Source organism: Onychostoma macrolepis, chromosome 24, assembly GCF_012432095.1.
Source record: "Onychostoma macrolepis isolate SWU-2019 chromosome 24, ASM1243209v1, whole genome shotgun sequence".
Taxonomy (NCBI): Eukaryota; Metazoa; Chordata; class Actinopteri; order Cypriniformes; family Cyprinidae; genus Onychostoma; species Onychostoma macrolepis.
In genome coordinates this window covers 2,826,857-2,898,945 of record NC_081178.1, presented here as the reverse complement: position 1 = coordinate 2,898,945, position 72,089 = coordinate 2,826,857, and the positions used below count along the sequence as shown (strand labels likewise).

At 36.9% G+C, this 72,089-nt stretch overlaps 3 protein-coding genes and 2 long non-coding RNA genes across 17 annotated transcripts in view; 3 read left to right on the top strand and 2 right to left on the bottom strand.

Annotated features, from left to right (window-relative positions):
• The window catches only part of si:ch73-103b11.2 (myosin phosphatase Rho-interacting protein), a 43,308-nt gene extending 19,559 nt beyond the window's left edge, over positions 1 to 23,749 (top strand). Inside the window, exons 7-26 of one of the 11 annotated variants that reach the window (XM_058766151.1) lie at positions 158 to 860; positions 4,665 to 4,827; positions 5,104 to 5,211; positions 7,080 to 7,136; positions 7,267 to 7,335; positions 7,411 to 7,500; positions 9,292 to 9,401; positions 9,829 to 9,867; positions 11,096 to 11,831; positions 11,988 to 12,104; positions 12,878 to 16,576; positions 17,492 to 17,639; positions 17,832 to 17,937; positions 18,079 to 18,238; positions 18,945 to 19,052; positions 19,132 to 19,218; positions 19,312 to 19,477; positions 19,925 to 20,001; positions 20,435 to 20,494; positions 22,496 to 23,749. In XM_058766151.1, the coding sequence (XP_058622134.1) occupies positions 158 to 860; positions 4,665 to 4,827; positions 5,104 to 5,211; positions 7,080 to 7,136; positions 7,267 to 7,335; positions 7,411 to 7,500; positions 9,292 to 9,401; positions 9,829 to 9,867; positions 11,096 to 11,831; positions 11,988 to 12,104; positions 12,878 to 16,576; positions 17,492 to 17,639; positions 17,832 to 17,937; positions 18,079 to 18,238; positions 18,945 to 19,052; positions 19,132 to 19,218; positions 19,312 to 19,477; positions 19,925 to 20,001; positions 20,435 to 20,467 (6,776 nt within the window). In that variant the 3' untranslated portion in view covers positions 20,468 to 20,494; positions 22,496 to 23,749. Of the gene's footprint in view, positions 1 to 157; positions 861 to 4,664; positions 4,828 to 5,103; positions 5,212 to 7,079; positions 7,137 to 7,266; positions 7,336 to 7,410; positions 7,501 to 9,291; positions 9,402 to 9,828; positions 9,868 to 11,095; positions 11,832 to 11,987; positions 12,105 to 12,877; positions 16,577 to 17,491; positions 17,640 to 17,831; positions 17,938 to 18,078; positions 18,239 to 18,944; positions 19,053 to 19,131; positions 19,219 to 19,311; positions 19,478 to 19,924; positions 20,002 to 20,434; positions 20,515 to 22,495 lie in introns of all 11 variants that reach the window. The other 10 variants (XM_058766150.1, XM_058766152.1, XM_058766156.1 and 7 more) reach the window with 10 other exon arrangements.
• A 958-nt stretch (positions 23,750 to 24,707) lies between these two features.
• Positions 24,708 to 27,365, bottom strand: LOC131533813 (uncharacterized). 2 transcript variants are annotated; one of them, XR_009269207.1, is made up of 5 exons: positions 25,909 to 27,365; positions 25,749 to 25,809; positions 25,482 to 25,623; positions 25,277 to 25,378; positions 24,708 to 25,162 (listed from the first exon to the last, which is right to left on the bottom strand). It is a non-coding gene; the product is annotated as an uncharacterized LOC131533813 (long non-coding RNA). The 2 variants fall into 2 exon arrangements; XR_009269208.1 differs by having other exon boundaries at positions 25,749 to 25,806.
• A 6,496-nt stretch (positions 27,366 to 33,861) lies between these two features.
• LOC131533821 (uncharacterized) lies at positions 33,862 to 67,818 on the top strand. Its single transcript, XR_009269215.1, has 4 exons — positions 33,862 to 35,155; positions 48,406 to 48,590; positions 58,602 to 58,708; positions 67,712 to 67,818. It is a non-coding gene; the product is annotated as an uncharacterized LOC131533821 (long non-coding RNA).
• kcnj12a (potassium inwardly rectifying channel subfamily J member 12a) lies at positions 37,319 to 46,823 on the bottom strand. The gene is made up of 2 exons (XM_058766219.1): positions 46,285 to 46,823; positions 37,319 to 39,195 (listed from the first exon to the last, which is right to left on the bottom strand). Exon 2 carries the CDS (start codon positions 39,032 to 39,034, stop codon positions 37,718 to 37,720), a length of 1,317 nt encoding a protein of 438 aa, XP_058622202.1. The 5' UTR covers positions 39,035 to 39,195; positions 46,285 to 46,823; the 3' UTR covers positions 37,319 to 37,717.
• A 2,891-nt stretch (positions 67,819 to 70,709) lies between the features above and the next one.
• The window catches only part of dnah3 (dynein axonemal heavy chain 3), a 41,186-nt gene continuing 39,806 nt past the window's right edge, over positions 70,710 to 72,089 (top strand). The window contains exon 1 of one of the 2 annotated variants that reach the window (XM_058766144.1): positions 70,710 to 70,728. In XM_058766144.1, coding sequence (XP_058622127.1) covers positions 70,726 to 70,728 — 3 coding nt within the window. In that variant the 5' untranslated portion in view covers positions 70,710 to 70,725. Of the gene's footprint in view, positions 70,729 to 71,902; positions 72,042 to 72,089 lie in introns of those variants that run through there. The other variant, XM_058766146.1, reaches the window with a different exon arrangement.

Below are 72,089 nucleotides of genomic sequence, written 5' to 3'. Positions count from 1 at the left end.
ACAGATTTTGAAAACGTCTTACACTGTTTGACAGAGATCCCAGATTCATTTAGTATGTTTTTGCAGTAGTAACTAGGTATTTTGGCAGCTGTAATGTTACCATGGTGTATTTTTATAAAGGTACAGACTGTGATTTTTCATTCTTTCTCACGCTCAGATTCAGGAAACGCAAGTGTTGGTCGTAAGCCACGGGTGGAGAGTGGATATTTTTCGCTGGAAAAACCCAAACCCGAAGAAGACGAAGATCGACAGCATCATCGCCAGCAGGAGCAAGAGCCTTCGCCACCACAGCAGCAGCAGCAGCAGCTTTCTTCCTCTTCCACCACATCCTCCTCTTCCTCTCGCTCCAGGTATCTCTCCTTTGATCCCGAGCTCTTCAGCTCTCCAATCAGCTCACACAAACATACGTCACATGACCCGCACAGCGCTGCTAGCACACAGACTTACAGCATTGCACATAATGCCTGCGCTCACAAACACAACACGCAGAGACTTAGCAAATCAGAGGAGCACGTTCCAGCGCCGGATTCCCCGCCCTCGTCGGATGCAACTCTCTGTCCCCTTCCCAGCCCAGACCGGCTCTCCAGTCCAAACTCGCATGCAAACGTCCTCCCATCGTCCCTGTCTTCCTCTCAGAGCTCTTTAGACTCTGAGCAGAGTCCGGAGGGCCGTGTGGGCGGAGCCTCGGGCAGGGCGGGGCGAGGTGGGGAGGGTTACGCCGCTCTGGCGGATGTGCCCCGGGCGCGGAGACTCAGTCACCGGGATGCGTACCGATCCAGTCAGAAACGGCAGGAGCTGCGAGCGCGCACGAGGAGCCCGGGCAGGGAGGAGGTGGAACGGCTGTTCGGACGTGAACGGAGGTGATGACCTTGTACAGTTACATTCACAAACAAAGGCTCTGTTTCAAACCCTATCTTCTTAGACAGCATCTTTATAAGCAACCGATTTGAAACACTCTACATGAGCTCTCTGACCCTCCCATAACACGATCAAGGCTCAGAAACGTAGGACATCGGTAAAATAATCCATTTGACATCAGGGGTTCAACCGCAATTTTACGAAGCTACGAGAATACTTTTTGTGCACGAAAAAAAACCTTGAACCTCTGATTTCACATGGATTATTTTACCGATCTCCTTGCTACGTTTCTAAGCCTTGATCGTGTTAGGATCCTTGCTGTCTGTGGAGGGTCAGAGAATGCATCAAAAATATCTTAATTTGTGTTTCGAAGATGAACGAAAGTCTTACGGGTTTGCAACGACACGAGGGTGAGTAATTAATGACAGAAGTTTCATTTTTGGGTGAACTATCCCTTTAAGAACTAGATGCTAGTTAGAACTAGAACTAGATACAAAACTGCAAACTAAAATGTGCGTTCTGCACCTCTGTGAGAGGAAATAGCTGTCTATATTAGCAGCTATCAATAGTAAATATTCGTCATTCAAAAGGAGAAACTGAAACAAGGATATATGAGATATACGCAGATAGACGAAACGTAAACAAAGCAATTCTTGCTTACCATTTTGAATATCAGTTATGTTGATAACAACAGGAGTCGCTTAAAATGAAGAAAGTTATGAAAATATTCACATATTGGAATGGTTGGGAAATTGCATATGTTTGCTCAGTTTGTGCTTCCAGGTGTTTTCCCCTCCATTTTCTTCTATATCATACTATATGAGCCATAAAAGCTTGATGCATCAAATATATAAACACATGCACACTTGTTTTTTAGATTTTTTTTTTAAAGGTTCAATTAACTGTTCCATTAAGAATTAACAGGGTTAATAATAAACATAATATAATTAACGAATAACATTAATAATATTATCAATAATAATTTTAAAACTTAATATTAAATATTAAAATGAGTATTAACAAGTAATAACAAAATTACCAATAATAGCATAGTCTACACTAATACTGTTTTTTTTTTTTATCCATTCTGAATAAAATATATTTTGCTCAGTGTATTCCAATAGAAGAAATGAGGAAGAAATTAATTGTATTATTAACATGTAGTTAAGTTAATTACTTGATGCTCTAATTGGCACAAAAATACGCAGCACCCCCAAATATGTGGTGAAGTTGTATAATCATCATATAATTTAATTTACGTGAAAGGATACTGTATCTATTATTGTTACTGTGCTTATGATGCCTAAAAATGCTGTCTAGGTAGATAAGTCATTAGAGTTTGTACCAGAGCCTGTGAGACACACATTCTACTTAAATATACACGCATTTAAAATGTTTGTTAAGAGACGTTCATGTTTTATAGCCTCATTAGCCTAGTTCATAGTCTGACTGTAATTGAGGAGAGACAGTTCTGAACAGGGAACTAAAGATACGCAGCTACTTCCCCTGCAGTATAAACACAATCTGCTCGTTCAATCCGAGCCAACACGCCTGCTGTGTTTACGTCTCAGAGCGAGCGTGGAGGTTATATCGCCACCTGCTGGAGCCGGCAGGAAAAACCTGTCAATGACACTCAGGACGAGCAAGTTCAGAAACTGAGACGCAGGGAGGATGAGCTAGCTGTCTGAGCTAATGCTGTGCCTTTAGCACCCAGAATCATGACATTCATCTCATTCTTGCAGCTTTAGCGCCACCTAGTGAACACTGTGTAGAACTGAACTTCCAGTCTAATCTCTCTTCCATTTTGTTGGAATCTCAATGCAGTCCTGAATGCTGTGCCGTTCAGTTCTGTATCTGTGATTTAAAATGTTCTGCACTGTTTTCCTCTCATTTCTGATTTTTCTCTCTCTCTCATGCTCTTTTTCGCTTTTTATTTGATCTGTTTCTTCTCTTTTACAGGCATTCTTCTGAAACTCTGCACTTCCTGCCCTGCGCCTCGCCCTGCCACGCCCACTGACACGCCCACTGCTTACTTTCATTCCACCTGCTGGGGCCAAACAATAACACACACGCACATCTCAAAATCAGAGACATAAAAACTAAGGCCTTTTTCACACCGCAAGCAGCGCATATTTATTTTGGCCACCTAAGCAGCACAGTGATGCAAAGATGATTAAGCAGTTTATAGCCTGACCTTGGGGTTTAAGTTCCGTTTTGCTGAGATTTTTACCATTTAAATGTAAATGTGATTATGTAAATTCGATTTTGTATACTTTTATAATAATAATTCCCAGGCCCCTCCAAATAAATATTTTATAATTATAATAATAATTATAGAAAAATAATTTTTTAAATATATATATTATAAATGTATAAAAAAATAGGTTTTATATGAGTACAGTTCTGTTAATAAAATTTTAAAAGTTTACATTTTTTTTAAAGAAGTCTCTTATGCCCACCAAGGCTGCATTTATATAATTAAAAAATACAGTAAAAACAGTAATATTATGAATTTTATTACAATTTAAAAGAAATGTATTCTATCTGAATATATTTTAAAATGTAATTTAATTTATGTAATTTATTTATGAATGTTCAGAAATAAATTAATAATAAATAACAAAAATTATATCATTATGGTAAATTATACCATTAATTTATTGCTATAAATGACAAGATTTTTTAATTACAGTATTGTATCTATGGTAATGTATTATATCAAATACCATTGTATTTTAATGGTTATGATACATAGCAGAGGTAGCAGGTTTTAGAAAAATTATATAATAAAATTATAATTATAAACAATAAAAGAACCTTTATGTTGGTAAATATGAAGAGGTGAGAGATCTTCATTTATCTATTTTAAATAAAGAAAATATGTATTTTGATGAATTATTTTAGTGCTGTGCATCAGAAACGCTGTGAAAACAATGCATGTATGCTGCTGCTTCATTTCGGTGTGAAACAGGTGTAAAAGATGAATTATTCCTACTAACACATGGGTGTACACAGTGTACACAAAGACTGATTGCTGTCTGGGGTTCTGCTCATGGCTGTTGTCGCTGGTTTCCTGTGTCTGTCCCTCTGCTCTACCATCTGCTCTTATAAGACACACACAGAATTCATCATGTTAAGCAAAAACCACAAATCAGTGACATGCTAACATTTCAGATAAGCCTTACAGGTTCAAACACTAAAATCCTTAGCTAGCTCCAGTTCACAAAGGAAATGGCTCAGCAATACAAGCCAAGAGTTGCTGCGTTATAAAAAAAATAAGTGATTTTTCACTACTAATTTGCTATTATTACATTGCATCAGCTTTGAATGTAATTCATTAAAACTGAGCCGTTCTGAGGCAATCAAGAAAGCTTTAACATCATAATAGAGGGAAAACAATTTCCAGCCACATTTCCTGTTTGATTTATGACAGTGTTGAGGTTATTCACAATGGTCAGTTTCAGCTGACTGACCAGAAATTAACAGAGGAAGTGTTTTTTTCTCATCTTTCCATGAAATATTCTCCAGCATCCTTCCTCAGTAGATGTAAACATCCCGCAGTGTTTGGCAGAAATGTTGATAGCATTTATTACTATATTTATTATTGAAAATGAACATTTAAATATATTAAAATGGAAAAAAGAACCTAATGAATTATTAATTGCATTTAACTATTCAGTTTATACTTTAAAGCATTATTTTGGAGTCAGAAATAGAGTATGAAGATCTGTGATGAAAGGAAAGCATGTGTTTTTGCTATATTTTCCCATTGTTTCTCTTCTGACATCTCTGTGTGTCTTTTGCAGCAGACGTTCACAGGTCATTGAGAGATTTGAGTGTCATGACACTGTCAGCACTCCAGAGCAAATGGACACAACTAATTCTTCAACAGAGCCCGCCCCTTCTTATTCTAAAACAGCCAATCAGAGAGCAGGACGCAATGAGAGACGCCTCTCCAATCAGAAACAGGTACTTCATGTTCTGATTTAACTCTGCATCTGTTGAAATTGATGTATAAATTGCAGTGTAGCACTTTGAGTGTGCAGGAATGAATAGACTAAGCATTTGCTAATGTTCAGTGAATTGCTTATTACTGTTAAAGCAGTAAGCCAGTTCTAAGAGCTTCTAATCTCATCCAATCAGTCACTGTCTGTTTTGTAATGAAATTTCAAGGAGTTCTAATAGCAGTAAACGTTCTTTGAATTCATTCATTTCTAATTTCTTTCTTAATCTGTATCTGTATAGGAATTTTCATTGGATTCAGCTAAAGGTCAGACAGATGACGTTTCTTCACTAGCTGGTTATCGCAGGGCCAAAAGTCTGGATCGCAGAGCCACAGAGACACTCATGACTGTAAGACTACACATATAACACACATAAATATCTTTTAATTATGGCTATAATTGACAAGAATTTTTAATTGCAATATTGTATATACATACACACACATATATATAATATAAAATATGGTTATGATGCATGACAGAGGTATAAAGATTTTTTTTATTTTATTAAATTATAAACAACAAATTTGAACTTTTATGTAGGGGAATATTAAGGGATAATTGAATTAAAAATATAGTAAATAAAATAAAAATGGTTTAATATTATATTAATATTAAGAAATTATTTATTTTAATTGAATTAAAAATATAGTACATAAATCTAATTAAAAATTTTCATTTCAAATGCTGCCATATCATTCAGTATCATCGTCATAGTCTTTTGTTCCTCTAAATTCAATTAATGCATCACTTTAGACAGAAATAATTTGTTGTGCATGACTGTGTCATATTTTAATGTACATTACATTGTAAAAGTCCCAAAGGGGGCCTTTGAATACTGATGTGCATGACCGAAGACTTACCCGCCGTCTGACCTCTGGATCAGCTTTCCTTTTCTGTGTCGCTGTATTTCATTAAGATGCAAAAGTCTATGACTGTATGATTTTCACAATAAATAGTTCACCTTTACATTGTTGGTTAGAAATATATTGCATTACATGCAAAATAAAAAATTGCACTGCATAGTCCCCATGCAACATTTTTTTTTATATATATAAAAATAGGTTTGTAAGTGTAATATAAAATAAAGTGTGTTTATAAAATATGCTTCTATAGTTAATTGCTCTTAAGAACACAGCATAATTATTTATAAGGGACTGCAGGGCTGTCTAAGTGTGTCTGTGTGTTTCAGCTGTTAGTACTTCGTTCATGCAAACCCAACCCAGAACCACTACACCACCCCTGATTATAAATAGCATTCGCTCGAGTGTTAGGACCAGAGACACGACACATACCCACACACACACATGAGAACACAGATTCATGTTCATACACACAGAAAGACGGCATGTGAGTCAGAAGCGCGTGAAGAACAGGTCACAGATGAAACTCAACAAGACTAAGGTACTGTGAGCCTAACGGCTAACTAGAAAACGGCCGGTGGGTGTGATCTCAGCCCGACCGGATCTGCTCTAAACGCCTGCATTAGATGGTAGAGGGTTTGTATTGTTATTGGTTGTGGTATTTAAGGTTGTAGATTAGTTTGTTTACGGCTTTGTGAGGTACTACTGCTTGTATTTATTCGGGACCCTTCTGACTGTGTTTGGTGGTGGTTTTATGAGGCAAACTTTGAATGCAGACTCTTTTGAATATACAGTTTTATTCTTTCCCATGTTAGTTATGTTGTACTGATTTTTAGCGTATTTAATGAATGAGTTACATTAACTCTTAATGTCTTATTCAAAGGTGTTTATATGTTGCTAGTTGCATGCAAAGTTCTTTAAAACAAAATTTCCCAAATCCCTTTTCATATAGCAAGTAGATGAAATATCATGAATTGTGATCTAAAATCTTACAGAACAAATATGGCAAGATAATGATTATTTTTTTTCTGATGGCCTGTGTTCAAAAATATATTTGCCAGTGATTTTCTCTATTGGTATGTGGAGAAAAAAGTTTTCATTCTTGAACCAAATAAACCGGCTACAATTTAAATTGTATTTAAAAGGCAAAATATACTTAAAAATATGGAGCAAGACTCATTTGGATTAGATTAAAAAAAAATGCATAATAAAATAATGGATTTTTAATTGAATATTTAATCTATTTTGAATAAACAGTCCCTGCTTTAAAACATTTGTTGCAGCACTGTCTTTTTTTTTTTATGTTCATGTTAGTAGTTTATTAATTTCATCTATTATTCTCATCTCTTTTCAGCCAGACCTGCTGAACTTTAAGAAAGGATGGATGACCAAACTGTACGAAGATGGATTGGTGGGTCTAAAATTATTTCTTCAAAGAGCTTTTCGGATCCAGTCAGGAATTGATGTCCTTGTGCTTCGGTGAAGTTTGAATATTTAATATGGAGTTTATTCAAAAGGTTTGTTCTGCTTCTGTCTCTCAGTGGAAGAAACACTGGTTTGTTCTGACCGATCAGAGCCTGAGGTTCTACCGCGACTCCATCGCTGAGGAGGTACGTGCTTTCATCAGCCATTAAACTCATTTTTTGATTATGTGACTGTTTAACGATGTCCTTCATGTTTCTCAGGCCGCTGATCTGGACGGAGAGATCGATCTGTCAACGTGCTACGATGTGAACGAATTCCCAGTTCAGAGGAACTATGGCTTCCAAATCCTTGTGAGTGATGCTGTTTTATTGTCTCAGTTGTATTTTTCCTCATAAAGGACTGGTGTAACATGCAGTATATACCAGAAATGTACACCAAATGTATATGTATTTACCAAAACTGCTTAATGAACCACATCAGGGCAACAGACCGGACTATTTTAGCAAACCTTAACTCATACTGCAATATATGTTTCCGCCCATCCCTGCGCTCTTGAGGTATTGATGCTAGACAAATATATCTGGTAGGTTTGCAGTGGTATGTTTTCCCACCTAAATAAAGCTGTGGTGATGTTACGCTGTTCCTCACTAAGCATTGTTTCATCACTACTGTCACCTGATCTGTCAGCAGCTGTGACATCATTGCATCCCTATGAAATAACACCCTACAGGTGCAATGCCACACATCAGACGCTCGTCTGAGACTTTTTTGACTTCACAATGGGGAAAATAGATGTATTTTAATATCAAATATTTATTTTTAATACAAAAATTAAAAAAATGTTCAGATAGTAATCACTTATTACAATTTTAATTAATGGCTTTATGTCAAGCAACAATAGTACTGTAAAATTACTACTTGGCATTAGTGGATTATTATTTGCAAGTAAGAGATTTGACTTGAAATTTCATCTGGTCGATGCAGAAAAATGCATGCATTAACTTAGGGTCCCGGGTCATATCTAGAGACCACAATATCACATGGATACTGTTGATATGGGTCACTTTGCAATCACCCATAACACCCTAGCAGTGCATTGAAAAACATTCAGGACACCTTAACATCCTGGCATCAAGTCACAGGCAAGCACCACTTAGATTTCAGAAGAAGTAAAAATATAATGCAGTAGTTTACATTTATAAATGCTTGGTTTGCATGCTCCTGTATTTTATTAATAAAGCTGTTGAGATGTACTTGATATTGTTTTGTTCATCGAGGTGGCGAATAACTGTAGGTTCCCCGGCGCTGTTTTTAAAGTTATTTTAGAGATGTCAGAAATAGCAGAAAGCGTTGGCCGTCTCTGTGTACAGACGAACAGCGGGGCGTCAGTGTCAAGAAATGAATAACAACTGTAAATATAACTTCAGCCTGCTATCTTTATGCCTTGGATACAGAATGCTAAACTCATATCTGAAACTCCTCTTTCCGTCTGATCCTAGTTTTCACTTGAGCTATATATCACTTTTATTCAAGTGTGTGATTGGACCATTTCTTGTGGAATAATATTGTTTCTGAATAAGAGATGTGAGACATGCTTTTGTTGATTTCTTTTGTGATTTACAGTGTCCCACAGTCGCAGCAAGCAGAAATATCAAGGAATAGTGATTTCTAAGCCTGTAAAAATATTTTAAATGATTAAAAATCTGATTTCCTGTAATTGCTATCATTATTATGCTCTGAAAATGTATTATATTCAACATATAATATTAAATGGGTAATATTATATAAATATTTACATTTATATTTCTTTGCATCTAAAATATTTAGAGCTGAATAAGTCACTAAATCGTGGAAATTGTCGGTTGTTTGCGAGCTATTAAAAAGTATAGTACAATATTACCTTTGAATTATTTATTTATATATTTTTTAAATAATCCTTGTCCAATCATGCCTGGAAAAGTCAGTTATAGAAACTCATGGGCCAAAACATGTGGATTTACAGTTGTATTGGAATTGAACGGCAATATCAGAATTGAACACAAATATTTATCACAGTCTTTTTTTTGTTTGTTTCACTGTCATGCATTTGTTAACTCGTCTGATCATTCGACTCATCATTCATGTCTTCGTCTTCCTCTCAGAGTAAGGAAGGGGCATTCACGCTGTCTGCTATGACCTCTGGGATACGTCGGAACTGGATTCAGGCCATTTTGAAGAACATGCGGCCAACCGTCGCTCCTGATGTCACACGGTGAGCTTCTACATCATGTTTAGTGTGAAAAGGACAAAAAAGGAGAGAGCATCAAACATTTATTGATTAAACTTCCCTCTGTGAATTAATTAGAATACTCTATATTATATTAAAGGTTAAGTCTGTCTGTTTGGAGTGGGACTATTTGTTCGTCTGTCCAATGGCAGACCAGTTCAGTTTGTTGCAGCTAGTGGCACAGAAATGACAAATTTAACCTTTAAAGATCCACAACCTTACATAAACAGTACATACTTACCATAAAGCATTTGTCAACTTTCATATTTCCTCTTGAGTTTTTTTTTTTTTTTTTTTTTCGTCTCTTAAATGGTTCCTCAAACTCCACTGTTAGTAATTATTTCTCTTTTCTTCTGTTCCTAACTTACCTTTTATAATTTCTTTTCTTGTGTTTTTCCTGCTCCGGCTACAGGAAAAACGTGTCTCTGAAACTTTCAGTTCTTATGCCCAGGTTGGCGTTTCCAGTTCTTATTCTAACCTTTGTGTTCGTGTCTGCTATGTCATGTCAGAGCTGAATGTAGCGATGTGCTTTCATGATGTTCTGGCTTCTGTCTGCTATGTTAGTTATTCCTGTTCCCATTTGCCTGTGCTGTTTGCTCTGTTTATAATGGAGCTGTTAATTTAGCATGTTAATTTAGTATTTTTAATGGTGTTATTACATTTATTGAGATAAATGGAGTGGAAGAGCCTTTGCAATGTATGCTTGGTTATTTCGGAGTTGTTACACCACCGCTTTGTGTGTGTTTAGCCAGTTTATTTACGATATTGGTGTTGATTGTTTTGTTTTGGGCTTTTAATTTTTGAGACCGTTTAACAGCATTAAATTTAATAAATGCATTTAACACGTTTGCCTAATTTAACTTTCCAGCTGTTTCACACCACATGCTAACCAGACGCGAGACGATTAAGTCATATGTGTGAAATCCTGTCTGAACGAATGGACATTTTGTCAACTTCACACTGGATAGACCTAAATTAAACCCCTTAATTGTGGACATTTAACAAATTTGGGACTTTTAAAAAAGCTAAAGTCATTTGTTGTCAAAGTTGTCCAAAAAGTAATAAAAAATCATCCAATAATAAAATTATCCAATTGAAAAACAAGGCAAATTTTGTTGTAAGATTTTCCTTAAAAGAAAGAATTTAGTGCATTTAAAACTAAACGCAGTTATTGGCAGCTAGTTAAGTTAGGCTGGTACAGTACATTTTGATGTTCACAACTCTCCAGTGTCCCTCCATCTCTTGTGATGTTACACCAGCTGCTTCTTTGAAGGAGATGAAAAAATAGCATTGCATCAGTGCCCATTTTTAGATCGCACCCTGCACCTCAGGCACACATGAGTGTTTACCGACATGTTTGACAGTGGTTGAATGCCATGCAGTGATCAGATGGTTTTCCTCACCCTACTAACCATTAATCAAACCATCCTGTCTTCAGCGGTTTGCGTATGTGTTTTTGGACAGCTGTTGCACATTTCTTTTCTTTAACACTGTTTTTGTTTCACAACACATCTTGGTTCAATTATGTTCACAAGTAAGGAATAATTCAGACTTCCTCACAATGCCATATGCCACAATGCTTTGTGATATTGAAGTAGTAGCTGTGATGCTTGCCTTAGCAAACACCACTAGTAATTCAGATATTTAGTGTATTGATTCAGTATCTTCTCGCCTCACAGTTCCCTTCCAGAAGAGCGAACCAGATCAAATGTGGAACAAAACTACATCCAGCCACCTTCTAACTCTTCGCAACTCTCTAACAGCTCTGTAGTTGAAGCTAAAAAGTCGCACGAGGACGTCACAGACTCCGCGCCTCCTTCCGATCACCGTAAGAGCCGAGTCAACAAGCGCGAGGGACGGTCTAAAACCTTCGACTGGTCTGAGTTCCGTCCAGGACAGGAAAACGAGAGCGGACCACCCTCAATAAAGAGGGCAGACACTTCAGTCATTATCTCATCTTCTTCTTCCTCCACCTCTTCTGCTGACTCCTCTCCCATCTCTAGCTCCTCCTCTCATCAGACGTCATCCTCGATCACTACCACAAGCCATACTGATAAGTTGCCACAGCAAGATGAAGAAGTCATGCAGGAATATATGCACCGCAATCAGACGGCACCTACAGCAGGCGCAGTCAAGGCGACGACAGTGGCGGAGCCCCCATCAAAGCTCCCCCGTAAAGTGCCACAGGAACAGGTGAAAATGGATGTAGACCATGCCAGAGACTCCCAGGAGGTCGACAGTCAAAGCGCAGCCCGCAGAAACTCTGATGTCCGAGTGGAAATTGAGCAGAGGTGGCATCAGGTAGAAACAACACCCCTCAGAGAGGAAAAGCAGGTACCAATCACTGGCAGCTCAAATGTACCTGTTGGAGAAAGAGCCCTTCCGCAAGAGCTGACCACTGCACTGGAAAAAGAGGTTAGAAACATCAGTATTTATTTCTTGCCTCTTAAAATGTTGATGAGTATGTGCAGATACAGACTTCTTAGATTTCTCTTGATTCATTCATTCATTCAGGTCAGTTCTGACCATTGTATAATTTCGGAACTTTTTGCCTTCCTCTGATGTCCACAGTTAGGTCAGGCACAAAGGGAGCTGGCGAGACTCCAGCAGCAGAACAGCATCTTACAGGAGCAACTTCAGGATGCCCGTGGAAGAGAACAGAATGCCAGGGAAGGATACGTACGGCAGGTACCAAAACAGATCGACTGAACCTAGTCAGAAAATAAACAGAAATCAAAATCCTCTGTAGTTTTTGTGTTTGTATCTCTTGCTTTTTTATTTCAATACTAATATAATTTTTGGGGTGTTAATGAAACAGCATGAGTGGTACTAACTGATCTGCAATGTCTTTCTTTCCCTGGGCTCTGACTGGGTTTTGGTTAAAATTCTTGTAACCAAACCACAGGTTTGCTGAAGATAACAAATGTAAACATCTGACAAGCTTTCAGCTGTGCTTTTCTACTTTTTGTTTGGCTTTGTATCTGTTTCATCTCTTGTCATTCTCTTCTTTGCATAATTTGCATGGTGGTACCATTCCTCTGTTTTTCATTTTTCTTTAGTTGCTGTATAATAATCTGGTGTAGTGTTACTCCATTAGTTTCTTCTTCCTTCTCTTGTTGCCCCTTGTATTTTTTTTTCTGTACAGTTCCATTTGTATTATCCATCAACACAAGGTTGCATTTCATAGTTGCATTCCGTAGTTCCTCTTTAGATCACTTATTTCCCTTTTTAAATGTGTTGTTCACATTTTCCCATCATTTTTGAGCACCATTCTCTCCATCTTTGATGCCATCTTGAAAAAGCACAGTGGAAAGCTTGAGTAAGTATGTAACTTCAGAAATTTAACTCCAAATGTTCCCGGGTTCCCAGCCACAGCCCAGAAGATGTTGAGCATCATGTCTGTGGCCATAAAAGAGAAGACTTCCTGTTACTAATTGCACTTTGCTCTTAATCTCTTAAAGAGTGACACGACCGCTGCAAAGCCTTCACCTGATGCAGCGTCTACCTCGGTTCACCGAGCACCATGGCAGCGACTCAGCAAGCTGAACCAGGATCTAAAGTCTGAGCTGGACTCCCAGCGACGGAGGCAGGATAAGGCCACTCAACAAGTTAGCAGCTTACGGCGTAGCTACAGCGAAGCGAAAGATATAATAGGACACCATGAGGCAGAGATCGAGGCCTTGGAGGACAAGCTAACAGCTGCCATGGCAGATATTGTAGCGAGCGAGCAGGCTGTGGCACGCATGCGTAGCGAGTTAAAAATCGAGCGGGTTCGATGTCAAGAACGTGAGGAAGAATGGGTCCGAAATGAGACTATGTTGCGGTCGCAGCTGCGAGAGAGCGAGGAACGTCTTCGGCAAGTCGAGGCTAGTTTGCTAGAGAAGAACCAGGAACTGAGACAGCTCGAGCAGAAGCAAGCTTTGCAGAGGGACCAGCACAAAGAGGTGCAGAGGCTACAGGAGAGACTCGCTGAGGCCACTGGACGTCTGATTTCCATGGAGGAAGCTGAAAATATGAGAGAGGAGCGGGAGAGGAAAGAGCAGCGATGCCTGGAGGAGAAACACGAGCGGGAGCGGCAGGGACTGACCTGGAGATTGGCAGAATCCGAAGAGAGGAGGTGTGAAATTGAAGAGCAACTGCAAGAGGCTCAAGAACAAGTGGAGGCACTGCTGAGAGGGAGCGGCGGGATGGAAACTGTGGGACTCAGGGAGGATGTTCATCGTCTTCAGCAGGAGTTGGAGACGCAGACGGATATGGTGGAAATGCTGCGAGAAAGTGTGAGGAGGCTGGAGGAGGAACGTGACCAACTTACTTGCCGCTGTCAGGAACTCCTCAATCAGATTGCAGAGGCCGACCGAGAGGTAGGAAAGCAACAGGCATGTTTAACGACGGTGGAAACAGACTATCACTCTCTTGAGAGCTCGTATGAGCGTGTCTCAGAAGAATTTGCTAGGATAAGTCATGTGCTACGAGAGAAGGAAGAGGAAGTGAAGCAGACAAAGGAAATGTACGAGCAGCTAATCAGGCAGAAGGAGCAGGACTTGAGCGAGGCCCTCATCAAGATGGCTGCCTTAGGCAGTAGTCTAGAAGAAACAGAATTTTGCTTGCAGCAAAAAGAGGAACTTCTTTCTAAAATGGAGCGTGACTATCCGGGACTGGTAGAGTCCCGTAAAGCGGAACAGGAGCTTCAGGCAAAACTGGTGGTTGCAGAGGATCGGATTGCTGAGCTGGAGGAACACCTCAATGCCCTGCGACTCGGATATGCAGATCTCAGGATACGACGTTGTCGCTCGCAGGAAGACCTGCTTGACGGTTTGAAAGAAATGCAACATGATGTTTCCTCATCATCAAGCACCTCCCAACTCCTGCTTGCAAGAAGCAGCTCCGAGACGGAAATGTCCTTGGTAAAGCGCCAGAGGATTCGCTTTTCCACTATTCAGTGCCAATCCTATCACCGGTCCCAGGGAGCAGACAAGTTTCAGACAGAAAATACATCTTTGGATCTGACACAAGATCTGAGCCTAGACCACATGCATGACCTGAGCCTGACCCAAGATATCAGTGTAGTCAGTGACAGTTCATTCCAGCAGTGTAGAGATCCAGATAAGTTCATTTCTATTATAAACGCTTTGGAAACCAAGCTATTGGCCACAGAGGAGAAGCTCAGGCACCTCACAGAGAAGATACGGGACCAGCCCGATCTTTCAGCAATGCAGGAACACCTGAGCACCAGCGCTACCGTGGAGGACTACACGACTAAAACCTGTGATGAATTACCATTGGATGAACCCAGTCAGAAATTCCTTAGCAAGACTTTTGGCGAGCAGGACAGTGAGGAATATGAGAAGGCATTGGCACTAGTGGAGTGTTGCACAGAAAGAGTCAGAGAAATTCTCAGCAATCAGAAAGAGAGCAGTCCTGCTGAATCTCTCATTAGTACCCTTGCAGAAGTAGAGAAACGGCTGGTTTGTGCCACCATGTACCTGAGGAAGGGCAGCACATTGTTTGAGTCATGCCAGATCTTTGATGCACCAGATGTGCAATCAATGCAGGAAAGTATAAAGCGGTTTGCCAGAATGTTAACCTTTGAAGCTGAGGTTCTGGAGAAGATGGGGTTGTCTCTGCAAGACCTGAACTCTGATATTATGTCGGCCCTGAACTCCATTCACAAGGATGCCGAAAATATCAAGAAGAACTGCAACGGCTGCCTCTCAGTTGTTTATGCTGATGTACTTTCAAGAAAACTTATGCTGGAGACCATGTTCTTGGCAGAGGTGGACAAGCTCGAGACGAGTAAACTATCAAATAGTGCTTTTTCACAGGATATCATCAAGAATGTCTGCATTAGTGCTGAGCTTGCCTATTCGCTTCAGAATCTAACAATGAATTTCCAGGAAAAATTCAATGAGCTTCAAAAGGACTTGCTCCAGGCGAACGAGACCTTGAAACAAAAGGACATGGCTCTGAAAGATGCTGTTAGTGCATCAAAGCGTGCTCACATTGAGAGCATGACCCAAAGTGATACTGGTCATCTTGGTGACATCGCCCCTCCTGAACTTGTCCCCTATATGGAGCAGATTGAGATTGAGGAAGCTCAGAGTTTAGCGGCAGAGATTGTCCGCAGACATTTAGCAAGCGGCATGCTATCCCATAGTGCAGATTCAGAATCGCATCTGCAAACGAGTTGGGAAAATCTCATCGCTGAGCTAAAAAAGCAAGCAAAAGCCCTCCGCTGTCTCTCTCAGGAAATTGAGAGGATCTGCGAGGAAGGAGAAACAAATTCACTTTCTGGACTTGCGGATGCCATCCAGATGAGCTCGTGGCGCGATGACTCCAGCGCCGCTTGCCTGCGAGAGGCTTTGATGCAGGCGCAGGTTGCATATGTTGCTTGCAGGTTGAGAGCAGGTCACACGAGGGAACTTTCTCTCTGTCAGGAGACTAGCCGCAACATGACAGTGCTCGTCCAGGAACACGCTGAGAGTGTTGCAGCCATACAAAGGCACTACCAGAGCTGCTTGGAGAAAGAACATCTTAGCTTCACTGGCACTATCAGTTCCTTGCAGGAGGAGAACGACATGCTTCGAGGAGAACTATCCTATAAGCTCAGGGAGCTCCAGGAGCAACGGCAGAACTTAACCCAGCTGGAAGAGGAATTTCATAGGGAGAAAGAAGAGCTCAAGAACAGGCATGCAGATGAGATGGGAAGGGCCAAGCAGGAGCAGATAACCAGAGAGCTCGAACTAATGGAGCGTGCCGCCAATAGCCAACACAGGCTGGAGACCCTGCTGCTAGAAATGGAAGATGCTGAGTTGAGGCACAAGGAGCAAATCCGAAAACTTGAGCAGGAATTTCAGAGTAAGGTCCAGGAACTAGAACACGCCAACAGAGATGAGCTCCGCAAGCTACAAGAATGCTACAGCCAGACCATCTGCTTGCTGGAGGAGAGGCGCGAACAAGTGGAGAACAAAGATGAGGCCGACGCATGTCCCATGGAGGAAGGGGATGGAACTGATCAGGTAACTTGCAGGGAGTCCCTGCTCCGAATCCGGGAGCTGGAAATGCAGTTGAGCAGCATGAGGGAGGAGCTGGAACAGAAACCACTGGATGGAGATCTGACCAGCCTGAAGGAGAAATACCAGCGAGACTTGGACAGCCTCAAGGTTTAACCTTTCACTTTTCAAATTTAATGTCACACCCATTCACCGCCATAGCACCATGTTTGTAGGACCCTCAATAGGTTGTTGCTGTTAGTTTGGGTTGCATTGGTTTTAGCTGAGTATTTCTTATTGTATTTGTTTATACAAGTTGCAGAAACAGTACACATTTCAAATGACAAATCTACACTATTTTTTTATATATCAAGTTGTTTTATGCTTCTTGGAGTTTTGAAAGCTGAGATGACCACTGCAACCCTGTAGCCTCATAACCATGATGCTTTCCCCTTTTTTCCTATGCTGTAGTGCACATTAGCAGCACTGGGAGTCTTGAGCACACACAATGAATGTACAAATGACCCTGATTACAGACAAAACTATCACAAATACCTATACTGTGCTTACTGAGGACTTCCTCCTTGTGTCAAAAACACCTTGAGTTTTTAGAGGGTTAGCATTTTGTTAGTGTGTGTTTGAATGCATGAATGCTCTCTAGTTAACCCCTATCGATGATGCTGCTTTCCTTTCACTCCTCTGTGCTTACTTTCATCTCTCATCACATAAATAAATGTTTAAATATGTGAACACCGTAGTTGGCGTAGCTCTGTAGAGAGTTGGGCTGGGTAGACATTGGTTTTCTGAATTTCTTCGTTTGTACAATTTGACTATATTGATTAAAATCTAATTTCTGCATTTTCAGTGAATGGACTCCAAAATTGACTATTAAAGTGTGGAAAAAATGGGCTTAGCTGAGTAAATTATACACTTCATCCACCAAAGACGTTATGAACTGAATCTGAATCCAAACTGAATCAATTCCGGGAATCAATTGCAGATATCCAGCCCTAGTAGAGAGCCTGCTGGAGTAGAGATTGTTTGGTGTTTGTTTGCATGTGTTCTGATGTTTTATGTGGAATGCAGGCGACATGCGAGCGTGGATTTGCAGCGATGGAGGAGACGCATCAGAAGGTGATCGAGGACATCCAAAGGCAGCATCAGCGAGAGATCCGGAAACTTCTGGAGGAGAAAGAAAGACTGCTGGAGGAGGAAACAAACGCCACTATTGCTGGTAATGAATGCATCACTGTATAAAATTTCCAAATTTGAAAGTGAATTACTTATGGCTTGTTTGTCTCTGCAAATTGCCGTCAGTGTAAATGCCAAATGAAGTGTGAAATGTTTAATGCAATAATATATCTAGCTCAATAATGAATGTTTAATGTCATGGATTTAGCATCACAGTAGGTTGTTTTGTGCACAGCGATTGAGGCCATGAAAAACGCTCATCGCGAGGAACTGGGGAAAACGCAGCGGTCGCAGATGAGCGGTGTGAGCGCAGACATTCAGGAGCTGCGCAGACAGTATGAGTAAGATGCCAATCATCACTTTATCTACACAAAACATTCACTAGTCACTAGGAAGATTTACTTTTATTCATCGATGCTTTTTACCAAGCGAATGGTAAAGCAAAAGTTTTGACGTGTTTTTTTTACATTTCGTCCATGTAGAGAGGAGTTGCAGTCTATCCATCGTGAGCTGGAGGTTTTATCTGAGCAGTATTCTCAGAAGTGTTTAGAAAACGCACATTTGGCTCAAGCACTGGAGGCTGAGAGACAGGCACTGGGACAGTGCCAGCGAGAGAACCAGAAACTTCATATACACAACCAGGTCAATCCAGGAGCTTTCTAAGAGGAACAGCTTGATAAAGAGAATTTACAAGTTTATATAAATGCAATTTTCTTTAGGGTTTGAAAGTCTTAATTTAAGGGAAGACACCGAATAAGGGAATAGATATCACCATACTTCCCCAGTTGACTGATTACATTAATAATGGCAAACATTTTTAGGATTACAATTGTGTAATATTATTATTAAAATATGCAAATGATGCATTGTTCAAAATGTTTCATTTTGATGACATTAGCGTCAAAGGTTGTTACAGAGAGGTTGTTAATTTTGGAGGATCTCTTTTAATTATTCCTTAAATCAGAAAAACAGCAGCCAGAATAAAATACATTTAAACCATTTTTTAGGAATAAAATGTTGTATAAAATTCTATATTAACAAACCCCTTCAGTAGACACCTTCAGAATATTAATGGTAATCAAACAGTAAAACTGCTGAATTCATTTTAAGAAAATGGCCTTTATGTATTGTAATTGAGATCTACAGATGCAAAAATAAAGTGCAATAAAATAAACACTTAAAAGTGTATTTTGGATGTTTTCTGAAAACAGCATGTTACGAAAAGTCAAAATTAAGCAGAGCATGAAAAAAAATGATTTGCCTTTTTAATCTTGCCTTAAGAATGATAGAAGCGAATAAGTTTCCCCACCATCATATAAACAAAAATCTGCGTGGTTTATGTTTACAGGAACTAAATCATCGTCTGAATGAAGAGATCACCAGAATGCACTCTTGCATGAGTGAAGACAAATTGCCTTCCTCTCTGACACAAGGCAAAGACATCTATGAACTGGAGGTACAGCACCATCTCTGTCATCTGAATTTAGATCATATAACATCATGATGCACAACATCTAAACATTGTTTTGCTGCAGGTTTTGCTGCGAGTGAAGGAGTCAGAGATCCAGTACCTCAAACAGGAAATAAACTCTCTCAAAGACGAGCTGCAGTCGGCACTTCGAGTAATATGCACGCACACTTACACGCTCTGTACATGTGTTTCTCTTTAACTGCTCTCTGAACATATCAACATGTCACTCACATATGTGTTTCAGGATAAGAAGTATGCTTCGGATAAGTACAAGGACATTTACACAGAGCTGAGTATCGTCAAAGCTAAAGCTGACTGTGACATTAACAAGCTGAGGGAGAAACTTTTGGCTGCTACAGAAGCTCTTGGGGAATTAGACGCTGAAGGAAGTGGCGTTTCTGCTGGATACGGTGAGAGATTTAAAGGAACAATTCATGCAAAAATGACAATTCTCTCATCATTTGACCACCCTCATGTTCTCAGCATGACTTTGTACACAAAAGGACAAAAAGGCACAATTATTCAGTGGCTGATCCTGGAGAATTCAATTTTTAATTTTCAGTTTAATTATAGCAAATAAGATTTTCATAGACTGAAATTAAGCAAATAATTTTTATTGTATTATTTTAATATTTAAATTGCTTTACACAATATAAATATTCACCATAAAATTAAATAAAAAATAAATAAATGTAGATTAAAATAGTTAATTGTTAAAGTGTTAATCTTAATCAAGCGTTTTCTGTTATTGGCTGATGTAGATAATTTCATATTTGATCAAACATCTTCTAATTTATTACAATAAGTGTGTGTACAAAAATGAAATATTTTATTTTCTTTATTTGTGTTCATTGCAGACATTATGAAGTCAAAGAGTAACCCAGATTTCCTGAAGATAGAAAAATCCAAACAGATGCGTGGGGTCAGGTCAAAGGTGAGAGGTCAAAGTGTGTCCGTCTGTCTGTGTCATAAATATACACTTGTCATCCATTGAATGTATTGATATTGCTGTGCATTTATGTAGAAAATGATGTTGGTTGTGTGATTGTTTAATGTTATGCTGTGTATATGAGTGTTTGAGAAAGATATACTTGTGTTTATTAGGGCTGTCAGTCGATTTGAATAAATCATTGGATAATCTACAAAATCAGATGATAAATGTAAATGTTAGAAAAGGTAAATGTTAGAGAATTTATCATATTTGCTAATCATTTTATTTATTCTTTTTTTAAGTGACAGCCCTAGTATTTTTGTGTGTGAATTATGGAACACTGTACACATTGTGTGTGTTTGTGTTTGTGTTTGTGTGTGTGTGTGTGTGTGTGTGTGTGTGTGTGTATCCTCACATGCGTGCGCTGTCCTGTCAGGCAGAGAGTGAGGGGTTGGTCGGGGGTAGCTGACCGCTGTGACCCCATCAGGTCCTTCAGGTGAAGCAGGTATCGCTCTTGTGAGTGTACGGCTGTGTTTGCATGGAATATGGAGTGTATTGCACAGCATACTTTTCCAGTTTTGTGAATAAACCAGAAGCAATTCCTGCAGTGATTTTAACTGGACGGCACTCACATGCACTGAGGTCAACAATGTAGTTTGAAAGGTTTAGCATAAAAAGAATGCGTACCATTTCAAATACAGTATTATTTTTAAAATGCTAGGCGATATGTATTATATACTGTGCCGTATTTATTAAGCTAGTTCCATTGTTCCATTGTAAACACAGCCTTTGAATCCTGCATGAGCCCTACACCTTCTGACAGTTTGAAAAATCACCTGCAACTTAACCCGGCCTGGCAGGTCGACACATAACCAGCACAGAGTGTTATGTGTTTGGACTGTTTATATGTTGGGGTTTCTTGCTTTGCGCGTGTGTGGTTTGTGTTTTGGTATTTAAGTAGAATTTAGCCCTATTTAGACGGTAATTGTTTGTAAATGAACATTTGCATTTACACTTGTTGAAGTTGTTCATGTGTGACAAAAATGAATTCGGGAAATAAAAACACTGACTTGTTGAGGTGTGATCTGACTAGCTCCTGTAAATCGTGTAAAACACTTACCGTCTGAATAGACTTTGTGTGTCATGGTCAGCGAGTTCTCTTGTGATAAACCCTGAATATATTATACAGCTTAAAGGGATATTTAAGGATATTTAATACTAATTTGTTTTAAATGCATTTGGGTGTAGTTTTGGGGTAAATAACATCATTGTGCATCTCAGAATCCTGCTGAAAAATTCTTCATTATTTAAAGACACGAGGAAATGAAGTGTCATGTGTCCCGTTTAGGTCTCGAAGGCAATGAGACAGATCTAATAGTGTAATAATACAGAAACTGGACACCGGTGTGTGTGTGTGTGTGTGTGTGTACAGCGTGTTCATGTGATTATCTTTTGCTGGTGTCTTGTTGCACAATGAAGGAACCACAGCCAGTGAATTACAGACATAAAAACAATGGATCTAAAACTGTTTAGAGAAAACCAAGTGAATATAGAAACGGGCTTTGGTTTAAAACTCCCTGAATGTCCCTTTAAGAAATGTGCATGTCCCATAGTGGAATGTTGTGAACCACACAGAAGTGAAGTTTTAAGCAGAATGAATCCAGATTCAGAACTATTTTAATCAACTGCCACGTGTGAAATAGATGATCATGGGAAATCACAAAAGCTGATTGCAATGCAGGTCATTTTTAGTGGTTTAGACAGACAAAGTTTTTAAGACGCAACACAGCTGGAGTAAATAACTTTTTGGTACCATAGTTCTGTAATTTAATATTTTTAATTAATTTATTTGATCTTATTTTTGTTTCTTTTTTCTTTTATTTAATGTTTAGATTTTTATTTATTCTTGTTATATACAACAGAACACACATTTGTCTGTTTGTTAGGATCTTGTTGTGACAGGCTTTTATTTACAGCAGAAGATATCATTTAACTGGAAATTATGTTGACCGTTGAATTTTAAAACCTAAATAGAAAATCATTTTTGCAGTGTGTAGTTCTGTAACATCACATACAATCTATTATTCATTTGTTTTTAGATTATTATTATTATTTTTTTTAATTTAGGCTATTATATACAGCAGAGAATATGTATGTATGGCTTTTTTTTTTTTTTTTTTTAATAGAGCAGCAAATATAAATTTAATTCAAATTGGGAATTTTTTGGTAAATATGGCTAATTTTACCTAGTCTGATTTAAAATAATTTTTCGATATCTACCATAACCACCTTTATGGCCTCAGCTAGCAATGCTATCAAAGTTGAATTTTGCTAATGAAAGCGCAATTTTGTGTACAGTTAAAGATCTCTTGATTGAAATTGAACAGTGTATTATGTGTGCAAACTTAAGTCTTATGGAGGATTGTTTTATTTTTATATTTAAGTATGGAAAAATCACAGAATTCTTTTATCTCACCATTCTCTCTTTCTTTTTCAGAGTTTGAAGGAGGGATTGACAGTACAGGAGAGGATGAAGCTATTCGAAACTAAAGACTCCAGAAAGATATAACACACCTCACACACTTTCTTTCTTCCTTTTTTTGTATTCTCGCTCTTTTATTGTCTTCATTTAGATCTTCTTGGTTGGTAGATGAAGCAGGGTAAAGAACTTCAGCTTTCTGATTGTGTTTTAATATTGTTTGTGTGAATTAAGGGAATGACATGTTTCAATATTGACACAGACCATTTTTGCCAACCTTCAGCTCCGATGAACCTCATATTTTTGGTGTTTTTTGGTCTCTAGAAGTCCTGAAGCTGTTCCTCATCATCAGTATATATGAACACACTCAGTATTGAACTAGAACACTAGACGTGTGTGTGTGTGTGTTTCTCATTTGAGTATCTTCTGAATGGCTGCTGTTTTGTCTTTATAGGGGTGCTGGTGACATTTTTATGATTATTCTGAGAGAAGAAGAATTGCTTAATTATTGACAGAGAGATGTTATTTTGCCAATGATATTGTAAATATGAGTAAAGTCGCGTACGTGATAACATTTTTTCAGACTTTTTAGTACTGTAACCTTGAGATGAAATGACGTGGTTTCTATAAGCTGGGTAACGTGAGTGCGAGTGTGTTTTGTAGAGTGTTTTTGATCGTCAGAGAGGTTTGGCCGATTATGTGCTTCAGTCATTTACTTGAGGAGAATCTAATTGCTGTTTTAATTGCTTTTGTGTTGTTTCTGGTTTAATCGGATGTGCAAAATTTAGAGCAACCAAACGTGATCTCTGCTGTGGGTTGTTTTGGCATAAAGCGTTCGTTCGGCTACTGATAGTGAGCTAATTTCGTCCTGTAATTCGATCTGAACGTGGGACACTTTAATGATTTAGTTATTCCAGCGTTCGTGCTGTTTAATACTGGCCTTTGCATGAATATGAAGCACTTTGAGTCGTTAATTTCTGTGTTCTGGTTTTGAAACATGTGATTCCATATTCCTTCTGCTCCAGAATTCAGAAAGTATTGAACACACAACAAAGAAAACTCACTGTATAATAATATTCAATATTTGCTTTGTAAATAATTGGTTTTAGAGAAGATTCCTTTATCTTGTTCTCTCGGTCTGCATAGAGGAAAAAAATATCTTTATATCTATCTATAAGCCGTATGTCTACACCTAATCTGTATGAATATTTTTATTTTGGTGTGCGTGAATGTGATACATCTGTAATAATAAAAATGTTTTTGAATCAAAAATACAGTGATATTGTCTTTTTAAAAAGAGAAAAAAAAGAGTTGTGAACAAGTAGTATATATTGTGTGAAAAAAGTACACACAAAAAAATAGTATGTCTGAATTAATAGTAGTATTTATTACTTAAAGTGTGCATTCAATGGACACTTTACTATCCCATGAGGCCACAGGACTTATAAATGGCAGTGAATGCAACAGACCCTGGTAGGTCACGTGACAGTAATATGGCAAATGTAGCACATCTGAATTGAAGGGATAATTGAAAATTCTGTCATTAATTACTCACCTTCACGTCATTCCAAAACCTCAGATCTTCGTTCATCTTCAGAACACAAATTAAGGTATTACTGATGAAACCAGAGAGCTTTCTGACCTAAAAGGTTCAATCAAAAGAACACTTTAGGGGTTCCCATCATGGGATCATTCTTTGGATTTAATTTTTGTTTTATTTTAATAAAATTTTAAGCCTTTAACAGCTCATATAGCTAATTTATCACTAGAAAAACTGAAATATCCATAAGCATAACACATCAAGGTTGTTTGTGATCATTTAAGTCACTTTTATTAGTATTTACAATGACAAGCAATATATAACACAGCAATTCATAGTGCAACAGTTACAGAGATTAACATAAATCCATGTTTCTTTATTTATTCATACTTTTTTTTTTTAAAAAAAAATTTTACCCATCTAAAATGGCACTCTGTTTTAGAAATATTGTTTTTTCAACCCCCTCCACCTTACTCACCCATCCAACATGTCAGTCACAAATATATGTTGATTGCTAAGAAACCACACAAAACAACAAAAACAATTGAATGGAATGCTAACTTGTTAACACAAATAAATAAACTTAAAGTTAACTTAAATATATTTTTTAATATATTTATAATATTTTTAAATAAATACACAAGTAAAATTAGAATGTGAAAAGTTTGTCATCAAATAATGACACTCTTATTTTGCATTTTATAAGCATTAAATATTAATTTTACATTCAGATAAGCATTTAAACAATAAAAACAAAGGACCCATGACAATTTCAGCACTGGAAGGGCTAAATAGTGCTGATTGAAATTAACTGAGTGATGGATTTTGGATGCTCCATACTGAACAAAAAGTAGACTGCAAACAGATACTTCTGGCATCTCTGTGTTATTGGTCAATGACACATCCATTTTGATGCTAGCTCTCTTTGCGATGACATCCTAAGATTGGGATACAAGTCAGAGAGTACAGGAAAAAGAAGGGAATCTCTCACAATTAAATCAAATCTTAAAATGTACTTGAATTAGAGAGGAGTGTGTTGTTTTCATCTGAATGTTGATGACCAAACAAGTAACGCTGCACTCCAGAGTCCAGACCTGCAGCGACAGTGCAAAATATTTATTTATTTATCTACCGATCATAAGAACCTGCATGATAAAAGGTGGAAAATAGAAGAAGAAGAAAAAGATATCAGTAACTTCAGATTAGCTGATTGATGAGTTTCAGTAACTTGGTACTGTTAGGAAAAAGAAATAATGTACCTTTTGTGTTACTGTTTTGCAGCAGGTTGGTCATGTTTCCTCTGACTTCCACTTTTCAGCTCTCTGATAACTTTAAAAGTGCTCTCTGAGATAGATGAACATCTACAGCAACGAAATACAGTGTGTTTAGAATAATATACAATTACTTCAGCACAACAAATATTTATATTTCACTATACTATAACTGCAAACACCAAATACTCACAGTTATCCACAGAAAAAAAAGGAAATATCTCCATCAGCTTCTCTCTTTGTTCTTCTTGGTTTGAATTCGTGTTTATAACAGCAGTCTGACAGCGATTTTTTTCCATCTTTTCCTATAACGTTACGTATAGGTCCAATACAACCTACAGGGCAAACAAAATATTAAGTTAGGCTATAACATGAACTCTTGCCAGCATTATTAATCAATTCACAACAGTTTTAACTTTTTATCAAGGTACTTTAGGGATTCATGTTAAAAATGACAAACCTCCCGGCGGAGAATAGCGCAGGCCTGGACAACGCCATAAACCACCTTCTTCTTTTAGCTTCTTGAAATAAACGTGTAAGGTTAGGCTAACTAAAAATGACAAGGGTTTTTAGCTCAAATTAATTAAAATAAGCTAAAATGAATTAATTTTCTCACTTACGAATGTAATCGTCGTTCTCCCGAGCGCTGAGAGCAGTCAGCGCACCGTGAACCGTTGAAGTTTAAACAGCGGCGCCCGCGCGCTTTTAAAAGGCCACTCTCGCGAGAGTCTCGCTACTGAAATGCGGCGCTGTGCAGACGGGACAAAACTGATCATCGCATAGATACTCGTTCAAATTGTTTGCCGCTTATGTCAAAGATCATTTTATGCATCTGTTTGGAGGGGTGAGTTACAAGAATAGCCTTTTAGAATCTAAATGAAACACTGAAACTCCATATGAGCATGTTGCTCGTCAATAAAAGAGCTGCAAGGCATATTACATGACATGATAACTAGAACTTGCAATCATAAAATAGAAGACTAGCCTGTACCTATTAATACATAGATAAAACTGTCCGGATTGCTATGCACTGCTAGAACACCTTGCCTATTTACCTGATCAGTTTGTTATAATAATATGTTATATAATTGTCAGTGCAGACGTCAATTTTAAGTAGATTTTTTTTTTGGAATAAAGGTGTGTCAAAGTAAAATTGAAATAAAAGCACAAATATAATGTAGTATAATAATTTTAAATAGCCTAATGTGTAAACATACATAAAAAGCATGGTTTAGCCCAAAGAACCCTTTTGTGCCAAAAAGGGTTCTTTCTCCTTATAGAACCTTTTTGGCATAAACGGTTCTTTTGAGTTGAGTAAAGAACCCTAGGGTTCTATATAGAACCCCAAATTGTGTATTTTTTATTAAAGGTTACAAAACATCAAACCACTAAGGCAGTACAGTTAAAAACAGACAAAAGAAAGAAAGTAAGTATACACAAATACAAATCCCTGAAGAAAATTAACCATGGTTTTATCATGGTAAAAGTGTAGTATGTTTTTTTTTTATTTTGGTTAATTTTCATAAGGGATGTGTTGCCAGGTTATCAAACAAACAAACAAATACATAAATAAATGTACACCTTAAGAGGACACCGAGGATAGAGGTTCAGTTTTCACTGCTTTAGTATTAACAGAGCTTTGGATAGTTTCCATAAACGTGTCTAGATCAACTTTGAGTAAAGAAAAGAGAGATTTAGAGCCAGATTTTCGCCTAAGTATGAAATTAAATTGAAATTTAGCTGGTAAAAACACAAATTAAGTAGCCTAAGTTATATTTTCCTGTATTCTCTTTGGAGTAGTCAAACAATTCAAAGAAAACATTTTTAAAACAGAAAGAAAGGTCACTACAAAATGGGATTGGACATTCCTTGACTTAAAACTTGTCAGAAAGCAGCTGATTTATCTAAGCGGCACCTTATCATTAACCACATGTGTTCCTCTGGATCTCAGCCAGCCTTCAGCTCCACACTGTATTCTACTCATGAAAAAGTATAATGAAGTATGGATATGTTGCGTTAAAGATGTAATGTTTGTCCTGGCCAGAAGAGGACAGTCTCGGTTCAGCTTTTTGCCTTATTTTGTCTCAGTCCCTCAATTTACCTTGGTATTTTTGGTTAGGGGACTTGAGTTTAAATTCTCACCTTTCTTATAATTTTTTTTTTTAATAAACAAAGCAAATTGCAGTTGACTTTGACAGCCAGTGGTAATTATGCAGCTTTGTTGTATGAAAAAGAGTCTTTGACATTTTGATAGACATCTTTTGTGAAAATAAAAATCTTAATTTCTGCTGCAAAATGCCATAGCATTTTAGACAAACACTTTTATACCTACACTAATCATAATTATTAATGATAATATCTATGTTAATTGTTTGAAGTTGCATTCAAATTCATTTGAATTTTGAACATGCACGATGCATTTGTCCTTGTTTTAGAGCTTAAAACCTGCTCATGACAATATGCATCCTGCTACATATCTCAAGTGACAGTGAATAGAGGATGACTATTTTTATTAGGTGTCAGTTTAAAAAAAAATATCAAAAATTTGTGTTGCTTGATTTAAGGTTAAAGATCATTTATTTCCCACTAGGAAACTTTATTTTTTGTTGTGCAATGATCTTTCACATCCCTGGTATCACCTGTTTGTGAAAAAAAAGATGGGAGAGAGAAAATCTTTCAGAGCCATGAATAATTCTTGAAATTGGATTCAATTTGATCTATTTAGTGGAGTCTGTCTGAATGGCCGTCGTGGTTAACTTTATTCACTGTACTGAAATGAAGAAAGCATTTGTGCTGCTCAGCAGTGAATCCAGCATTCAGCTGAGGATTCAGAGCACAAATACAAACATGTTTCCTGCTATTAACACTCGATGACCACAGTTATGTAAGTGCATATGTGGGTTTAGTGTGTGAAATTCCCATCATACGTGTCTGTCACTCATCTCAACACATACTGTCATTCAAATAAAATATATGTGGGTATGTAAGATATTCTTCAAGAACCTCCCTGAGCTGCACTCATGACATGAATGCTGTTAATAGTTCAGTTTTATTCAATAATGCAGAAAGTTCTGCATGATTTATAAACATTAAAGGCCCAGTGTGTGTGTGCGTGTGATCTGTCTGAACTCTACAAGAGCCCATACTTTCAAGGAAAGAAGACTGCATATGTTAAATGACAAACCTATGTATTTATTATTAAATTGTGTTTTTTTCTTCTCAAAATGATTAACTGTTAAATAAATAAATACAAACTGATACTTGTTTGCAGGGCAATTTAAATATGAACTGAGCAGAAAAATTCTTATTGTCGAGCTTTTGTTGCTTTCTTCTCCCTCTTCTTAATTTTCTTTAATTAGGCTGTGTTTCCCATGTAAGACGATGCAGGACACCTGGAACCACGTTGTGAGGAGAATGTTCTGTTATCACGTTTCCATGGAAACAGAATCCACAGATGGATGAGTTGAACTCCAGTGTCTTTAAGCGTCTTAGTGGAGGACAAACCACGAAGGTGGAGAGAAATGTATGCAAATGCCCGCTAGACGCCGTTACCTGTATCTGCTTCTTTGTTAAGGTTGGTTTAGTCAAGTGCTGTAGACTCGCTGCTGGGGTTTGGGAGTCAAGTCGACAGCATCATTCCACAGTCGAAAATATTTACAATACTAAACTGTATCCACCTAATTTTTCATCGCAGAAGTAAGCTATTTTATGTGAAAGTGCGAGACTTCCGGTTAATTTGCCGCGATCGGTAAATAGCTAGAGAATAACAAAGTAGACTATAAAACTATTTGCGCAACAAACCAGTTTGTTCATTGTCACGATGATAGTTAAAATAATATGACAACAAATACCAGTTTTCGACATAAAGTAACAACCATGGACTGTTTGTGTAGAGCTAAAATAAGTGGAAGCGAATGACACCGGAAGCCTCGCACATTCGAGTTCAAAATGGCCGCTCCCGCTTTGAAATAAAAAAAAACAAGGTGGATGATTGTCCCTTGGCCAGGAGTTTGATTGACAGACGATCTGATCAGTAATACAGCCGAATCTACCTTTTTTTCCGACAAACAAACCAGACAGAAGAGTAGGTTAACGTTGGTGGACTTGAATTGAAAAAAGCTAATGACCTCTTTCAGGGCTTGAAACAAGATATACCTTCTGATGTTCATTCATGTTTATTTTGTGCTATAACTAGCAAAGTGGAAGAGATAATTGGTTCACTGCCGCTTTAACTGAGACGCTACAGTTGATCTGTCATAACACATTAAAGAGCCACAAAATGGTATTTCCTGTAGAATTTCTTAAAAATGACCATATTTGAAAGCTGAGGCTTTGCTTCACACCAGAAGTAACCTGCTCTGTCTTGTCTGTCGGTGTTTCAGTTTCCTCTTTGCGATGTATTTTTCACTGCATTTGAACAACGATGTGTAGCGTGAGAGTGCCATGGCTTGTCAGACGTAGCAACAGTAACTAAGGGGGACGGGTCTTTGCGGGCCTTTAACATTTTTAAAACTTTCAAAGAACGCTTTATCAAGCCAACATTTACAGTTTACCTCTATAAAAGTTACAGAATATGAATCTCTTTGAATTTTAAAGGATAGTTAGCCCCCCAAAATGAAGATTTTCATTTTCAATTGAATGGCGAGTCATTATTCACACACCCTCAAGTGGTTCCAAACTTGTAGGAGTTTCTTTCTTCTGCTGAACATAAAAAAAAGATATTTTGAAGAATGTAGGTAACCAAATTGATGGTAGCCATTGACTTCCATAGTATGGAATAAAAATGCTATGGAAGTCAACTGTCTGGTAACCCATATTTTTCAAAATATCTGCTTTTATGTTCAACAGAAGAAAGAAACTCATTTAGGTTTGGAATGGGTGAGACAGAAAGTGTCCATTTTCATTTCTGGGTGAACTAGCCCTTTAATTCTACTTCCATTCAAAGTTTGAATTCAAACTGCAGTTCTTCATCATGTTTTCTCTCTCAATTCAGAGTCAGTAACAGAATGAATTCAAAAGGCATGAATAGTGCACGACCCTGATGACTTTGATGTGTAAAAGTAAGTACACCCCATGACCATTTACATTGCTCTTCATGTCAGCAATACTGTATGTGATCTAATTTGTAATAACCAGGCATATGAGTCTCTGTAAACATTTCTTTCCCCAGTACAACACCAATTAAAATGCAGTATTCTGCTATGAAACATAAAAACACAGTAGCTTCAATAGCAGGTGTCGTTCTCTTTGGCAGAAATCACGTCTCGTAGGCGTTTCTTGTCATTGTCTTTCAGTCTCCTAAATTGTCTGTTTTGCCTATTTCTACCTACAGTAATTCAACTCCCCACAACATTTCTATATTATTCAGATGTGTGGCTGTTCCATAACCAATCATTCTTTTTGTTAATTTTGTGTTGTGAAACCCACAGCTATTCAGTTTCAGGTTTTACAAAAAACAACAAACAAGATGGCGCCGCTCATGGCAGCCTCCGTGGCAACATCTGCAGTTGTTTTTATGTTTTTGTTAGTTTGTCCTGTCTTTAGTTATATCCCTGCAATCAGTTTCGCCAGAGACGAATTGCTGGACATTCGGCAGTACACACCACTCGATGTTTCAGCGGTTTTTGATTATTCGGATGTTTTGCTGGACATAGTAGTCGGCGGAGCGGCTCAGTGAAACTCAGACAGTGCAGATTTTGGACAGCACTGCCTAACATCCATCTGGCGAATCTCCGCTCTCTACCCAACAAAATGGACGTGCTCCTTCTGCTCTCCCGGACAAATAAAGACTTCTCACACTCTGCTGCTCTGTGTTTCACGGAAACCTGGCTGAATGACACCATTCCAGACAGCGCGCTTCATCTGCCAGGCTTTCAGCTGTTTAGAGTGGACTCAGAATCAATGGGGAAATCGCACGGCAGCGGGACATGCTTTTACATCAATGAGAGGTGGTGTACAGATGTAACAGTGTTAAAGAAGATGTGCTGTTCAGATCTAGAAGTGCTCTTCATTAACTAAGTCTTTCTACTTGCCACGGTTTACATTCCTCCGCAAGCGCACGTGAGCTCAGATTTACAGAAACTCGCTGATCAGATCACAGAGACTGAGCAACAACACCCGGACTCTGTTTTAATCATTCTCGGGGACTTTAATAAAGCCAATCTCTCCCATGAACTGGCAAAATACAGACAGCACATCACATGTCCCACCAGAGACAGTAATATACTGGATCACTGTTACACAGCAATAAAGGATGCATATCACTCTGTCCCACAGGCAGCTTTAGGACTCTCTGATCACTGTTTGGTTCATCTTATACCGACCTACAGGCAGAAACTGAAATCAGCTAAACCTGTTTTAAGGACTGTTAAAAGATGGACTAAAAGATGGTTTTTGAAGCTACTGCAAACGATCTGCACGAGCTCACAGAGACTGTAACATCTTGTATCAGTTTCTGTGAGGATATGTGCATTCCTACCAGGACTCATTTAACCTACAACAGCGACAAACCGTGGTTCACTGCAAAACTCAGACAGCTCCGTCAGGCCAAAGAAGATGCTTACAGGAAGGGGGACAAAGTCTTGTATAAACAGGCCAAATACACACTGGAAAAGGAGATCAGAGTGGCAAAGAGGAATCATTCTGAAAAAATAAGGATTCAGTTCTCTTCCAGTGACTCAGCATCAGTGTGGAAAGGTCTGAAAGAGATCACCAACTACAAGACACCATCCCCCAGCACTGTGGAGAACCAACAACTGGCAGACGATCTGAATGAGTTCTACTGCAGGTTTGAAAAAACACCCCACACTCGCCCTGAACACCTCTCCACACAACCATCAACACCTCCAGCAACCCCCCTCTCCCCCACACCTACACTTCATATCAGCGAAGATGAGGTGCGCCAGGTCTTCAGGAAGCAGAAAAGGAAAAAACCACCAGGCCCAGATTGTGTTACACCAGTCTGTCTGAAATCCTGTGCTGACCAACTGCCCCCCATCTTCACACAGATCTTCAACAGATCACTGGAGCTGTGCGAAGTCCCTTCATGCTTCAAACGCTCCACCATCATCCCCGTCCCAAAGAAACCCAAAATTACAGGACTAAATGACTACAGACCTGTGGCTCTAACGTCTGTGGTCATGAAGTCTTTTGAAAAACTGGTGCTGGCCCACCTGAAGGACAGTCACTGGACCCTTACTGGATCCTCTTCAGTTTGCCTACAGAGCAAACAGGTCTGTGGATGATGCAGTCAGCATGGGACTGCATTATGTTCTGCAACATCTAGACAGACCAGGGACTTATGTGAGGATCCTGTTTGTGGACTTCAGCTCGGCTTTTAACACTATCATCCCAAACCTCCTCCTGCCCAAACTAACTCAGCTCTCCGTGCCCACCTCCGTCTGTCAGTGGATCACCAGCTTCCTGACAGACAGGCAGCAGCTAGTGAGGCTGGGAAAATACACATCCAGCACCCGTACAATCAGCACTGGAGCTCCTCAGGGCTGCGTTCTCTCCCCACTGCTATTCTCCCTCTACACCAACGACTGCACATCTAAAGACCCCTCTGTCAAGCTCCTGAAGTTTGCAGATGACACCACAGTCATCGGCCTCATTCAGGACGGTGACGAGTCTGCTTACAGACAAGAGGTTAAGGAGCTGGTGCAGTCTTAACAACCTGGAGCTCAACACGCTCAAAACAGTGGAGATGATCATGGACTTCAGGAGAAACCCCCCTGCTCTCCCTCCACTCACCATCATGAACAGCACTGTGGCTGCAGTGGAGACATTCAGGTTCCTGGGCACCACCATCTCCCAGGACCTGAAGTGGGACAATCACATTGACTCCATTGTTAAAAAGGTGCAGCAGAGGTTGTACTTCCTTCGTCAGCTGAGGAAGTTCAACCTGCCACAGGAGCTGCTGAAACAGTTCTACTCCGCCATCATTGGATCCGTCCTCTGCACTTCAATAACTGTCTGGTTCAGCTCAGCTACAAAATCTGACCTCAGAAGACTACAGAGGGTGGTCCGGACTGCTGAGCGAATCATTGGTACAATCCTACCCTCTCTCCAAGAACTGTACTCATCCAGAGTGAGCAAAAGGGCTGGCAAAATCACTCTGGACCCCTCACATCCAGCACACTCCCTCTCTGAACTGTTGCTGTCTAGGCGACGCTACAGAGCTTTGAGCACCAGAACGACCAGCACAGGAACAGTTTCTTTCCTCAGACAATCCATCTCATGAACACTTGACAATAATTGTGGAACACACACTATTTATACACTTATACACTTATTTATCTAACACACATACTTAGTCTACATTTCAATTTGCACATAATATACCTGTACATACAACTGTCTATTTGTATATTTTTATTCCTTATTTTCTTGTTCTATTTTTTATATTTATTCTTTTTATCATCTATGTTTTTTGTTCTGTCGCTGTCATTCTGTTGCACTGTGGAAGCTTCTGTCGCGAAAACAAATTCCTCGTATGTGTAAACATACCTGACAATAAAAGCTCATTCTGATTCTGATGCATGGCCTGTATAATTCCCTTGTATAATGCAGTATTTTATATTGACTACATGATGTTAGATGGACTAGGTTAGTTAGTTAGTAAGTTAGGAAAGTTAGAAAAGCAGCCTCAGTTTAAAATGTTTCCACCATCATTATTTGCAATTCATAAGACGTCCAACTCGTCTACACAGTTTATGATAAACATTCACTTTCAAGCCAGTAAAATGTATCATAGAGTCAAAGCTCTGACATCAAATGATAACATCTGCAGAGACTGAAGTATAAAAAGTGTATTACAGTGTTCATTCATTACAGTTTGGTTGCTTGGAGGCATTTTTGTTGACAATCACCTGCAAAGCTTACAGTAGCATTACCATTTTGCTTCTTTGTACGTCATCTTCCATGCATCAGGCAAAGCGATAAGCATAAGAACAAACCTGACCAGTAGGTTTCTGTTTTTGTGGCTCACAGTTACTATCCAAGATCATTTGCATTGCAGTTCCCCTTGATTGTAAATTTTGAATGCAAAATCGAATGATTTTAAATTAATCAAATTTTGATATTTAAATAGAATATTAAATAATCTTTTTTTCACCACTAATTCCAATCAACCATCCATATAAGAAGTGAATGTGTATCATTTCATATAAAAGGCTTTGGAATAATAGTGAAACAGCAGAAGCAGAGACTGACCTAGTCTTCATTTCTTTTTCTTTTTTTTCCCTTTTTTTTTTTATACAAAAAAGTTGTATAGTACAGCTCACAAAAGTTATAACTCTCTGTGCTTTCTTAAGGAATACATTGCTTCACTTCAAACTGGTAAAATCGAAATGTTTTTGTCCTTGATAATAAATTGTGGTTGATGCATCACATATTGCTTTGATCTTTTCATTATTGCTTCATGAATGTGCCCTTCATGCTATCATACAGTCATAGACAGATGGCATAAGACACAAACAAACACACACACACACACACACACACACACACATACACATACAGTCTCGTGAAATGCAGCAGCATTCAATCTGAGCCACATTGTTTAATGAGTGATTATTTCTATATGTGAATTTTGTCTTTTGCCTTTCTCCTTAATAGAATATTCCAGCATAAATACAGCTAAAGCTCATTTCAAACATCTGTGGCATGTTGTCAGACACACCAAATAATAAATTTGTCCCTCTGTTAATGCTTGTGCGCTACCGCTCTAACACCTGTAGGTGGCGTTTTCTCTAGGTAAAAGTCTCTTTCTGGACTCCTTGTAGATACTGTGGAAAAGTTAACGTTTACTGGCTTCACATGGTCATGACAGGATCTAAGAAATTGGATTTAACTGTACACATCAAGGTAACTGAGTGATTTTATTACACTATAGTTTCATGTCAACACATATAATGTTTTGTGATACTTTCATAAGCAATGCCTCTGCCCCAAAACCTAGTAAGCAGCCCTGATGTCTGTTTTCTAAGCATTTTAAATCAAATTGTACCTCATAAGTGATCAGATTGGCTCTACATAGAGGTCAAGTCAAACAAGACCCACAGTGAATTTATGTGATACCAAAAACGAGATAAATATAAAATGTAACACAGATACTGGATAATATAGTCTTTTTAATCAGACTGAATGATATCTACTTATGGTTTTTGTTATTGACTGAAATGTCAGTAGTATCAACATTTTCCTCTTCTGCCATTGTGGGAGAAGTTTTTTCCCCACAGAACTTGAAGCTTTCCAAAACCCTGTATCGAATCAATTGAACAAATTTGCAAAATGATTTCGAATGAACATTTCGAAACAGTTATAACGTGACAAAGCCCTGATCATTGCAGTTTATCACTGATTCAAAACAAACGATTCTCAGAAGTTTCGAAGCTCCACAAAGATGGTGCTTTAGAATTTGGCCAAAATAAGTTTTCTTTGAATGAAAACTTCTTTCTTTTTCTATTTTTGCATGGAGAGCACCTCAAAGTCTCCCTATGTAGACCGCTCATTAGGTTTTGAAACAAAGACATTGTATTTTAATGCCTTGCCCCATATAGCCTACTTTCTTAGTGCATTACTGTAAACATGATTTTTGTTTGTTTTTACGTGAAATGCCGATTAAATCATTTTCTGTAATCACAGACAGTTAACCTGAAGCATTCCTTATATGAAATGCTAAAATGCTTAAAGTAAGGTGTTTGTCGCAATAATAGAAAAGAGAGGATGAAATGCAGATTGTACTAAACACTCAGTCAGACAGTGTGCATAGATCAGTGAATATTTTACACTATCTTTCTCATTCTTCACATTTCAAGTTAGTTAAGCGTGTAATTTTCTTGTGGTATATATATATATATATATATATATATATATATATAGAAATGCAAAAATGTTGGCATTCTTGAATCCCATTCTGTTTAGGAAAAGTTCAGCAAAAATTTGAAATACAGTAAGACAGAGGTAAATGTATTAAAATACGACATTTGAAGGGAAGTTTCTGGATTCACACAGAGTTTTCTATCAGGCATTTCTGTCAGAGCCTTGGGGGAAATAGATGAAGTATCTGAATAACATGATTTTCCCCATTGAGTACTCTGAAGATCTGCTGCTATTTTAGGTTACGTGCTGCAAACTGATAATGTCTACATTATATATCTATCTACCTAAATATATATCTCTATTTTGCTGTAAATATATCTATATAACATATATGCAAGAGCATGTTGTCATCATTTTAGGAGCGTTTGCCATTTAACCATCTCCTTGTGCGTCTCACATGAGGCATTGTGCTCAGCTGCACAAACACAAACACACACACACACACACACACACACACACACACACACACACACACACACACATTCACACTCAGGTGCTCACATTGTTCACTTGGTCTGTCTAGGTAGTGCAGTTGTAAAGGGGAATTTATCATGTCTCACTGATCAATGTGTGTGTAGATCTCCAGGGATAGTGTGCCCCGACATTGCTTGTCATTTGTGCTCGGATTGAATGCAAAAATAAAATACTAATTTCTCTCTTTGTATAGGTAACATTGTCTTTGCTTTTCTCTCACTTAAAATTAATATCGCACACAAAACCATGTATCTATGCAGAAATATTTACACATTAAAGGAATAGTGCACCAAAAAAAAAAAAAAAAATAGTTTTCATTATTTTGTCATTGTTTTCATGCCCTCATGTTGTTTCAAAGTGCATGCTTTTATTTATTTATTGTGGAATGCAAATATATACATATATACATATATATATGTGTGTGTGTGTGTGTGTATATATATATGTATATATATATATTATGTATGTGTGTGTGTGTGTGTATATATATATATATATATATATATGTATGTATGTATGTATGTAAAATAATTTTTACATTTATAAAATATAAAATATAATAAAATACTTTTATATTCTATATATTATGTAAGTTTTTAATTTTTATAAAATATAAATTAATAATTGTTTCTTTACTATTACAATGTGTTTTTACAAATATACTGTATTATTTTTCGAAATCTTTCTTTTCTGTTCCACAGAAGAAAGAAAGTCATACCGTTTCGGAACGACACGAGGGCGAGTAAGTGATGACAGAATGTTCAATTTTGGTTGAACTATCCCTTTAAGAATGAAGAGTTTAACAGCTAAACTATTTTCATGAAACAAAATGAGGAAAAGATTCAAGTTTTCCGTGCAGGATAAAAAGATTCCTACTGCCCTTCTCTTTCTCCGAATCTTCCGCTAAGCGTCTCTCCAGCTTTCACACATTCACCCGTTTGTTTGTTTTTTTGCTCATTCACGCGCGCACTCTCTCCATATGGCACTTTGCATTGTTCTGCATTGTAGAAGCTCCAGTATCTCCAGTAACCTGACACAAAATTCGAGTATCAAAAAGGTTGCACTAAAGGTTCATATCTCCGACTCCCTGCGGTATGACCTTTGCTCCGTGCAGCGAGGGTTCTGCAGTCGTTCGAATTCATGTCGAGGGGTTCTCTCTGGGCTGAGGCTCATTGCTCGCTCTGGCTTTATCCTTTCTGGACCGTCGTCCTCCTCCTCTTCGTGGCTCAGGATCGCCAGCTCGTTCTCGTAGCAGAAGGAGTTGGCGCTGGGCACCACCAGGTACTTGTTTTCCATCATGTCCTTGGCACTGCAGCGCGGTGTGGACGGCACCTCATACGTCTTGTGGAAGTGTGAGTAGTCAACCTTGTATTGGTTCTTTTCCTCGAACAGCACCGGCTCGAATCGATGCCCCCAGAGGATCTCGCTAGCCAAATAGGAGCTTCGCGCCTGCGCCGTCATGGCCGTGGCCTCCACCATTCCCTCCAAGATGACCACGATCTCAAAATCTGCCGTTTCGAGGTCCTGCTTGCTGATGCCGAATAACGGGCTCTCTTGGTCGATTTGATGCAGGATGGTGATTGGCGAGACGAGGAAGATGCGGTCGAGTCCTTTGTCGAAACCGACGTTAATGTCTAGCTGGTCGAGGGGGATGTACTCGCCTTCAGCTGTAACCCGCGGCTTGATGAGCTGCGCTCGGACATGTGCCTCAACAATGTGGCTCTTTCGCAAGTTCCCCACCCGCCACATCAAGCACAGTTTCCCGTCGCGCATGGCGATGATGGCGTTATGTGAGAACAGTAGAGTCTGTGCTCGCTTCTTGGGACGTGCCATTTTGGCCATGATTGCGCCGATCATGAAGCAGTCGATGATGCTGCCCACAATGGACTGGAAGACCACGAGAAAAACCGCGAGAGGACACTCTTCCGTCACGCAGCGGAAACCGTAACCGATGGTCGTTTGCGTCTCGATGGAGAACAGGAACGCTGCGATGAAGCCGTTCACTTGCAGCACGCAGGGCGTGAAGTTGTCGTCCCCCGCCGGGTTGTCCAGGTCACCGTGAAGAAGCGCGATGACCCAAAACGCCAAGCCGAACGCTAACCAAGAAATCACGAAGACTAGCGTGAAAACGATCAGCATGTAGCGCCAGCGGATGTCCACACAAGTGGTGAATATGTCCGCCAGGTAGCGCTGGGACTTCTCGTCCATGTTGGTGAACTGCACATTGCACTGTCCGTTTTTCTTCACGAAGCGGTTGCGACATTTCCGCCGAGTGTGGATCTTGCCGTTGCCGTATCCATTCATCCCTCCGCCGTGCATGGTCGTCAAGCGCAGACCATCCTCCTCTGTCGACACGATGCTGTAGCGACCGATCCGACCCACGCTCATTCTCTTCAGCACTCCTTGGCCTTCCTATCTTTGCGATCTGGTGTTCCCTTTTTTTTAGAGAGGTTTAGTAGTAGTACGAGTCCAGGGTGGTGGGTGGTTCAGTTGTAGTGTTGTTGGGACAAGTCCAATCCAAAGTAGAAGCCCTTCGGTTTCCTCAGACCCTTGAGAAAAAGAAACAGATCATTAGTGCTGCATGTTTGTATCAGTTCATAAAACTAAAAATAAGAATGGTGCCGTTTGAGAGCGACGCTGCATATATAAGCATTTTTATATCAAAGTTTCAGCAGATATTCTTTCAAGCAATTTGCAGCATTTATTATTTTATAAAAAAGGTGTTAAAAGTATTTGTTAGAGCATTGATAGGTGGTTTCTAGGTAATTAATGGGTGGTTGCTACGGTGTCCTAAATCTTTGGTAGGGCATTGCTAGGGTGTTCTGAATTTTTACTAGGGTGTTGCTAGATGTTTGCTAAGGGGATTCTGAGTGTTTGCTAAGGGCTACAGCATTACTAGGTGTTTGCTAGAGTGTTCTGAATGTTTGTTAGAGTGTTGCTAGGTGGTTGCTAGGCTTTCTGGGTGTTTCCTAGGGTGTTGCCAGGTGGTTGCTACAGTGTTCTGATCGTTTTCTAGGGCATTGTTGGTTGCTAGGGTGTCTTGAATCATTGGTAGGGTGTTCCTAGGGTGTTCAGAATTTCAATTGCCCTTAGCTAGGTGTTGCTAAGGGCATTTTATGTGTTTGCTAGTGTGTTCTCAGTGTTTACTAGAAAGTTGCTAGAGGATTCTGAGTGTTTGTTGGGACATTGCTAGGCTTTCTGGGTGTTTTCTATGACGTTGCTAGGTGGTTGTTACAGTGTTCTGAAAGTTTGTTAGGGTGTTGCTAAGTGGTTGCTAGGCTTTCTGGGTGTTTTCTATGATGTTGCCAGGGGGTTTCTACAGTGCTCTGAATGTTTGTTAGGGTGTTGCTAGGTGGTTGCTAGGCTTTCTGGGTGTTTTCTAGGATGTTGCTAGGTGGTTGTTACAGTGTTCTGAAAGTTTGTTAGGGTGTTGCTAAGTGGTTGCTTGGGTGCTCTGTATGTTTGCAAGTGCGTTGCTAGGTGTTTGCTAGGTTGTTTGTGTGTTTTATAGGATGTTGCTAGGGGATGCTAGGCTTTTCTGGATGTTCCGAAAATGTATTTTATTTTATTTTATTTTTATTTTTTTATTGTATAAGATATAAGTATTTATAACCATAACTTCTCTTACATTCTCTGTCATCTTGTTTTTTCTTTTTTTCATTGAGTTTGTTGCAGGTATTTTTGGGATTGCTTTCTTTGTGAAGAATACTGCAATACTGCTTTAGAATGTGAGTGAAAGGAGATCTTTGACATCAAAAGTGCTTCTATGATGCCTTAAAATGCTTTCTGTGTAGGCAGCTCACTACGATTTAGAGCTAAAATGTGCCAAATAGAGTTCATTCATTTACTTACTTTAGTTTCATCTGGTTTCTGACTCTGAGATCGGTGCGTGTTTTACCTTCAGACAAAAACCGATCATGAAGAGTAATGGAGGCTGTTTTGTTTTTGGCTTATTTTAAGGGAACTAGCTTGTCGTTGCACAGGTTGGATATTGTATGATATTAGCGTGTCCAGGTCAAGGCAGGACACAGGTTTCATTTCAGGTTTCTCATGTATGTGTTTTTGTTCTCGGCTTGTACATTATTGATCAGAGCTCTGTTTTAAAGCTGCTTAACACAACAGAGATGTTCTGGCTATCAAATCACACACACACACACACACAAAACCGCAGATGTCCCTCAGGAGACCAGACTCCTACCTTCCGAAACATTTGCACCAAAGTAAAAATGACGTAAAAGGGGTGTTAATATTTTGGGAGTTTGTGCATGTGCCCCGTGTGTTTGAGAGTGTTTGCGCACACGCGCTTGAGTTTTAAACACATCATTCAGACACTCAGGAGACCTGTGTCTGCATGAGGCATTGGCCACAATCCTCTAGAGATGCTAAGTGGGTTGAGGAGGGGGAGGGCCATGAGTTGGCTGGGGATAGACAGAAAATTAACATAATACGTAGAATAAATGAAGGTTATGAAGCAAAAAATAAGGAAGAGAGACAGAACTGATGTACGACAAAGACCAAGAAGGGAGGAAACCCCGTGGCCTGAAATCTAAATATATGCAGTCCGCGCTCAGAGAGGTTTCGTGCTTTATTTGTCTGGCCTGCTTCTGCATACCATACAGCAACGTCATTACTGTCACACTTACACTACCACTGGCTTCCTCACTTATTCTTCAGAATAATGCCTGTTCTTCTGGAGAACACGGGTGTTATTTTAGTATTATTTACATACTATTATATTATTTATATAATTTTGGATTTTTATAAATGAATAAATATATGTATAGCTGCCCATGCAATATTTCTAGTTTTTAAGTTTGAGTTTTATCTAATATTTGTATTTCATTTTATTTCAGCTTTATGTCAATCAACTAAAATTATTTTAATAGTTTTAGTTAACAATATAAAAACTCAATAACACATATGCCAATTTAAAATTCAATATTACATTTTGCTCACCAGGTTTGCCTGTGTGTTGATTTAAAATTGCACAGGACTGATTTTTTGCTACATAATTTCTTTGCATATTCTGTACATTGTCTGAAGAAACTGTGGTTTATTTTGGTATTATTTATATAGTAATATTTATTAATATTTTCTGTTATTATTTTTTTCAGTTTAATTTTAGTTCAAGTTTAGTCTTTTTTTTGTGTGTGTGCTTGTCATTTTATTTTTATATTATTTTATTTTAAATATTTCAAATTTCATTTAAGTTTTAGCAATCTTAATATTTCAGCCTAAACTTATTTTGTTTTGGTTAGTTGCCAAGGCAAGATTTTCAAGTTTTTAAGTAAACACTGTTCATCTAATATTTATATTTTATTTTATGTCAGTTTTATTTAAATGACTGAAAACAATTTTTAATAGGTTAAGTTAGGTGTGCAGTTTTAGAATCACATTGAATGTAATTACCTATTATATAATAAATGTTTATTTATTCTGAACAAACTGAGTGATGTTTGCATGTGCAAAAGTTTCCCTGCCTGCGAGTTGCTATTCAGTTTTCTAGATAGTTTAGTAGATCTAGTTACTGTGGTTAACTCTGAAGAGAATGCACTTTTTGTGATTATTTTTTTTCTTCAGTTTTTTCCCCTCCCTTTTCACAATTTTCATGACAGGGTCTGTTTGTTTGATGTGATACTTGATAACGTCATTACATAATTACAGCGGCTGAAGCGTCTCTGTGCTGTCTGCAGGTAGAAGGCAGAAGCGTTACAATTAGTGGCTGAACAACACGATACCTGATCTGTACACACACTCACTCATGCATTCATACACACACAGAAACACTGCAGTATTGCTCGTATCTGAGCTCTCGTGTCTCGCATCATTTCAGCGCCATCATCGTCAGGCATTTTACCGCAGTTGTCTCAGATAACAGAGTTAGAAAGAGAAAGCTTGTGAACATTTTAGAACAAAATCCTCCAATAAACAAAGCTAAAATGCATATAAATAAATTACACTTTCAATGCAATATAATGCAGAAAAGTTAGGAAGCTTGTAATGTTTTGCATGTGATATTTAATGTAACTGTAAAATGTAATGTAAGTTTTATTCAAGTTAAAAATGCATAAAATTACACCAAAGTGATTTAAAGGTCACCTCAGGTAGAAATAGCTCTAAAGTGAATGAATGCATGAACAAGAGGCATTCTTTCAGCAGAAAGTTAAAAATTGGATGTAAGTTGTGACGTTTGGTGGTGTGTTGCTGATTTTTGGGCTACGGTGCACCCTCAGGAGGTAGTTGACTTGTAAGGGAACGGTGAGTTCTAGGTTGTAGCAGCAGATTTGACCGGAGAATGTCATGATGTCTGTCCGTGAAGCCAAGCGGAACAGAATGTGGGTCATGGAAATGACAGAGGTGGTGTTTTATGGGAAAGTTACAAATTTGAACTCGAACTCAAATGAACTGTTGTTGCATGACCTGAAGCAGAAAGTTAAGATAATTGAAGTTTACAATGTCTGTTATTAGTATTTTGTAGTGTTCAGTGAAATAATGGTCAATATTACACTGAAAAACAAATCTAGAACCTCACTAAAATAAAAACCTATAGAATTGACCATTTGCATTTGATCCAATGTGTTGAGTAAAGGGCTACCTACATTTAACAAGAATGAAACTAGTGTAAAGTTTACCTAACATTTGTCAAACTAAGTAAGTATAGTAAAAAGTAAGTATTGTTATTGCACATTTAAAATAACGTCATGCATATACTGTAAAAGGGGTAACCTGCAAGTTTATACCCGATTTAACTCATAAAAGTTAGTTTTGTTAGTATAAATTTATGCATTTAGGTTGATTCAGCAATATTAAATAACATTTCTGACTTGAATAAAACCGTTTAACTGGTTTAGGTTTCCATTTTTCCACTGTAACTGAAATCATCTTTCCCTCAAAAACATATCAAATAATGTTGAATTTCAACATTTACATTTCTGATGCAGCCCTGTGCAAAGCATGCTTGGAACTTAATTTAATGCTACAAAAAGAAAAAGAAAGAAAGAAAATCTAAACTTCATAGTAAACTTACATATTTAAGTAGATTGGACACAATTTAATTTAAGTAATTAAACCAACAGTAAAATCATTTTTTACAGTGTACAATAGTTTACTTAAACTGCGATTGAATTTTTATTTTTGTACCATTAATGTACACTGAAAAATGTTGTAGAAACTGTTTTCATTTAGACATTGCTAGTAAATGCCACATAATAAAAAATAAATAAATAATAATAATAATAATACATTGAATTAAACATTACATTTTGAAGAATAGAAAGACTGAAGTAGTATTTTCTTGTCTTATTCACAACTTTGAAAAAAATCTTTTACAGCTATGTCAAGTCCAAAAAAAATGAATATGATTTGAAAAAACTAGACTACATAAGGTTAACAGTGTATTGTAATGCTGTAATGTTGACAGTGTTTCTAGTCACGACAGATAAAACCGACGGTTTGTCACTCTCAAATTCTCTCTGCCGGCTCTTAATCAGGTTACTGTGTGGTCAATGAATTATTTAATAATTTGCTGTATTGAATTGCTTTTTTATCATCATCTGACTCTGTAGAACCTTCGAGACGGCAGGTGAGATTCTGTTCAGAAAGTGTAGATGAGATGAATTACTGTCAGTCCAGAATTACAGACATTTTCCTAAAGCAAACGTTGACCTTGCATATGTTGATTTGGTTTGACAGTGAACTCACTAGAACTTGAGTATTTGACTTCATTTCAATTAGACAGTATTCTTGTTACATCTTAACAGAGCTGTTCTATGATATGAAGCATACGATGATTAATGACTCCATGCGCGCTGCTTGCGGCCTAGTTTTCTGCAGTATTTAACACTAATCTTTTTGTTACATTACCTGCTGTTTTCTGCAGTTTCTGTGCCAAGAAGTTATTTTTCAGTAATATTGGTAACACTTTGTGATTTACTGATTGCATGAAAAAAACATTGCATTATGCAATGCTTGACAGATCATTAGATAATGTACATTCAAATGTCACAGAGTTCAATTAAATTATACTTTATAGCCTTTGTTGTTAAGCTTTTTCATGCATATTCATATTAGAACTTAAACTTTTTTTATCATCAGATTTTATACAAAATATTTAGTTATTGCATAAAATTATGATTGGAAATGTCACTTATATGAATTTTATATACATCTTATATACTATAGTATTATAAAAAGTGCCACTCTACTATTTTATTATTGTATTATTAGCATTTTTGTAATTATGCACAGACAAAAAACAAACTAATACCAATTAATGGACAGATACTGTACATGCAGGTACTAGACATTTACATGCCTCAATAGCAAAAAAATTAAAAAAATGCTGTAAGAGCAACATATGTACAACAAACACTGTATTAGATAAAGTAAAGCCTGTGATCGGATTGCTTGTGTCCATGTGAAAGTGGTCAGTGATGCATTTCTACACGTCTGCTTGAATTATTCATATGCATGTGGATTGAATGTGTTCTGTATTTGTTAACATTGTTTTGTTGGTCTGACAGTGATGACTCTTTAGCATTTAAACCTTTGTAGATCACTATAAAATAGCAGATGAGTTTGAGTAGTCCAGCGCCACCAGGGGTCAGAGGAGCTCTGACCTCTTCAGCAACATGAACATGACTGTCACGCACTCAAAGACACACACACACACACACACACACACACTTTCATCTGCACAGTCTTTCTACTGAAGTAGTTCCTGAACAGAAGCGTGTGTGAGTGCGGGACTCTGGAGACAAAATTGTCCTCAGAAGTGAGCAAAATCTGACAAAACTTCCCTTTGGAGACATTCAGGGACGTCCTTGTTTGGGAAGACGTTTCATAAGTAAATGCAGAAAGTTTTAGCATTTGGGTTTGTCTGGAGTCTGTGTATTATGTGCTTGTTCAGTGTGTGTTTGTGCGTTATGTTATGATGGACTTCTCTAAATGTCAGCGAGATAATAAAAGACACACGTGTGAAAGTTTACAGCAGTCATTCTTGCACTACAGAACTGCAGTACGGCTTATTTTTACTTACAGCACGCTCTGAAAAGCATACTTAGTATGCATAACTTCTTGCTCAATATCAGGTCATTATAATCAGGTCAGTTAACGATGTTCTTATGAAGTTCAGTGACTGATTATTCCCAGCACACATTAAAACATTTATGCACTGGGAGTTAAAATAACTCTTAATTAATTACATTTATTTTGTATTTTATTTAATGCAAATATTATATATGATTTAATGTATCATCTTTTATTTAATAAAAAACTAAATTCTTAATAATTATAAAATTATCAAATAAAAATATTTATATCTGATTATTTCATACTGAGTCCCTATGTTCATTGTTTCTAAAAATTTTACAATACTATTTTTTGTTTCATACTTGTGTTTAGACCCACTGTATTTCATGCAATAATAAGCTGACAGACCCCAGCTGCTGTGCAGGCATTACAATTAACCCTTTATGAACTTTCTCTATTTATTTTTAGAGCGTTGTCTTAATTTGCATTGACAGCAATGATGTAATATGTAATAACTGTGCATATAACTGAGATTCTAGCAGCGGAAAGTATGATATTAAATAGCAACACGTTTGAAAACTGGTAAAGTTTAGAGGGATGTTGCTTACCTTGCGTTTTGTAAGGGGTCCTCGCCCTCTGAGAGTGTGTGTTTTGTGTGTGTGTGTGTGTGTGTGTGTGTGTGTGTGCGCAGAAAGACAGGACAAGTGTGCTGTGGCGTTGTGGTGCGTTATCCAAACTGGAGCATTTGATGAGCGCTTGTGCAGCTCGTGATGGGGATCCAGAGCTCTGCCATCTCGACCTCACACACACACATTGTCCATCTCAGATTCATATCCTACGTTCCACCTGTTTATTCATTCTTCCCCTTGTAAAAGCACGTATATTCCAGATCAGAAGATGAGAAACGTCCCCGAGAGAAAAACGCTCCGAGAGTCTCTCTAGTGAACCAACAGTGAGTTCTGACTCAATCAAAGCATCAGTGAGATCGTGATGGACAGAAAGTCATGAAGAAACACTTGAGTTTGGAGTAGTGCATGTCCTCCTGCTTCTCTCCTCCACTCCACTGTCCTCTTTTCTTTCTCTACACACTCAGATCTTCTTTTCTCCCCAAAACGAGAGAGGAATATTCTCTCATGCACCTGCTGGCTTCATCTTCATCTGCCATCAGTTCTATCAGTGCTGCACTTTTCTCATCTCTCTGCGTCCCTCTGGTTCTCTCTCACCCCTCCCGCTCTTTTTCTCCCTCCCACGGCACAAGCGTTCCAGCGTTTTGTCACTTGATGCTCTGCTGTGGTCATACGGACACACACACAGAGGCTCACTAACTTTCTCCATCTTCCTCAATGAAAAGCTTTTTTATTCGCTTGTGTGTGTGAATGCTGTTTCAGTGAGTGTCTGATCTTCTCCAGCAGCACTCGTGACAATTTTATGATATTTGAGCACATTTTCTTACCAAATCCTCATTACTGTAATGCAGCTGGAGGTCTGACTTTCAAGTCTTTTAGGAATTCTTATTAGATTCTCGTGACTGTAATACAGTCATTTGTTGTGTTTCACAGCAGCATATTATAATATATTTTTAAATATATAAAATAAGCATCAATTAAATATTATCATAATATATAATTATAATATATAACATTTTAAATATTTATTTACTGCAACATAATAAAGAGTATTATAGTTTCATAATGTATGAATATTTTAAAAATGTAATATTTTTCTGTGTTGTAGTACTATAGTACAATATTTTTACAACAAATATTATCATAATATATAAATATTTTACAATTTATTTTTTATTGTATTATAAAAGAGAGCAATATTTTTATAATTAGAAATGAGCAAAAATTCAATGCAGTACAATAAATATTGTCATAATGTATAAATATTCCACAATTTTTATATATTATGTTTTACTCTATTATAGTAGAGTATTATAGTAAACATTTTAATTATAAAGTCAGCATAAATTAAAATCAGAACATCAAATTATCACAAGTTATAAATGTTTACAACTGTATTACAGTAACGAGTATTAAAGTACATTTTTTATTATAAAAAACAGCATAAATTAACAGCAGTACAACAAATTCATTATCAAATTCGTTATCGTGATGTACTGTGTAAATATTATTTTGACTGTATTATAGTGCAATAATTTTATTTAATTATAAAATAAGCATAAATTAAAGGCAGCACAATAAATACTTTTGCAATGTATAAACATGCAACAATTTAAATAATTACATTAGTTTTTGCATTATAATAATGCGATCAGAATTTATGTGCTTAAATGTCATGACAATGATAGCACATTTCCAAAAATATGAATGGACTTGATTTTCTTAATGCAAAGTATAACTTCTTTAGTGAAGGGTGCATTCATGAAGTATCGTGTACCAAATTGATCTGTGATTTTGCTGGTGTATTAAATACGGCTGAATCACTCCCACTGAACTTTAGCACACTTGATCACAATACTAACTGTAACTATGAGCATTAGTAATAGTGATGCTTTTCTTCTAGTTTTGCCACTGCTTGCATTCTCTCTGTCTATTTTTGAAGTATTTGTCACAACAGTTTTTGTGAAACTAAATTTAATCTTAGCTCAGAATCTTTAATACCAACCAAACATCAGCGCTTCTGTTTTTACCCACGAAACTGTGAAGATGTCAGATTTCATTAAAACTGTGTGTGTGTGTGTGTGTGTGTGTGTGTGTGTCCAGCAGGCAGGTTCTGAGCACTTGAAGTCTCCATGGTGATTGGCACACCATCAGTGCTTTGAAGCGTTTTTAGGTGTTTCCTGGAGAGAGTCAGGGTCTCCATGGTGATCTAGAGCTCAGCATCACGCTTTCCAAAAATGAAACGGACAGAGAAAGGGAAGATGGATGGAACGTGAAGTACTGGAGGGGTAAACCAGAACATCACACACACACACCCCTGTTGAAGCGCTGTCTCACACTGTTGCTGTCATTAATGTCATGTGCAGCAGTCAGTTGGGAGATTCTCTATAATGCTAAAAAAGAAGCATGTTAGATAACTGCAACTGCATTGCAACATCTGAAAAACACCTAAACAACCACAAAGTAACATCTTCACAACCAGCCAGAATGCCCTAGCAACTATATTTCAGTATACCCTGAACACCCTAGCAACTGCATAGCAACACCCTGGCAACCACCCACAGCATCCTAACATCATGGTGGAACGTTTTGCATGAGAAAACACCATTCACAATTTCATTAGAAAGTATAGAAATAATGTTCTGGGTGGTTGCTAATGTATTGCTTTGTGGTTGCTAAGGAGTGTTTTATTTTACTATAAGATTCCAGAATGTCCTAAGGTGTTATTCTGAGTATTTTTTAACGTGTGTATATAGTTGCAAGAGCATTCTGGGTGGTTGTTAGGCTGTGGCTTTGTGGTTGTTTAGGTTGCTAGGGTTTTATGGGCAGTTGTTAAGGTGTTACTGAATGTTTTTAGAATGTTGCTGTGTAGTTTGTAGGGTTGATAAGGTGCCCAATGCTTGCTTGTGTAACAGCATCGCAACACTAGGGTGCATTGGGTGGTTGCTAGGGCATTGTGAGTGTTTTATTTTACTATACATTTACATTTTACATTTACATTTAGTCTTTTTGCAGACGCTTTTATCCAAAGCGACTTACAATTGGTGAATACATAAAGCAATTCATCTTGAAGAGGCAATCAGACAGAGGAAGTGCTCGCAACACCAAGTCTCAGGCATTGTTCAAATAAGTACAAGCTAGCAAGAGAAGGAATAAATAAAGAGAAAGATAAAGTTTTTTTTTTTTTTTGAAGTCAAGTAGTGTCGAAAGAGATGAGTTTTCAGATGTTGACTAAGTATTGCCGTCCGTCTCTTCTGGTGACTAATCGACTTCTCACGATACAGGTTCTAGAATGTTGTGGTTGGTTGCCAAGGCGTTGCTATGCAGTTGTTAATGTGTTGTTCTTATTTTTATCATGTATATAATTGTTAGATCATTCTGGGTGGTTGTGAGGATGTTGCTTTTTTCAGCATGCTGCTATGCAGTTTCTCAGGTGTTATGGGCGGTTGCTAAGGTGTTATTGTTACTGAATGTTTTTAGAATGTTGCTGTGTATTTTGTATGGTTGCTAGGGTGCATGATGCTTGCTTGTGCAACAGCATCACACAACACAACACAAGGGTGCTTTGGGTGGTTGCTAAGGCTTTGTGAGTGTTTTACTATACAGATTCTAGAATTTGTTGCGAAGGCGTTGCTATGCAGTTGCTATGCAGTTGCTAAGGTGTTATTCTGAGTACAGTATATAGTTGCTACTGCATTCTGGGTGATTGTGAGGTTGTGTGGTTGTTTACGTGAGTGTTTTTCAGCATGGTGCTGTGCAGTTGCTAGGGTGTTCTGGAAAGTTGCTACGGTGTTTTTTGAGTGATTTTCTGCAATGCAGTTGGTAGGGTGGTCATATGTTGTGGGTGGTTGCTTTGTGATTAAGTTGTTTTGGCACATTGCTATGAAGTTACTAGGGTTTGTTAGAGCGTTGCTAGATGGTTGTTAGGGTGTGTTTTTAGCACATTGCTATGCAGTTGCTCAGGTAAGTTGGGTAACGTACACCTTTTTACAACAAACTGCATGATTTAGGGAATGATTCAATGACTCAAATGGGAAAAGTTGGGGTTATTTGTTTTTTTTCAAATCACTAACCCCAAGTAGGATAAATAATAATAGTGATGCTTGACTAAAACCCCTCTAACTAAGCAGCTCCTGGTTTACTCAGCATCCCTCTGCTCTTCTCTTGTGCTGTGTTTGCTTCTGGAGATGTAAAATAGAAGATTCTTGTCCTCCCACATGCAGACTATTGTTCTGAGACTATTCCTCTTTCTCTCTTTCTCTCTAGTCTTTTTGCTCTATTTCAGGTTTAGTCTTTGAGCTAGTTCTCATTGTTTCTCTTCTAATGTGTGTTTTCTGTTGCTTATCCATTTTCTCTTTTCACACCTTCATATTTTGTTGTTCTTTTTGCGCGGTGTTTGCAGTGGAGCTTTTGTTCTGGGATGCATTTAACATTCAGTGACTAAGTGTGACTCTGTGTAAGTCTGAATATTTTATTGCTCAGATGTTGCTCTTTTCGTAGTGCTGTAAGTGATTTTTGCAGAATACCACACAGTACGCCACTACTACCTGACAGATATATCACTGACAGACGAGAAATCACACCTGTCTGAGCCACAGCACTCGCTGCTCTGCACATTTTGTGTGTCTCCCTTATTTGACACACCTGATTCAAATCATCAGCTCGTTAAGAGAGAGATCCATGTAGGCCTACTGAACTGAGTGTATCAGATAGAAAAAAAAAAGGATTTAAAACCACTGGTTTAGGCTTTGGCCTGGTTCAGTTTGCCTCTGCCGGTAGATGCAAAAAAATCTTTCAGCCATTCAAAATTTAGCAATCCGTTCTGATTACATAATATTGTGAATTGCATTATATTTATAGTGTTTTTCTTTTTTAAATTAGTGACATTAATTTTGGATGCTCTTAAGAATGATAACGGACTTGTCTGCTGGGGAAAATTAAATGTTTAAATCTTGTACATTGACAATTATAGTTTATTTTAGTCAAAACAAAATGTTGACATTTTACGTATAATAGGGTATTTTATTTTATTTATTTATTTATTTATTTCATTTCATTTTTTTGACTCCTCTACATGCATTGATTATTGTTTTATTGTATTATAATATCCAAAGATATTACTGTATGGTGGGACTGTTTCTAAAGCTTCCCTCTGTGTGTGTTTTTAAAAGTTTTTTGTTTGTTTCATCTGCAGTCCTTATAATTAGTTAAGTTTAATTAAACGTATTAGATTATTTAGATATCCACAGAAATGTGTGTGTGTGTGTGTGTGGAGTTGAGAGAGACAGACTCAGCAGGGTTAAAGAGAGAGGCGGGTTGGGTTAAAGTTGACGTAGAGGGGAGCCTGTAGAGAGATGGAGAGATGGAGAAGGACAGAAGCGAGGACAGAGGTGACAGCAGCGCGGATCTAATGGCCGATAGTTTTTCACACCCGCAGAGTCGTAATGACAGACAGAGATCAGCGCTAAACACCCTGTGACTGACAGAGACCCACACGAACTCACACACACACAAACACACACACGCGTCTCACAGCTCACAGTCTGCAAGTGGGAATCTCACCGAAACACATCCAGGTCACATTTCAAAATCAACAGGGGAAAATTTATATTTTGCAAAAAGAAAATATTTGGATCATTAAAAGCTTTTGCTTTGTAACATTTTCAGACAACTGTTTTGTGATCATAGTGATCCGTTTAATTTAATTTCTTAAATTATAGAATTTTATGTATAAATATATGATTTCTCTCATCTGTAAAATGGTAATGAAATTCATTAATTTATAGAATTAAAACATTTTTAGTGTAAGGTAATTTCACATCTATCTATAAATATATATATATATATATATATATATATATATATAGATATAGATAGACAGACAGATAGATATGCAACTGATCAATCTATTGAAAATTTACACGTATAAATTCCACTTACTGTGACAATGTTGAAATAATAAAAAAAAAATTAAGTAATGAAATATTAATAAAATAAAGTAAAATGTTATATTAATGAATTATATTAATAAATGTTATTGTAACATGCTAATGCTATGTCATAATAATTAACTGTAAGTCCCTTCACAGCAGTAAAAATGTTAGAAGCAGTAAAAGTGTTTTAGAAAATTGTGTATTTAATTACTGGTGACCACAAACGCACAATATATATATAAATATATAAACGCACAAAATATATAAATATTATAAGTTCAATACTCTATATCAGCACACACACACACACACACACACACGGGTCAGTGTCGAGTGTGGTGCCACTTTCTCTGGTCGTGAGATGTGATGTGCTTCGACGGCTCCTGGGGGCGGATCTTCCCTCTGATTGGCCGTTTCTCAGCAGGGCTCTCCGTGAGTGTGCCAGCCCCAGAGCATCACGGGAAAATTTGGACAAGAGAATGTCCTCTTTTGCTCTCTTTTTTCCCACCTGTTTGTCCAGCAATGTGTTCTTGGCTGTAAACTTCATCAGCTTTTTAGTGCTAATTTTAGCCTCCTTAACACTGAGTAGCTCTCACGCTCGAGAGAGACGTGTGTGTGTGTGCGTGTGTGTCAAAGTGATAAATCCAGGGAGTGATTTGTGTCTGTCTGTGCACTGACAAGTGTTTGTGTGTGTATGTGTGTGTGACTGGTGCTATTTGTAGCTGGTTAGGCTCTCAGGGAGTTAAATCCATCTGCCAGCAGAACCCAGTTTAGTCCAGAACACACACACACACACACACACAAACAAACACACACACACACACACACACACACACACACACACATACACTGCAACTAAGTGATCTGTTCCTGTCTGCATTATTTTGGGTCTTTGTAAGTTCTTTCAGAAAATTGCTGATGCAAAAGTTGCATTAAAAATATTGTTTTGAAACTTGCTTTAGTTTATCTTAGGTGCACTTTAAAATTTTGTAAAAGTATTATCTGTGTACATTTTTCTGTGAACTGGTTGAAAAAGACTGAAAACGTAATGTGCATTTTTATTAATGCAATAAATACAATAATTTAAAGACAATAAATAAACAATAAATAAATAAATAAACATTTGTTTCAAAATTAAACCATTTCAAAAAATGATGAAAAAAATATAAATAAATATATATATATATATATATATATATATATACACACACACAAAGTGCAAAAATTTCACTGTTTCTTTTGTGTAGCAATTGAATAACGTGATTTGCCACTAGTTTAATAAGCTCGAATATGTTTTTTATATACCTTATTTTATTTAGTTTGACATACAGTATGTAGTAACTGTGATTTTATGGCTTAAGCTGTATAACAATTTTTTTAAGAATAACGGCATACAGATTTTTGGGTGGTGAACAATTAATTTGAAGTGGTTTGAATGGACATGCAGTATGAAATACATGTTTAACGCAGCAGGTCTCTGGCAGCATGTGTGTGTGTGTGTGTGTTTGGTAAATGGGTTGGTCAGACATATGCCGACTGGCTGAGGCATATGGTGGAGTGACAAGAAGGTCTAACTTCAGGCAGTTCTGGACATCCACCATTCACACACAGACAGAGAGAGAGAGAGAGAGAGAGATGATGATGATGTAACTGAGTGTGTTCATTCCATTTCTACAATATAATAGCATAATTCTGAAATGTTTTTAAATACTCGAATAAATCAGAATATTCAGATCATAGATGAAGAAATTCATATTATGTCATATTTTGTTTTTAAATAAATGAATACTTGTATTCTGCATTAAATTGAAAGTGGCAGTAAAGACATTTATATTGATATAAAAGATACAAATAAATGCTCTTTTTTGAACTTCGTCAAAGAATCAAGAAAAATTAAATGTATGAAGCAGCATGACTGTTTTAAACATTGATAATAATCAGAACTGTTTCTTGAGCAGCAAATCAGCATATTAGAATGATCAAGATCATGTGACACTGAAGTAATGATGATGAAAATTCAACTTTGATCACAGGAATAAATTACATTTTACAATATATTGCAGTAGAAAACAGTTATTTTAAATGGTAAAATTATTTCACAGTATTTTTGGAGAAATAAATGCAGCCTTGGTGAGCAGAAGAGACTTCTGTATTTAACATCTGGTACTGTAGCATTTGTGTTTTTATGGTGATTTAAATAAAAAAAATGGTGTTATATTAAGAAATTTGAGACTAAAAAGTAGATTTTTTAATGCAACAAACATAATTTCTCTTTTGTTATTCTGAGGATCTGGACACGAGATACGGTAAGCATCACTGTAAATTCATGTGTTGACCTGTGAAGTGTGTGCATGCTGGTCATATCTGGGCCGTTGCATCAGCTTCATTCTCCCAGGCTTTGCTGTAATGCAGCATTTCCGCTCCGTGTCCGGACCCCTCATTCCCTCTTTGTTCCCATCAGTGCACATGGATTTAGCCGGACTAATTCAGTGCTTATCCATCACAGCACAGCACGGCTTGCACTTTTCGACAGGCACTGAACCTCTGCGCGGGTCACTGTCGGGCGAGATGGGCTCTCTGAAATCACGCAAAACAGAGAAGATGTAGTCGGAATTCACTGACTGAGTAAGACTATTGATTTGTCAAGTTCTTGTAAATGTGTGAGTTTAAGAGCACTGATTAGTGACAGAAGCGGTTAACGCGTGATGACCAGCAGTGTTTCTCTCATGGACACACTTAAACGCATCACACCAACACACTGCTGCTCTCTTTACTGATCCTCAGTCCCGTTGTCATGGATACTGCTTCATACACGGCCAGAAATAAAATCTTAATTTTTTAATTTAAAAGCTTCATTATGGGAAGGATCTGTCCGACCGTACGTCACGCTCACTTATCCTCTATAGCCATAGTACACCACTGATTTTATTAAAAGAAGTCTCTTCTGCTCACCAAGGCTGTATTTATTTGATTAAAAATACAGTAAAATTGTGAAATATTATTACAGTTTAAATTAACTGTATTCTATGTGAATATCTTATAATATCTTAGAATTTGCAGCATCATTTCTCCAGTCTTCAGTGTCACACGATCCTTCAGAAATCATTCTAATATGCTGATTTGCTGCTGAAGAAACATTTCTGATTATTATCAATGTTGAAATCAGTTGTGCTGCTAAAAACCTTTGTGGAAACGGTGATGCATTTTATTTTTCTGTATTCTTTGATGAATAAAAGGTTCAGAAGGTCAGCATTTATTTGAAATAGGAATCTTTAGTAAGACTGTAAACATCTTTACTGTCACTTTTGATCAATTTAATCCATCCTTGCTGAATAAAAGTTTTAATTTCTTAAAACAAAATTGTAGTTAAAGGGTTACTCCACCCCAAAATGAAATTTTGTCATGTCGTTCCAAACCCGTGAAAGCTTCGTTCGTCTTCAGAACACAATTTAAGATATTTTGGAGGCAATTTAAAATATCTTAAATTGTGTTTCGAGGACGAACGAAGCTTTTACGGGTTTGGAACGACATGACATAATTTCATTTTGGGGTGGAGTAACCCTTTAACTACAATTTTAACGATAAAATATTAGTTGTGTGAGCCAGTATTTGTGTGTTTTGTGGTTGTGTAAGGTCACCTGAGGTCACGTCAGACGTGTCATGAATACCTCAGAAGGTGGGCTGTGTGGGGTTTGGTCGCGGGTGTCAGTGATCGGACGATTCCATGCGGGGGTGACGCTCCCATCAGCGGCCCTGTGGAGGTCCTGTGTGTGTGTGTGTGTGTGTGTGTGTGTCAGCCATCATGTCACATTGCAGCCAATAATGTACAATGGCATCAAGATTATAAATGAGTAACAGATATCTGAAAAGAGTTAGTAGATTAACACACACATCTCTATCGGAGGGAATATCAATTAGTTGTGTGGGGTAATGTAATTAGAAGAGTTTGGATAAGGTTACAAGGACACTTGTGTGTGTGTGTGTGTGTGTGTGTGTGTGTGTGTGAGTGCAAATGATTTATGGCCAGTACACCAGCATAGATCAGATCTGTCTTAAATCTCTTCTTACTGTGTGAATCTCATGGAAATAGTCAAGAAAGATCAAATTTACTACAAAAGAAAAAAAAGCAATAAATAACATTTTGCATAAGATTTTTTTTTTAACATCTTTTTGAATCATTGCATTGTGTGAATGTGTTCATGACAAATAGAAAGCTTCATTTTCTTTAAGCAAATAATGTCCCATTAAAAAAGAAAAAAAAGCATATAATTAATTATAGTTTTAGGACTCTAATGACTTCTTTCATTGTAACATTGTTTTAATGACATTTAAGTAATTATTTTAACTGTGCAAAAAAGATGTACTTAACCCCAAAATCAACAAACTTTGTTTTAGGATCATTATGTCTTACATTATGATATTATTTTTATGACATTTAAGTAATTATTTTAATTGTGCAAAAACCATTTACTTGATTGTCATGAAAATAATGTTTAGAATAAAAATAGGCTTAATTTTTTAGGCTTAATAGGCTTACAATAGGCTTAAATTAATGTATCTTTATTTCTTGCATTGTGAAATAATTGAATGCAACTCATTTTTATTATATGCCAAACATGTGCTTAAAAATGTCTTGTGACATCTTGTGATTTTCGTGTGATTTATTATTTTTTTTCCCCTAAAAAAAAATCGGAAAACAAGACAAACTTGACAGCTCTGCAGAAACAGACAGGAAAAGTTTGCTTTATCTGCTCAGCACATTCACTGCAGGGTTAAACACGATTCTGCTGTTTCACATGACTAAAGGGCTCGTTGTGATGCTGCCAGTTTTTAGAAAGCCCAAAATACAACCTGGACACATCACACACACACACACACACACCTGCCTCGCTCTGTACATGTCCCTGGTTGATGCCCAGGTGTCTCTCATACACACACACACACACACACACACACACAGAAATGCACATGCAGGACGGTTCTGTTTGCTCATCCTTGTGTTCTGCCCCTGCTGGTTTTGGGTTATTTTAATCTGTGTCTATGGGCAGAAAAGTAGGCCTTTCCCATGGTGCCTCTCTCTCTCTCTCTCTCTCTCTCTCTCTGTCTCATGATCAGATCTCTAACAGTCAGTATTAACTTTAGCATGTAATACATCCTGCAGTGTTTTCACATGACTATGAATGATGTTTTACCCGAAGATCACAAAGATTAGAGGTTACAGGACTCTTTTCATTCCTCACAGGAAGAAACCACCTAGCAACCACATAGAAACATGAACAAACAAACCATCATCAACATATTGTGGTGGCACGTTTTACACAAACACCACAGAAAATAATTAAAAACTGTTTTATTTGATTTTTCTTCACAAAAAGATATACCTATAAATTACCTGAAGAAACACTGAATAATTTTTATTAAAACATTTATTGTTTAATAAAATCATAATATTTTGTCAATTATTAATATAATGGTAACACTTTACAATAAGGTGTCATTTGTTAATATTAGTTAATATATTAACTAACATGAACAAACAATGAACAATGCATTTATTACACTATTCATTATTCTTTGTTAATGTTAGTTAATGAAAATAGTTCATTGTTTATTCATGTTAGTTCACAGTGCATTAACTAACGTTAACAAACACAATTTGTGATTTTAATAATGCATTAGTAAATGCTGAAATTAATATGAACTAAGATTAATAAATGCTGTAGAAGTATTGTTCATTCTTAGTTCATGTTTACTAATGTTGTTAACTAATGTTAACTAATGAACCTTATTGAATATAATATTTGATAATTGATATATATTTAATTAAACTTTTATAGGCAAGTGGATAAAACAATAATATTAATATTTGTCAAGTATTAATATCATATTAATATTTACTGTTTTTTATTATCTTTTACAAAACTTTTCCAGGTAGTGTATTTAAGCGGATAAAACCAAAAAACCCAATCAAATATTATTACTATTAATACTAATATTGATGTTCTTGATCATCTTTAATAAAAATGTTCACAGGTAGTACATTTACTATAAGTGGATAACAGTGTTAATATTAATAATAATTGTCTAACGTTTGTGGGTATAGATTTACACATCTCTAGTTTGAGCACTTAATTGTGTCCAGAAATAAGCTAAATCTGTCAAAATGGTCTTTTTGGACATCCAGGGACAAATGATTCATAATAAAATAAACCTTCTTATACAATATGTGAAAAACAGTCTTAGGGTTTGGGTTATAGCAACCGCATGGAATTATAATTGTCTTTATATAAACAGTAGAAGCATATGGTACGTCCTCATTTTGATAAGTAACCGTGTGTGTGTGTGTGTGTGTGTGTGTGTGTGCAGTGCTGTGGGTGGAGGACGCGTTCAATCACATGACATTGCTGCTGATACGGGACGAGGACAGGTGGAGGTTCCGGAGGTTTCCAGGTGTGCAGCTGCTGATATTTTAGGTGAGTGTGAGGAGTGTGTAAGTCATTACAGGAATAGACAGCAGATTGTTACTGCAGTGCAGGTTTTGTGAAGTGACTCACCTGTTGGAGCAATAATGCGAGAAAGGAACTCTTTTTCAACCATTTTCCCTTCATCTAAATCCTCACCTTCATCCCAAAAAAGTACAACTTAAAACTTTTTTTTCTTTTCTTTCTGGATACTATTTGTGGGTGAATCTCATAAAGAAATGTCCAGGTGATCACAAATACATTACTTTTGACTTTACTTTTGTATACATATACACTCATTACTGTTAAATTATGAAAATCATTCTGTTCAGACATAATTATTTATTTTAGTATTATTAAAATCAGGAGAAATCAAATAATACCTTGATAAATTATATCTATATATATATATACATACATACATTTTTGCATTAAATTAATAATATTGTTTTTCACATTATAGAGCACAGTTGGAAGGAAATGGTGTCTATATGAATTAATTATAAAAATTAATAATGTAATGATATTTATTTATTATTAATAAAATAAGCCTAAAATAAATTTAGTACATCAAATACCTCGAATTATAAAAAGGATGCTTTACAATGTATTAAATACAAAAACTTTTTTTTTACATTGCATTAATAATGTGCTGAAAGGACTGAAATACGATGCAATATGTGTTACATTTTTTTTTTGTGTCTACTTGCATGTGTGTGTGTGTGTGTGTGTTAAACTCACATTTGCTCTTTATGCTACAGTATGTATCTTTGAGATGACTCTATAACACCCTCACACACACTTATACCTCCGGATAACTGTCTGACATCTCGCAGGACACTGTCATCTCACAAAGCCACACAAATAAACAAAACCGGCCCTGACAGGACTAACACACACACACACTGACCCGTGGCTTCGTCCTTTACCTTGTCATAAAGCATAAATCTGAAAGTTTGGAGAGATGAGCAGACTTCAGATAGAGCACCTTTACTGTCAGACGTTCTCAATCTCTCCAGACAGACAGAGATACACCTCTTATAGGAGTTCATCAATAAATCAACAAGGCCCTGAAGTCATCTCTGGGTAGTTCATGTGTCATAACATGGAAACAAAGGAAAACAACTTCATTTTCAAGAACTGGAACATCTCTGAAGCCATTGACTGGAAAATGAACATATTGCTTGTTTTTACTCAGAATGCTTCAATTTAAATTCAAAACACGCCCTAGTTAATTTCTTAAAGTTCACAAGTTCATAGGGTTTCTTGATACATTTGTTTCGTGTCTGCTTGTCTATGTTTGCATGTTTCAGTGTTTTTTTTTTTTTTTTTACAGCATATGGGCTGATATTAAAAAATAATGATGGCTCATTATGTGGTTCATCTGAAAAAATGGCAAAATATAGAGAAGAGCATCATAAGATCAGATGGTAAAACATTACAGAAAAGTATAATTAGTTAACGTTTCACAGTGAGCAATACATTAGTTAATTACAATATGGAACCCCGTTTCCGCCACCAGTGCTGGGTAGATTACTTGCAAATTGTAATCTGTTACATTACTTAGTCAGTAATGTAATCTAGATTACTCTTCGGGTAATGTTTTCTGACTACTTTTGGATTGCTTCTGACCTAACTTTAAATGGGATTATTGTTAAATAAATAAATAATAAAAAATAAAAAACATCATCAAATGCATTAAAAATTACATTACGCCAGGGTTTCCCAAACTGGGGTAAATTAAAGTGCTGCAGGGGGTGTGTGAGTTGATGAAAAGCTAATAAATGAATCATAAAAATTTCAAATTAAAATTTATTTAAAAAATAAATAAAAATAAAATGCTTGAACACTCAATTTTGAAATATTTTATTTGTTTACCTGTCAAAATAACCATTAACCGACATAAGAAAACATGTGAATGTGTTGTTAAATTATTGAAATATTAACTTTAAATCTCAGGGGGAGCTGTAATCCATAAAAAGTAATCTGATTATATTAAAATGTAATATAATCCAGTTACATGTACTACATTTTTTAAATCTGATTACATAATCCAGATAAATTCCAGAGTTGTATGATATAAAATCGCAAATGCGTGATAGAAAGTCAGAATTGCACAATATAAAGTTGCAGTTGTGTGTTATAAGGTCAAAATTGCATGATATAAACTCAAAATTGCAAGAAAAAAGTTAGAATTGTGAGATAAAGTCACAGTCACCTTTTTTAAACAGACTTCCTTATGAAAATACAACTTGTTAGTTCATTACAGCTTATTTCTTTTTAATAATGTACTAGTAATTGTTGAGATTAACATTGCAAGTAATAAGTGCTTTAGTATTTTTCTTCGTTAGTTGCTGTTAACTAAAGTAGTTGTTACCAAATAAAACCTTATTGTAAAGTGTTACTGATCAATTCCTGAAAATACGATGCAGATTCTATTCATTTCTATTCTTTCTATAAAACATGAGTTTTATTGAGCATACAGACTTCAATGACAGATACAAAATATAGGTTTTCTCCTATTTAAAAGTTAGTATGTTTGTTGTATTTGTTGCTATCAGCAAAGGTACGTGAAAAAGTGATTGTGTCTAGATCTGACACATGCGATTTAGTGATCTGCATATAATATTTGAATGGGCATGTTTGTGTCTGGCTGCGTAACGTGACCTGCTGTAACCCATCAGCGTGTATGAAGTTATTACTTAACGAGCGTCAGATCTAAACGCCTCTGAATCACTGCAGACTGGATGACGATCACCATGGTTACACGTCTGAACCACCTTCACCAGGGGAATGAATGACAGCTGCTCCACCCACTGACACACAGCTGATGCTCAACACAAACACACACAATACACACATGCACACTCCTGCACACGCTATATAGACAGTATAATATTAAAAGGAGTGTTGAATGCAAATTACAATTGATTTAAAAGCAGAAATGTGAAACTTGATGGGTTTTTTGGGGGGGTTTTTTCAGTATAAATGTATGTTATTTGAGCTGTAAACTTTCTAAATTGTCCTAATTTTCTAGGTGGAGGAACTTCTGGTCATGCATTACTGATGTTATTCCTGTGAATGGAGTTTTGCTCCATATAAATCACTGCTTTTACATCACATCCATATCACTTCCACACACATAGGGCACATGGAAGGTCAATCACTTTTTTTTTACTAATATATTTTTCTTTTCTTATTTTTCTACTTGTTGAAAGTTTGTTTCTTGTCTTGGTATTTTATCTGTCTGTATTTCAATTGTATTAATGCATTGTTTTTATATGTTCTATTTGATCTTATTCTCATGAAGCTCTATTATATTATATAATTATTATATTATGTTATAATATTAATATTATTATTATTAATAATAATAAAGCTGTAATGAATCAAAATATAAATATTAGTTGGATAATAATTACTAAAACTAAAGCTATCTATAAGAAAAATTTTTTAAAACTCATAAAATTATAAAAACACAACACTATATATATATATATATATATATATATAAAAAAAAAAAGTAAATAAAAATGAAAAAGTAAAAATAAAATCTATGTAATACTATAAAGGCTGATCGGTACTGTTTTTAAGATGCTGTGTCAAATTACAAATATTTCTGAAAAGAATGGACCAATGAGATGAATCTTTGGTAAGCATATTTTTATATGCCAATAATCGTGTACATTTTCAATGTGTATTTGGCAAAATGTTTTTACATTAGTAGTACATTACGATTTCAAAGCTGACCTTTAAGCTTCATTAGCTTTTCTAGGCCCATGTAACGTTATTGTTGAGTGGTATTATGCTTTTCAGTTCATACAATTTCTCATTACGTCATTTCTTCTTTTCATTGCTTTTTCAGTCCGTCTTTTACACAAGTCACTATAGCTCAGCATCAGACGGTTCTTCTTTTCATTCTGTGCGTCTGTCGTTCCTTTACAGAAAGAGTGCAGTCATCCTGCATTAGGCCTGTCGTTCCCGAGAGGAAAGCGGGAGCGCTGCGAGCTTTTAAAGACCTTTATCTCTCTCTCTATTTCTCTCTCGCACTCTTTTATTATCAATGTAGAGTTTTGCAGGGTTGACAGCTCTTAAAGTGTGTGTGTGTGTGTGTGTGTGTGACGTGAGAGTGTTGTACAAGGTCAAGGGCTGAGCCATTCTTGGATTTCAGGCTGAACGAGGACGGGACGGCCCGCCGTCAGAGGTCATGCTCTGCGTAACGAGACCTTTCCTTTTTCTTTTAGCATTAATGACTGGAATGACCTCCTGACCTTTGCCTGAATGGAACGAGTGTCTGTTTCAGGAGTGAAACTAATGAGCAGAAATGCCGGGGCTTCTGGGATTTCTTCTGGGAGAGAGAAACCTTAATTAACAAATCCAATTTGGACGTAATTAATGTTATTTGGAAAAAGAACAGGAGACAGAGACTTAACACTTTATTTTAAGGTGTCCTTGTTACACGTTACATTTACTTATAATTATAATTACAATTAATAATGCGTAATTACATGCAAGTCAACCTAAGATAAACCCTAATCCTAACCCTAACCATATAGTAAGTACATGTAGTTAATTAATATTACTCAGTACTTAAATGTACAATTTCACTGTAACAAAGACACCTTAAAATAAAGTGTAGCAGACAACAGTGTGCTGTATCAGATGGTAATACCATGATGCGTATGATATATCATAGTATTGATTACTATATGTCATCCTATGATACTCAAAGGTACTTTTAGAAACACTATATATACACAAATGAGAAATCATAAGAAATTATTCATTTTATTCAGCAAGGATGCATGAAACTGATTGAAAGTGATAGTAAAGATATTTATGATGTTACAAATAATTTATATTTCTAATAAATGCTGTTCTTTTGAACTTTATATGCATCAAATAATTCTAAAAATATATGAATCACGGTTTCCATAAAATGGACAAAAATGGTAAGCAGCACGAGTGTTTTCAACATTAATAATCAGAAATGTTTCTCGAGCAGCAAATCAGCATATTAGAATGATTTCTGAAGGATCATGTGACACTGAAGACTGGAGTAACGATGCTGAAAATACAGCTTTGATCACAGAAATCAATTACATTTATTATTGCAGTTATTTTAAATTGCAAAAATATTTTGCAATATTTCTGTTTTTACGGAATTTTTATTTAAATTTTTTTATTTTACAGCTACTTACCAAACAAATGTGCTTTACATTAAATATTAACCTGAAATAATTTTATTACAGATTGTGGAGTTATACAAGAAACATGAAACAGACGTATAATCATCATTTTGTAAAGATAAAATGATTTTGTATTGAACAAACACACACACTTGTCCTCTCCCTCACACACACACACGCACGCGTGGAGGTATCTGGCCTCAGAGGTGTTTTTCCATTTCTCTCTTAATGAAACTGCTGCTCCTCTGATCAGCTCCTCTGTTTCACCCCTCTCTCACTTTCACTGGGCGACCACAGCGACGGCATCCCTTTCTCACCCTCCTCATCACCGCTACGACCCACTCAACCCGTAAACCAAACCACCAGAACCTACATCAAATATTAACCGCCCCATTAATGAGTTTTCCATCGCTCCTACACACACACACACTGCCGTAATTAACAGAAAGCACTTACCATGTATCACTACTTAAATTCACACAGCTACCACAAGTGATCTCCGAGAGAGAGAGACAGACAGATAGATAGAGACGACAGTTTCAGCTCCTTGAAGAAAAGCGGCACGTCTCGGCGGTGACGATCATGTGTCATACACGACATGCATGTTTACATCCAATCTGCAAGAAAAGGATGCTGCATTAATATTCAATGTGTTGGGGGACGGGGGATGTGGGATGTGGGTGTGTTAATATTACATGTCATTATCAAGTTACTCGTGAATGTGGCTGTTCTGACCTAAAGTCTGTGTGAAACTAGTGCTTGTTTCACTCTCTGCACCCCCTGCACCACTGAGCTCAAGTGGACCGTAATCAGGGGCTTGTCTGGGATTTGAACTCTGGACCTTTACATCTGAAGCAAGACTCATATGGTAATGGAAGTAAAAATCACATTCAGTTTCTCCACTGAGATACATTCTCAGACTACTTAGCAATTGTCACGAATCCGGTTCATGGTCTTCCGTCCACTCGCCCTTCCATCATATTGACTCTCGCACCACACAGACTGTTGCACGTCACACTGGACTACAGTTCCCATCATCCATTGCACTGATCACACAGCTGTCACTAATCACACGCTCACCTGAGAGCTATTACACGCACTATATAACACCTACTCAGTTCCTGTTCAGATTGTTGAGTATTGTCTAGCGTTTAGCACTTTCCTAGTGTTAGCTACTTTACCAAGCCATCCTGTGTTTATTTTCTGTTTAGTCTCTAGTATTGTTATGCATTTATCGCTCTCCAAGTGATAGCTGCTTTACGGAGCCATTTCCCTGTCTTAGTTTCTAGTTCTAGTCTTTGTCTAGTCTCGTTGTGTTTCCTGATTTCCTAGTTCCTGATTCTTGCCCATGTATTTTGGATTAACCCTTTGCTTGCTGTTTCGGACTGTGTTTGCTCCTCGCCTGGACTTTTGCTCACGTTTATGGATTACCCCTCTGGATTACGTTTGCTGTCGTTCGACCCTTCCTGTGTTTTGACCATGTTTCATAATAAAACTTGCACATGGATCTGCACATTTCACTTCTCGTCTGCCCTGTTACAGAAATGTATACACTACCGTTCAACATTTTTAGGTTGTAAAATATTTTTGAAAAAATAATCTTATGCACATCAAGATTGTATTTTTAAACCCAAAAATACAGTAAAAGTGTTAAATACTAGTACAGTTTCAAATAGCTCTTTTCTTTTTGAATATATTCTAAAATGTATTTTATTTCTGTGATCAAAGATGAGTTTTCAGCATCATTACTCCAGTATTCAGTGTCATGTGATCCTACTGCTAAATTGTCTCTGGCAATAATTTTGATCAATACATATCTGTATGTAACCACTGTTGTTGTAATTTCAACCGCATCTGAAATATTATGTCATACCATTGATAATACCTGAGAAGTTAAAGAAATATGCTAGAAAACTGTGTGCTTTCAAGGAAGTAGGCCTACTTGATAAAGTTTACCCTCTAACTTTATGTTATTATGCTATTTTGTGCTCATCTGCTTCTCCCTTATGCTTTTTTTTTACATTGACTATCACTCTATGTAGACAAATCAGCTACAACAATAATGTTTCCATCTAACATGCATTTTGAGGTGCAGCTCGTCATATTAATGGAGTGTTTCACTAGTTAAATCCATTACCTCACCTGAATATGATTGATTGATTGATTGATTGATTTTATTTGACCCTTTTGTTGAAAAAATTAAATAAAATACGATACACCATAAAATTGCACCATACATTAAAACAAACAAAAACAAAGTCAGGATAACACAATAAAGCCCTAGGGCTTATTTCAGAAAAAGAACAAGAGGCAACAGATCAAGCATCAATCATCACATCCATATATATATATTAAATAGATCTATCAATACAAAACAGTAAAAAATACTAAGATTGGCATCTGAATCATTTTTTCAGTGCCTTCTTAAAACCTCTAATCATCTTTAGATTTCCTGGCAACCTGTTCCACAAGCTTGTTGCTACATACGAAAAGGACTCTTTACCTAAATTACTCTTAACTCTAGGACGTACAAAATCAGTAAGGCTGCCCCTTGTGGAGTAGCTGTGAACATCTCTCACTTTATTAAAACAATTGATCAAATATTTGGGGACAACCCCATGCACAGTCCTATGTACCATGCACAGGTGAATCTGAGAGACTCGATCTTCTACTTTTAGCCACCCAATAGTCTCAAAATGAGAAGTATCAAGATGAGATCTCATGGGAAGGTTCAAAATAAGCCTTATAACCCTATTTTGAGCAGTCTGAAGCCTGTTTCAGGTGCTTTAAGACACCATTATACCAAGAGCAACATGCATAGTCAAAATAAGGTTGAATTAAAGCACTTGTCAGAGTTAACATCACTTTCTTGTCCAGAAACCTTGAGATTCTGGCCAAGAAACGTACTCTTTGATTTACCTTTGTAATAACCTTTTGCGCTTGGCCCACTCCCGACAAGTGGCAGTCCAACAAACAACCAAGGTAACTAACTGATTCCTTTACTTTAATCTCATTACCTCCAACTAAAACCTTAAAGCCAGGAGATCTTTTCAATCTCATTTTTGACCCAAACAGTATGGCTTCCGTATTCCCTAAGTGAAGCGATAGCCTATTGTCTGACATCCACCTACTGACATTCGATAGTTCTACACTGAGGGTTCTTTCAACTATGTTCTTATCTTTATGTGAAACCAATAACGCTGAATCATCTGCATATAAAAAAAAGATCACATGAACATACAGACTTAAGGTCATTTATATATATAAGGAAAAAAAGTGGACCCAAGACACTCCCTTGAGGAACCCCACATTCTATACATTGTGGTTGAGACATTGTTCCTCCAATATCCACCACCTGCTTCCTATCCTTCAGATAAGAACTCACCCATCTGACAGCTAAGTCATTAAAACCAATGGCTTTTAATTTGCATACCAAAATACCATGGTCAACTGTATCAAAGGCCTTCTGTAGGTCTAACATGACCATACCACAAAAATTACCTTTATCTACCTCCTTCCTAATATGGTCAGTTAGATACAATACACAGGTGTCAGTAGAATGAGATTTACGAAAGCCAGACTGGAACTCATATAGTAGATTGCGTGATGCTAAATATTTGTCAATCTGTTCAAAAATAATCTTTTCAATTATCTTTGACAGACTACACAGAATAGAAACAGGTCTTTAGTTTCCATATTCTAATTTACTCCCTTTCTTATAAAAAGGAATTTATGTTTGTATAGGTTTGTGTTGAATGTTGTCTTTGGAATGGAAATATTGATATTTTATTTATTAACAACATTTTTTTTTCTTCTCTTATTTCAGTTAATGTCATAAAACTAGAGAGCTAAGCCAGTAGTAGTACTGACAGTGTCATGTAAACATCACTGAAGACGCAAAGAGTGGAGGAACAGACAAACTGAATCAGTTGAGTGAGTCATTTACGCTGGAACCGATTGATTCAAACTCGTGACTTCAATTATTCAGTCCAAGTGATTCACTAGCATTACATCTGAATGACATCTTCCTCAGAAAAGTGACAAAAACAGCAACTCATTTTAATGTCTTATATTATAATTACGTCCACAAGCTTTTTGTGAAATTTGGATTAACTCATTAACCTGTTGTTTAACCTCTTCATATTTAAGGAGAGAACTATAGTTAACCAAGTCTGACATCGCTTGTTATGATTTTCAAGGAGGTAGAATTTATTAGGGGTGCTATGACATGTCCATACCAATATCCAGCAAATACTAAATTGTCCCTGAAATAATTTTGATCAAACAATTAAATGTCTGTTGTCCGCTGTTATGTCCCCACCAATGCCAAAATTAAACCTATACACCTTTGTTTGATATGTTGATATATCGCTGATTTATTACATTACGTTTTTCCTTTAAAAATGGTAAAGTGACATAAAATGACTCCTTTTTGCACATTTTCGTTTCTAAACTGTATGTTACGGGCATGAGCAACCATTTGGACCAGTTATATATATAACTTTTCTTCTGTGAAACAAGATTTATGTTGCTGTTTTGAAGCTCGAAGCTTCCTAAAGAGCAGCATGAACATTCTTTAAAACATCTTGTTTTATCTTCCGCAGATAAAACAAGAAAATAATGGGTTTGCAACGACATGAGAGTAAGTAAATGATGACAGAATCTCAATTTCGGGTAAACGATCACTTTAACCTCAGTGTTGAGATTGGAAAGGTTTGGGATGAAGGTGTACCGCTTTAATAAAGCAATTAAAGTCTAAATATCACTCAAATGCACAGAAACATGCATACGTATAGCCTGAGCTGGTGTAACACCCCTGGAGGGATCTGTCCTGAGAGAGCAGTTAAGAAATCAGTTAAAGCTATTAGTGTATCACGCTTACAATGAGTGTCTGATTCGCTGACTTCATGAAAAGAGATGGGAGAGCGAGCGAGGGAATGTGTCTTCTTGTATTTGCATGCTGGAACAGCAGAGTGTTCTAAATGTCTTTATAGATGAAAGACAATTAAGTCTTTAGTCATCTAATTACATGCTTTCTCTCTCTCTCTCTTTCTCTCTCTTGCTCTGTCTCTCCCACTCATAACCATTTCTATTTCCAGAACTGATGTGTTATCAAGTTCCATGCATGATATATTACGTTTTAACAGGTTATATAGAGAAATCTGGGTTTAGCTGTGATGTGATATAAGCTCTGGGTGAGCTGTGATGACTGTCAGAATGTGAAATTACAGTTTTATGGGTCAATACAGTCAAAAAATGAACCCTTTCTTGCAGGTTGCTGGTCTTGTTGTGCACAGTTACATGCTGCACGTTATTCTAAAGCACAAAATCTCTGCACTTGACTTTTCTTTTTGTCTAACATTAGATTTTTCAACTCCACATTGCACCATGCAATCAATTTCCAACATAAGAAAACAACATTTTTTGCTCTTGCATATCCTTTCATTAGTAAATTCAAATGGGCTGCAGATGCTTTCATGTTGACTTTAAAGATTTGCTGAATGTTATTTCAGAAATGCCCAGAAATTTCCACTTTTTATGCATCAGAGTTTTCATGCATACATTATAATGATGACCACGATTTTAACAATTATCATACTTTATTGCATGTACACCATATCGCTCAAAAATCTTGGGTCGGTAAGATATTTTGAAAGAAGTCTCTACAGTAGAAAAAAATAAATATTGTGAAATATTATTACAATTTAAAATACATTTTTTTTAAATGTGAATATGTACTTTATTCCTGTGATCAAAGCTGAATTTTCAGCATCGTTACTCCAGTTTTCAGTGTCACATGATCCTTCAGAAATCATTCTATTATGCTGATGTACTGCTCAGTTATGATCAATTATTATTAGTTCTCAATTATTAATAGTGGTTCTTATTATAATTTCGGTGAATAGAGAGTGAACAGCATTTATTTGAAATGCATGTTTTGTAATATATATGTCTGTCACATTTGATCAGTTTAATGCATCATTGCTGAATGTCTTTTTACTTTCTTTTTTTTTTCTTTCTTATGTTACTTTCTTATTTACCCCAAACTTTTGAATGGTGGTATATCACGGTTTCTACAAAAACATGAAGCAGCACAGCTGCTTTCAACCTTAACATTAATTTTAAAATGTTTTTTGTTTATTTTTTTCTGCAGCAAATCAGCATATTAGAATGATTTCTGAAGGATCATGTGACACTGAAGACTGGAGTAACGATGCTGAAAATACAGATTTGATCACAGGAATATCACACATATATACATAACATCACATAATATCACAAAGTATATTCACATAGAAAACAGTTATTTTAAATTGTAATAATATTTCACAATATTACTCTTTTTACATTTCTGGTCAAATAAATGCAGCTTTGGTAAATTCTTAAAAAAAAAAAAAATACAAAAATAATAATAATTATTCCAAAATTTTGAGCGCTAGTGTAATTCTGACTAAACATTGTCCCTGAATGTCAGACTGGTTGTGGTCTTGATAGGCATGTGTGATCCAGTGTAATCTGTGGTGTAATCTAGTCCAGTCTCGTGGTGTAATCTAGTTGTGCAGCTTGACTGTGTCCTTGTTTAGACAATTGAAAGCAGTAAACACAGAAGTCATGTTTATTTGATGCTGACAGCGCTGAGTTAGTTGATCTGCATGTGCTGGATTACTCACTAGTGTCTGATCACTTCTACTGATGAACTTGTGTGTTAGTGAAAGTACGTAAAGAAATCTGTGAATAAGCGTTGTCTTTGTGCACAAGTGTTTTCCAGCTAATGCAGGTGGTTAAGGTGTGGAATACAGAATAACCGCTGACAGGACTGAAACTGGAATATCGGACAGGATGGTAGGATTTACCTCTCTTTCTCCCTCTTAAATAATGCAGACTTTACTATAGGTGATTGCCCTGTAGAGGTCTGGTGATGAATGGCCCTTGTCCGCTCTCGGGTCCTTTGCCAGTTCTGTGGTTATTTATTTCGCGAGTTTAACAGCATGACCTCAAAATACACGCTCACCTGTACACACACATATACCTGTGTTAATATATATAGAGAGAGAGCGAGAGAGAGTACATTATATATACAGTATATATACAGTGCCAAAAAAGTGCATTGTTTCTGCCGGTTATAGGGGTCTATAATTAGATCTAAATCAGGACAAGGAGAAAGGCCACTCACACAGACTTTTATTATGGAGGGACTCAAACTCCCCACAGGGGTCCGGTGCCCATATGTGGGCCAGAAACTTCTACATGCATCTTTCAGGAGGGATTAAAAATGCACAAAACCGCTAAATAATGTGCATGAATACCTTGAACTGCTTACAAATACTTCACTCACTTAAAAACTTATTATTAAACTTAGTGACCCATTTATGTTTTACATTTAAAACATAAAACATAAAAACAGTTAAAACATTTCACATTTATAAAAATGACAGAAGCTTTTAAAAAAGATAAAGTTATTCTACTAAATATTTTCAATATATATATATTAAAATATAATAATAAAATGTTAATTAAATAGGCTACTACAAATATATAAGAAAACTTTAATATTTAATAACATAAAAATTACAAAATCAAATAAAATGACTGAGAATTAAACTAAAAGTAAAATAACTGAAAATATAAAAATAATAAATGTGTGTGTGTGTGTATATATATATATAATTTATTTTCACAATGTATCAGTAAAAAGTAATTTCAACATTTATATTAACAATGACCATTGTTTTAACTACTCAGTGAATAGGCCCTCTAACGTTTAGTGAAACAGCGACACTGTGTGCTCACAATGAGGTATTACAACTACAATGAAAATTTTTGTAATATTATTATTTGAAAACTATTGACAGTTGTTTTAATGGCTTTACAATTTCGCATTTTTATTTTAGAAATCTTAATATTTAACCAGTAATCTCTTATTTTTTTACGCGCTATAGCTCTACAAACCTTTTGTTTACTGACGATAGTGAAACTCTAGCGGGACTGTCTCCATGTACAGCGCGTGAACAAACACTTATATTGACAACCGGTGACAGCTCTCGGTTCATTAGCAAGCGACTCGGCGTTTAACGGCTGTGAGGCGCTTTGCTCAAATTATCAGTCTGTATTTTATTGACGCGATTAATGTTGGATTATAAGAGGAATGACTGAAGGTAAGACCATTATAACCGTTTTGGGGAATAAAAACATTGTTTGTAAAC

Excerpts from the sequence above, each read along its gene's own strand:
- kcnj12a (XM_058766219.1), bottom strand. The coding sequence starts at position 39,034 with ATGAGCGTGGGTCGGATCGGTCGCTACAGCATCGTGTCGACAGAGGAG.